The following is a 63,810-nucleotide window of genomic DNA, read 5'->3' on the forward strand; positions in this document are numbered from 1 at the left end:
AATCTGGATGATTGAGAATCTCCATAGATATTAGATAGTAGCTACCAGTGCTTTTTTTGTAAAAAAAAAAAAAAAAAAAGGTGCCGGAACTCACACACAGCTCCGGCTCCAGTCAAAAGCCCTTTACAGAGTGGGGGGGAACCGCTTTAGGAAGCTTCCGAGGTGCAGATCATGTGAGCGGCTTTTGAGAGGGCACTTGTTTGGAACCAGCATGTCTTCTACCACCTCGTCATCCTCTGCCTCTGATGACACAGAGACTTCTTTTGGAGCCAGAGCAACCAAGGCTTTGGGAGCGTGCCTGGTCCCTTGAAGAGATTCGCTCCAGGAGTCCGTCCTGGTCCCTGGTGGCCAACATGGGGGTGAGGACAGGCAGCGGTGGCGGAGGGAGCCCTGTGAACCAAAGCAGAGAAGAGGATCTGCTTTTAGGGCCATGGAAGTGTTTCCGGGTCGAAATTTGATGCCCCCAATTTCCCCGGACAGCTTCCTTTCACCAAGCTAGAGCTTTACTTGCGCTGGTGGCTTAGAAGGAGCTGATTCTTCCCTTCAAAAAAAAAAAAAAAAAGGTGCCGGAACACCATTTCATGCGTTCTACGACAAGAAAAGCACTGGTATCTACAGCAATCTGAAAATACAGGCAAGTGATGGGTTTTTGCTGCAAGACAGTATGGAAAAGATAGGCAGCACCCACTACAGAAGCCAAGTACTGAATCTAAGATTCCCTGCATTGCCCACTGTCCCAGACCCACTGCTATGCTCTACTTATTGATATGAATAAGCCTTTTCTTATTCCTCCTCCTCCATGGACACCTCCAGGCATATTCTCATATTACATTCCACATAGACATGCAATCATCTTTATGTTCAGAGATTTCTATTCTTAACACACATGCAATTGATTCACATGTGATGTAGAGCATATTTTTATCCAAAAGCTTTACCCCCAGTATCCTTTTGTAGGAAAACAAGTACGCCTGGGAGAAAATAGTTAGATAGTACTGTAACCCTTGTATTGTTGTAACATTCAAGCTTTGTTTAGCAGAAATAAGTCTCTTGGAATGTCAGTGTCTGGATTATGCTCTTTAACATATTATTAATTAAAGGCATTGTTTATAAAAGCATTTCCTCTCTCTCTGGGCAGAAATAAATGCTAATATGTTCAGCATAGCATGTTCTGATTTTTCAGGAAAGTGATTGGTTCTATCATCATCTCCGACCACTACCTTTCCCAGGTGCTGAAATAAAGATCCCGGAATTTCCAAATCATCCTGAATTCTTGTTGCCGCCAATGCAGTCTGAAGAAAACTCTAACCTAAAGCACTATAAATATCCAATTACACCCAGTTTTACTCTATTCATTCGAAATGTTGCAGAAGACTGAATAAAAATTACCGGTACTGATGAAAGTAAACAAGAAATGCAGATGAAAATGTACTTGATAGCAAGGGGGAAAGAAGTGATAGGAATAATTCAAATAACCACAGGTAAATTCAAGTAGCCAGGATTTAAAGTAAGTCTCTAATAAAATTAAAAAGCAGAAGTGGATAGAGTTTAGTGGGTTGCATAACCCTAGGCTGAATAGCAGCTGTAGACATCTTAGTAAGTCTCTGGCTGCAAAGCTGCTGTTGAAAAATGCTTTTTCAAGGCTATCTGGCTGCTGTCATATCTAGTTCTGTGTTCTCTAAAGACGCTTTTCATTGCTGCTTCCTACCCCCCAATTGCTTTTCTATTTCAGATCTCCTTGTTGCAGAATTCCGTCACTTTCTCTTCTCCCAGTCATACCAGTTTGTAGTGTGCGTGTTATTCAGTTTTAATCCAATTTGACTGTTCAACTAATTCTGCTATTTTTAAATCAGCAAGACATGGAGATCTTGAATCCTGTCAAATATTTTGCCCCTTCCCCCCAAAAGAAAGCTACCCTTAATAAATGCCAATGTTCAGACTAGTACACCATTTCTCCTAGGTTTTTGAAGGAAGATTTCAGAATTATTTTTAAAGCCTCTAAATGAAACCTGTTTAGGGCACATGGGGCCGTTTTTATCTGTTTCCTGCTTCAGGAATGGTGGGGAATTATGATGCCTGTTTTTGAAATTGCAATAAGAGGGCCTTTAAGGGGCCCAAAATGACTTAGTCAGTGCTTCAGGTTGCCCATTTGGTCTACAGACACATTCCCTGTAGCAAGTAAGGCTTGTTCTTTTTGCTCAGGATTACAGGAACATCACTTTCTATGCAAAAAATAAAACCCAATTTGGCTCAGCACTGATATTCAGCAAACACTATGAGTAAAACCATTTTCTTCAAATAGCCTTAATTTTAACTGCATTTTGAAGCTTTAGTGAGCATCATTCACAACCAAGAAGGAAGATGGATATGAAGAATATTGAATTTCTTAAAAACATATACAATTAATATATCATTATTTTCCATTATGTCTTGTCTGGAATCATTCAGTTAGGAGGATGTGGTAAAGGATGCTTCATCTATTGCTTACATGTTTCAGATTATGTTCTTATCTTCTCATGTTACTAGTGAAATCCTTGCATTGGGGCACCTCCTGCCTATTTTACTCTAACTGAAAAATCTGTTGAATGAATATTAACATTCAGAAATATATCTTCTGAGTTTAGAAATGACCATTTTGCAAGAATTTTTTCAGGCACAGATAACTATTCCAATCAGAAAGAAAATTTGTTATTTTTATTTATTTATTTGCTTTGATTCAGCCTTCCATCCATCCAAGGTCGGTAAAATGAGGATCCAGATTGTTGGGGACAATATGCTGACATTGTAAGCACCCAGAGAATGATAGTAAAGCACTATGCGGTGGTGTTGCTAAGTGCTGTTGCTATTGCTATTTTACCTCCTTTATTACTATTTTTATATAAATAATTCAAGGTGGTGACCATCCTAATATTCCTTCTTCCCCCTATTTGCCCCACAACAACAGTCCTGTGAAGTGCATTGAGCTAAGAGATAATCACTGGTTTTAATATTAAATAAAATAGAAATATTTGAAGGACACTGAAAAGCTAGGCAAAAATAATCAATCAAGGGAAGCTCACTATGTCCCCATGTATTTGTTTCCCTTATTGAACTGTTCTTATATTTAGAAGGTTTTTCCTAACATTCATTTAGATGCTTCAAGTCCATTAGTCAGTGACCTTCACTCTGTGACAATAAATAGTTGCTCATGGACGTATTCTATCTGACAGTCTTTTGAGAACTTCACCAGAATTAGCACACCCCTGAGCTGTTTTGGTGAATTCAGAAAAACTGGATTCAGCCAAGGTATCCCAACAAGGATCAGATTCACAGATAGAGATGAATGGAACTGGTTGTGTCTATTTCATCTGCATAGTCACCCGTCTCACTCAAGTAGATATCAGAGTTCATTCACCCTTGGACCTAAATACCTGGGGAAATAGCCAGATCTTCAATGCCTTGCAAAAGGCCAATGGGATTGAGGCCATCCAAATTTCCAATGGGATGCTATTCCTTAGGACAGTTTCTGCTCTGAGAATGCATGACATTGGTGGTCTAACACCATGGTCCAACCTTTTGACTTTCCTGGGCCATATTGAGTGAAGGGGAATTGTCTTGGGTCACATATAAAATATATAATATAGTTAATGTATATGAATTATACAATAATTTTGAACATTTACTATTTGTGGGATCGCATTACTAGCTGTCCAGGTCTGCATGCAGCCAACGAGCTGTGGGTTGGACACGCCTGGTCTAACAAAATGGCATTGTTTAATAGAAGAGAGCCAGAACATGCCCTCTCTGCTAGATCTGGTGGAGCTAGCAGAAACAATGGCAAAAAAAGTAGCTCCACAAGTGACCTGGTCATATGCTATGAGTGCCTTTATAGTAATGATCAGTATGTTGAATTGTACCTGGAAACCTACTGAGAGCCACTGTGGCAAACAGAGCAGTAGTATTATATGGGCATAACAAGGAATTCCCAAACTACCTGGGGCACTTCACTCTTTATTTGCTGCAGCTTCTGACTGCTCTTCAAGGGCAACCACATCCAGAGTGCATTACAGTAATCTAAATGGGAAAGACTAAGGCATGAATGCACAAGACCTCCCCATCCAGGAAGGGGCACAATTGGAGTGCAAGAGAAACCTTTGCAAAAGCCCCCTAACCTTAGCTGCTATCTGCTCTTTGAGCAGGAGTCAAGAGTCCAGGAGGACCTCAAAATTGTGCACCAACTCTGAGTTGAGAAGTGCACCCACAGAGTTAAAGATGGAAAATCCTCAGAACTCAAAAGAGTCTTAAAACTCACAGCAATTCCATTCTCCCCATCTAAAGCCTCACAGCTTCCAGGCACTAGGAAAGGACTTTGTTACCATTGCTCAGTTTTGTGTTGCTCCATCTTGAGCTCATCATGGGTCACTGATAAGGACAACCAATGTTGTCTCAGCATATATTTTTTTTATTGTTCTACTTTGGTTCTCAAAACTGGACAGAGCACTTAAGGTCTGACCACCACAGAATATAATGGAACTCATTTGGAAACCCTTCTATTAATGCAACCTAACATTGAATTTCTTTTTAAGCAGCCATATTCTACTGCTGATACTTACTCCTTCTCCAACCACTTACAATTTCAAGATCCTTTTCAGACATATCATTACCACACTCCACATTTTCAATTTTAGATCTGTACACAGTACTTGTGAATTTGATCTTTTCTCCTGCAGTGAAAAACTTTTCATTAAAGTTCATTCTGTTATTTTTTGCCTTCATCTATAACCTAGAAAGACATTTTCAATTTTGGCTCGATTTTCTAGTATATTAGCCATGCCACACAGTTCTGTGCCATCAGAAGGTTTCCTCCACCTTTTCATCCTAGCCACTAATGAAACTATTGAAAATATTGAACAGAGTCAGACCCAGTGCAGAAATGCTTTGGCGTTCCTCATGACACATTACTCCAGTTTGATGAGAAGCTCTTTAAGTATAATCTTCAAGCCACTTATGGACCCAACTTTCATGTTCAACCAACCCATCCTTAAATAGCTTGCTAATAGCATCTCCTAGAGTACTTTTGCAAACACTGTAACAAAAAAATCAGATATATTATGCTGCAGCACTTCCATCATTTACTATGGAAGTTAGCTGGTTTTCTAAAAACATGAAACAAGATCTGACAAGACACATCCTTTTTGTCTTTACCAAAACACTCATTTGCAGATGCCAAGGCTTCTGGTTCTTTTAAGTTTTTGAGTCTGCAGCTCTCGGGCACATAAGTCAGGCTCTTCTCTCAGTCTGTCAGTTGCCATGCCTCTGTGGTCTCCCCAGAGAAGTCAGCTCTTCTTTTTCTACACTCTTTCCCTCCCCCTTCATTTCTTTTCCTCCTGCCCCCATCTTGCTTCACCAATTTCCATTTCCATGCCCGACTTCTCAAATCTTCTTGTCTTTCATCCTAGAGGCTGTCAAACAAGCTTTATAACAGATTTTTCAAAATTTAGAAGCTTTGTTTTACAGCTCTGTTTGCAGTGACCTATTTCCTCCAACAACTAAAACATCTTTTCAGGGCAACTATTCTACACAAATGTTTAAATTCTGTCTGAAATGACACTGTGGCTTCTTTCCTAAGTGGCACCTCTCACCCCAAATGAGGCTAATTATATTGCATTTTGTTTGACTCTTTATGAAAATGTTTTGGGTGAGAATAAGAAGAACACACTGCAAAATAACCATTAAAGAATTACAGTGCCTGATAAGATAAAGGGATCTGGCAGGAATTTTCAAGTGGAATAGGGAAAGAATAAAACCCAAATTTCTTAGTAACATGAATTAGAAAGATGAGAGGTTGGAAAGAGAATGCAACATTTAGAATTTGTTTCATTCTATTAAACTCAAATTGTTGGATTTTATGTTATTGTAGGTAATGTGGGAAAAGATTCTAACCCAATTGTTACTTTTCCAACAGTTTTTAGAAAATAGGTAGACAATGTTGATCATCAATATTGAAATAAATTTATTTGTTCTGTGTGAGTGTGTGTGTAATGTTTTAAAGGTTTTTTTATAGAACATAAAAGATCAAAACTAATAAAACTAAATAGTCAGAAAGAGAGATATTTAGAAAGAGAATAAAGAGAAAGAGAAAGAATAAGGAGCAGAAAACAAAAAGTATAGGAAAAAACAAAAGTATAAGAAGAAATTATTCCCGACATATTTTACAAAAGATATAAATGAAGCTTAAATTCAACATTTAGTTTAAGGCTATACTATAGTATCCATTTTTTAAACAATCAAAATTTACCCATTTTCTCTATGCATGATACTACTATAATTTAATGATTTTCTTCCCTTGAAATTTCCATTTTTACAGATTGGTTCTGTAAATTCTGTCTCATTTGATCATACAATCTTAAATGGTTAGAATCTGAATGATAGTTCATCAGCAATTCACAAATAAAGTCCATTAAGTGCTTTAAGATTTGAGCTATAAGGTTTTCAAATCCAATGCGTTCCACCCAGTGCTTTTTTTCTAAAAAAAAAAAAAAAAGGTGCTGGAATTCACACACATCATACAATCCGCCTTGCCTACCCTACAAGGTTCCATCCAAAAAAGGTGCCAGAACTCCATTCTGGGTGTTCTATGAGAAACCCAAAATTCTTAAAACATTTCACTTTGGGTACACAGTCCAGAAAAGATTAAAGAAACAGATTAAATTAGAGAAACTGGCTGATTCCTTAATAAGTCCAATGTTTAAATTTAATCTTATAAAAATAAAAACAAAGAAAAATACAATGAATTGTAGAAAACAATTAGAAGAAAAATTCGACTGGCAAAAGAAAAGTGGTTTGCAAAGAGATGCAAGGAAATAGAAGAGACAGAATGTATGCATGATAATTTCAATTTACACAAAAAGTGAAAGAAGCAGCAGGCCTCTACAAAAAGAAAACCAACAACTTAGTTGACAAAGAGGGGGAAATTATCTTAGATGAGGACGAAAAACTAAAAAGATGGAAGGAATGTATTGAAGAACTTTTTTTTTATTGAAAATTTTTAAGTTTTACAAAACAATTCCCTTCCCCAAACCCCCCCAACCATCCCCAACCTCCCCAACCTCCCCAATCCTCCCATACCCTCCCCCAACCTTCCCAGAGCTGAGTACAGGCTTAGTTAAAATTTTTCAAAAAAACTTAAAACACATATAAATCCTAAGCAAATCTAAATACATAAATTAAACAAGTTATCTTCTCTTAAAAATAATAAAAAAAACAATTTTTTTATAATTACAATCATTAAACACATTATAATATACTCTAAACATTTTCTAATGTCATACTTATATGGTTATCCATCATTCTTTATAAACTCCCTCCAAAACACAAATTTAAACATTACTTAAAACATTAAAATTCCTTTATACATATTTAAAGCAAAATGTTCCTTTAAATACTCCTTAAATATCTATACATACAATATAGAATCTAATCTCTCCCTCTTTCTTTATCCTAAAACACAAAAATAAACATATAAACATTCATTATACCATTAAGACAAAATACTCTTTTGAATACTCCTTAAATTGCTAAACTTAAACTTCTTATCTAAAATTTTCATTCGATCTCCATAATCTTCTCTCCTCTTTACCAATAACCAATTCCATCCACAATGAACACATTCCTTATCAGTCTCTCTTATCCATAAACCTTGAAAGAAGTGCTTTGAAATCTGCCCTTAAAGGTTGCTCCAAAAAGTTTATAAATCCTGCTTCTCCCGCAGACTCAGAAACCAATACTTGTGAGACTTCCTTAACCTCCTTCTTCTGTTGCTCCTTTTCTTTACGTTTATATGTTGCACGGGTTGTCCTCTGCTCCTTCATCTCAACTTGTTGAGGCCCCTCGAACTGAGATTTCCCATTTTTCATAAATATAGGCTCTTCAGGCTGCAATTCTACCCTTAAAGGTTGCTCCAAAAAGTTTATAAATCTTGCTTCTCCCGCAGATTCAGAAACCAATACTTGTGAAGCTTCCTTAACCTCCTTCTTCTGTTGCTCCTTTTCTTTATATTTATATGTTGCGTGGGTTATCCTCTGCTCCTCCATCTCAACTTGTTGAGGCCCCTCGAACTGAGATTTCCCAATTTTCATAAATATAGGCTCTTCAGACTGCAATTCTACCTTCTTCTCTTCCAAAACTTTAAAAGTAATAGATGGCGATGAACATACCCCCAGGACCGAAGTGTAAAACTCTTTTGCTTTAAAAACAGTATTAAGTCTATAACGTGTCCCCAGGTAATTCACCACCATTCCAGTCGGAACATCCCATCTGAACAACATTCGCCTCTTTTTAAGTTCATCTGCTAAAAAAGCAAACTCCTTTCTTCTTCTTAAAATTTTAGATGGGATCTCCTTTAAAATTATAACATCTTGTGAAGCAATTTGAAACCTCTTCTTATAAAAAGCTTGTATAATTTTGTTGCGCAGGGATCTTTTCCCAAAATAAATTACCACATCTCTTGGCAAATTCCTTTGCTCTGCCACCACAGAATTAACTCTAAATGTTTTTTCAATTTCACTAAGTATTTCCTCTTTTTCTCTATTCAAAATCACAGCAAAGTCATTTGCAACCATCTCTCTCAGATCTCCTTGCACAGACTCTCTCAAGCCTCTAATTCTTAAAGCATATTCCATTTGTCTATATTGAAGCATAAGAATCTCATCTTGAAAATTTTCCATCTCTTTTTCCATGCTTTCAAATTTTCCCTCCATCAATTCCACTTTTCCATTTACCTCTTCTACACGAAAGTTCAACTTTTCAAGAACAGAGGCAACTCCTTTTAAAGCCAAAACTATCTCTTGCCTCAAAATCTTATTATTTTCCTCTAAAATCTCTTTCATTTCTCCCCTAATTTGAGATATAACATTTCCCATTATGTCTTGCAAATCCTTCACCATTATTAACTGTGCCAAAGAAGAGGGTGAAGCTATTGATTTAGGTTGTTGCGCTGATGATAACACAGAAGAAGAAACCACCTTAGGAGCTGTAGGAATTACTGAACGCTTTGGAGCCATCTTAAAAAATCTTTACTCCTTCTTAAAAATTACCCAAAAAAAGGAAAGAAAAAGTTAAGCAAAAGAAAAAGAGAGATTAACTCCAAAAAATCAAAAAATCCTTCAAAAGGAGATCATTATAATAAAAAGAAAAAAGTTAAAAAAGGAAAAGGGAAAGAGAAAAAAATGATTAAATAGAAAAAATCCATTCCATTTTTTTAAAAGTACAAAAAACAAAACAAAAAAGAAATCCTTCAAGAAATAAAAAAGTTAAACAAAAATAATAATCCTCCTAAAATCCAAACCCAACATCAAAAAATCATTATAAATAATCAAGTCCACATTCCGTTCCAATCATTAAAAAAAAACACCAAAAAGCCTGCAGATCGCCATTTTACTTTCCCTTTCAACAAAAGAAAAAAAACAAAAAGAGGGAATAAAAGTAAATCTTCAAACTTAAAATCCAAATAAAATCAGAAAAAGCAAAATCCTCTACTCAGCTCTGTCCGCTTTTAAAAAAAACCTCACCAGATCACTTTGATCGCGGAGGTGGTTGCAGCGGCTTGTTTTGTCCCTAGAGACAAAAACAGCTGGGAAGCGGAGACAGTCCGAACTCCGTGGGAGCACTCTTTTCACCCCCCAAAAGAAAACCTTGGGGGTGCATAAGAGGCTCTACCACTATTCAGACGATCCTCTCCTCCCCCCCTTTGCCCGGGAGGGAGGTTTTGAACCGCAGAACAGCTGATGTCTGCTGTTCATAGCGGTTCTAACACTTACCCAGGAGGACGGCTACAAAGTAGCCGCCATCGCGCGCGCAGATCCATCCATATCTATATCATCCTTAGGACACTAAGGATGATATAGATATGGGAAGTATAACAACTGGATCTAACATAAGGTGACCAACTTTTTTACAATGAAAAGGAGGACAGAAATAAATTGAAGAAAAAAATATCGTAAATAAAAGAAACATTTTTTTCATTGCAACAATAATATAGATAACTTGCATGTGCAAAGTTTACCAGCCGGGTGTTTTGGTGTGCTCAGCAGCAATTCCTATTGGCTTTCGAAAGCCAATAGTGGGAGTAGCACAGCTCATGCAAAAGTTGAAAAAAAAAACCCATCAAAAAAAGGTGCCGGAACGCCATTCTGAGCGTTCTATGAGGGGGGAAAAAAGCCCTGAAGATTAGTCTTCAAATATCGAAAAGGAGGACATGAAGGAGGACATTTTTTGAGGGAGGACAGAAATTACAAAAGAAGGACTGTCCTCCCTAAAGGAGGACGGTTGGTCACCTTACCAAACATCACTATAGAAGAGGTTGAACATGCAATAAAAATAGCAAAAACAAGAAAAGCCATAGGACCTGATGAGATCCCAGTAGAAATTTTAAAATTGCTGAAAGACAATGGAAAGATTTTTTTTACTGCAGCTCTTCAATCGAATATATGAAACAGGAAAGATACCAAATGATTGGCTAAAATCAACTTTTGTGACAATTCCCCCAAAAATAAATGCAAAGAAGTGTACCGAATACAGAACAATAAGCTTAATGAGTATGCCCTGAAAATATTCCTGAGAATAATTCACACAAGAATATACAACAAAATTGAGGAGCATCTAGGTAACACACAATTTGGTTTCAGAAACAATCTTGGTACACGAGATGCGCTATTCAGCATTGAAGTTCTTGTACAGCATTGTAGAGATGTCAATCACAGTGTTTACATGTGCTTCATTGATTTTGAAAAAGCATTTGATAAAATAAGACACAGCAAACTATTAGAAATCCCGAAACAAGGAGGACTAGACAACAAAGACATCCAAATCATAAAGAATCTATATTGGCATCAGATAGCAAATGTGAGACGAGGCCAAAAATACTCAGCTGATGCAGAAATATGAAGAGAGGTCAGACAGGGATGTATTCTGTCTCCACTGTTGTTCAATATCTATTCCGAGTCAATCTTCAATGAGGCACTGGGGAACATCAGTGCTGGCATCAAAGTAAATGGTGTTTGGATCAACAATTTAAGATATGCTGATGATACAGTTCTGCTTGCCAGTAAGCATGAAGACCTTCAGCTCTTCATCAACAGAGTCACAGAAATATCTGAAAAATACGGCTTGAAGCTTAACACCTCAAAAACCAAAACCATGGTCATCAGAAAACAACCCGTTAATTTACCACCAATAAATTCGGAAGGAATACCATTAGAAAAAGTTGAAAGGATCACACACCTCAGTTCTAATTTACATGAAAGCTGAGGCATGACTACTGAAGTAAAGACAAGAATAGAGAAAGCTCGAACGGCATTCTTCAAAATGAAAAAGCTCTTCTGCAGTCACAACATAAGCTTAAGATTGAAAATCAGGCTTGTCAGATATTATATTTTTTCTATCCTGCTCTATGGAGTAGAGAGTGGTCTCTACAGAAGGCCACCTGAAGAGACTAGAAGCATTTGAAATGTGGATTTACAGGTGGCTATTACGTATAAGTTGGGTTGACAAGATCAGAAATGAGAAGGTAATAAGCTACCTGGGAAAGCCAAGGGAAATCATCAAAACAATTAAAAAATGAAAGTTAGAATATTTCGGACATGTGATGTGGCATACTCCATTTAATCCTCCAGGGAAAGATTGAAGGCAAACGAGGACCAGGCAGAAGAAGAACATCATGGCTTCAAAATCTAAGGGACTGGTTTGGACAAAACTTAGCAGCACTTTTTCGTGCGGCTGCTGATAAAAACAGGATTGCCAACATGATTGCCAACGTCTGATAATGGATATGGCACAAGAAGAAGAAGTTGTTTAAATTTCGTAATATTATAAAACAAATCACACATTGAAGTAAATTCATCAGAAGAACTAGCTTTATTTAATGAAAACTACTGAATTTAATTTACCAAGATCCAAAGCTACTATATTTTAGATCTGGCCAATACCTAAGTTTTGTGCTTCCTGAGTGGGATTTTTTTTTCTTTGCTGTTAAATAGAAACTCCTATAGTCACACCACAAGCTGCTTTGGAAGATTCTATTTCTTTCAAAAAGAAAGTTGCCCTGTGGCAGGTTGGATTATTGTTCAAGAAATCTAAGTTTCCCATGGGCTATGGAAGTGGTTGTGAGTTTGTAAAAGTCAATATATCAAAACAGAAACAGCCTACAACACCAGGTAGAATTGTTAAAACACATCAAATGTTCATGTGTTCTCAGTTCACAATTTTCCTTATAAACTAAGAAAGAAAAAGGAAGGAAGGAAGGAAGGAAGGAAGGAAGGAAGGAAGGAAGGAAGGAAGGAAGGAAGGAAGGAAGGAAGGAAGGAAGGAAGGAAGGAAGGAATCTTTGCTAATGCAGGATTTTTCCAAGGGAGAAAATGAAAAGAAATGTGGTTCTGACTTGGATGTTATCCAAAATTAGTGATGATCAACTTTTTCATAGATAGGGGCCACACTTTTCTGGGAGTTAAGGATGTAAATAGCTGTGGCGGGGGGGATAGTTTTACTATTTGATTTATGTAAATCGATTCCAATTAAATGACCTCCCTTTTTTATTTACTGGTTCGAATAATCTCAAAGAGCAATCAGGCCTCTCTGATTTGACTGTTTGGGATACAGGAATTAGGCCAGTGGCTTTCTTATCTCTGCGAGAAACAACCCCCAAATGGGCTTTTCATAATTTGTTTAGTTGTTTCTGCTGGCAAGAGGAACTAAGTGTAAGCAATTGAGCAGCAATATGTTGGCATGCCGATTCAACTGTGCTAAGTCAAAATTGTAAAGAATTTTGATTTAGTTTGATGTCTAAATGTAACTACTGTCAGAACACACTGACTGTCATTTGATTTGATTTGATTTGATTTGATTCTTCCTTACTCCAATTTATCTATTTAGAATTGTCTCAGTTCTATTAATGAATAATGCAAATGTCTCCATCAGGTTCCTTCCAGATATGCTGGAGCTACAACTCCTGGAATTATGGCATAAGATTTCCTTAAAATTGTTCACAGACAGAGCTATCCCCCTAAGCTGACTAAGAAAAGAATGAGAATGAACATTGGCTCAAAACCATTTCTGAAGACTTCCAAATACTGAATACCAGTCTGGTGTAGGGTTAAAGCAGGGGTCCCCAACCCCAGTTCATGGACCGGCACCCAGTAGTGACATGCCAGAAACCGGTCCACGCAAACAAGCAAAGCCCCATCCGTGAGATGCAGACAGCACATAAAACCATGCCCCCTCTGGTCAACGGAAAAACCTCTCTCCGCGGAACCAGTCCCTGGTGCCCAAAAGTTGGGGACCTCTGGGTTAAGGCATCAAGGTAGAAAACAGGAGAATATGAGTTTTAGTCCCATATTGGGCATGAAGCCACTAGGTGACTATGGTCAGTCACTCTCTCTTAGCCCTAAGAAGGAAGCCATGACAAACCACTTCTAAAATCTCACCAAGATAACTGCAGGGACTTGTCCAAGAAGGCGCCAGGAGTCCTCAGTGACGACAAGCACCCCATCTCCCCAATCATACTTCTTTCATCTTTCTTTCATCATTCATTTCCAAGTGCCATGCATCAACAACTGCTAATTAGATCTGCAGCCCAATACTCCTTCATTCTTTAATATTTAAATGAATCTATACCTTGAATTCTGGGGTGAGCTGCTTTTCCAAAGTCATTTTCTCCATATCATGCCACCAGTAGTTCATTATTTTGTATAAATTACAAAATAAGGAATATATTTCATTAATGACAGAAGGAGACCAGATACTGCAATACTGAGAAGCCTTCTTTTTCATGATAGTAGTAGGACCTTGAATTTCATATTTATATTACTCCCTTTTTTAATGTAGTAATTTTGTTAAAGATTACATTTAAAAAGATAAAAATCTAAGAAAAATAAAAGAATAAAAAGAAAAAATAGAAAGTGCAGGAAAAAAATAGGAAAAACTATAAAAGAAAGAAAAAACAAGAGTAAAGAAAAGAAACCAAAAAATGGCTTCTCTTCATACTATAAACAATTTTAATAACTTATAATCTTCTCTTAAAATATGACAAATGATTTCTTCTTCCTATATCTCAACTCTTATTTATTAACAAATCCTTAAAGCCTTGTTGTTTATTCCTAGTTAGCAAAAGTTGATTAAGGGTTACCAGAAATAACAACATGTTTATATTAGTCTTGATCAAATAAACCTACTTCATATTTCTTCCTTTTATTTTTAACTATCTTGATCTTAATCTCTTCAAATAATTTCCTCGAACTTGATTATTTTTCAGTTTTTCTCACAAAATTCTTCATAACAAGTCTCTTTGTCTTAATAATTAAAAGGGACATAAAAATTACAATCCAAAAGAGCAACTTGGACAACATTGGATTTAAAGGGTTTTGTTAAAACTCTTATGTTAGTTCCAAAACAAACTTTGGCTGTTCTGACTTTTTACCACCGAAAAATACTTAGCTGTGAACAATTATTTGAACACTATATTTTTCTACCACCATTCCAGACCTCCGGAATATCATTCTCTATTGGTCTGTTTGACACTATCCCTTCTCTGCTTTGGAAAGACAGTGAACAGCTGGGTTTTGTTGTTGTTGTTGTTGTTGGGCCAAGGTGTTTTGTGATCCTGCAGGGTGATGGAGGATTAGTCAAGAGAGCTTTTAAATAATGCACTTTCCCAGAGGATTATTTAACAAGTTGCACATCCTGCATTACAATTGTTGTTTTCATTCAGGTTTTAAATGCAAGCCACTAGAGATATCTTCAGTGTGGTGGTCTTATTAATCCAATAAATAATTATCATCACACTGAACATGGTATAGAACTTTTGGTAATGTCCGTAAGAAACAAACTAATGACAATGGAATCTAGCAGGAAGGGAAGTTTACAACACAGTGTCAGCTATATTTCACTATGTAGTCTCTTATTATAGATAGAGAATAAATGTGAGGAATTGTATGTAGGATGGATAAAGTGCAAGATTAAGAGAAGTTTGACTTTTTTCCCCACTAGCATTTGAAATGTTTATTAAAGTACTTTTGCTTGCAGTAAGCTTCTTCCCTCCCCTCCCAGTTTAGGAACTCAAACCTTAAGGGATCCCAATGGAAAGGCTGAAGCCAATATGTAGCCATATCTTTGGTCTTTGTGCTGTCTAGCTTTCCTAAAGACCACTGAGACTTTTGAAGGCTAAACTCCTCCGTACTCAGCAAGAGTTTGCCAATAAACTGTTGCTTGACAACAAAGTTCCCGTAGTTTTGTTTAGTTTTGAACTAAAGTTGTCCAATCTTCTGTGACTTTGGGCTAGGTTTTTCCCTACTTGTTATCAAAATTTACTTTGATAATCCCTAGTGGGTTCCTATCTACATCCAGGATTTTTCCTGATATATTTCCTGGCATTCGTTTGCTGGAATTATCCATCTCCCCCATGGAGGGCGATACTCTGCTCTATCTTTCTCAAACAGCTTCAGTCCCACAGGCATGCTTGGTGTTGCGCTTTGCTCATCTGATGACTTTTACTAAATGGATTACAAAATTGAATTGTAGGGGAAATGCCCACTTTAAATAAGGGACCAAAATGTTTGGAGAGAGATGAACCAAATATCCTTTGTTGGCATGCACAACTACAATGATCACCGGGCCACTGACCCCACCTGCACCCAAAATGCAAAAGGAACTAGAAAAAGGCAAGGTTATGAGTTATATACCCAAGAAATCCTACATAGCAAATCCCAAAAGTGTTTTTTCAAAAGGCAACTGGACTTTGTTTTTCCTTGAAGACATTTCACTTTTCATCCAAGAAGCTTCTTCAGTTCTGAACTTCTTGGATGAGAAGCAAAATGTCTTCAAGGAAAAACAAAGTCCAGTTGCCTTTTGAAAAAGCACCTTTGAGACAATCATGACCTGGATGACTGAGAATCTCCATAGACAGCTACATAGGAAAGATAAAGAAAGCAGTGTCACCTAGACTATGACCTTTAAAATAGAAATGTAACATCTTAATACTACTATTATGGAGTGACCTTATTATGGCTCTCTCAGCACTTAACTTTCTTATCTTGTAATGAAAAGACCCACCCCATGCTAGATCTAAATAAACATTGGCATTTAGCAATAGCAATAATAGCACTTAGACTTATATACAGCTTCATAGCACTTTATTGCACTCTCTAAGTGTTTACGGAGTCAGCATATTGCCCCCAACAATCTGAGTCCTCATTTTACCAACCTTGGAAGGATGGAAGACTGAATCAACCTTAAGCCAGGCAGGATCGAACTACTGGCAGTCAGCAGAATTAGCCCGCAATATTGCTTTCTAACCACTGTGCTACCATAGCTCTGTCATGGTAATCATTTATTGTGTCTATGTACTGCCTCCCATCACTACCAAGGAAAGAGTCTGGTTTCTAGTATCTGTCTTGTTTCTTTCCAGGGCTCTGTCTTTTGATATTTCTTGGCCTTCCCTCACACTAATACTATGTACCATCCTACATGACCAACGTTCACAATTGGTTACATTTAATTTTGAGAAGATCCTGTCATTCAAATCATTCATATTGAGGTAATATTGCAGGAAGACTCACTTAATTAAACTCTGGAAAATAGAGTGATTTGAAATGGCAAAAATTAGAAATGGATGGGAGGAAAAACTACAATATGACGATATGTCTGAATATGCAGGAAGAGTACAGGATGAGAGTAGTCCAGCATTCTGTGTTTATTTCTGCAAGATTCTCAGACAGGTAACTTGCTATTACACATGCTCTTTCTGACTGTCTTCTTGAAATGTATCATGACTGTGCAAAGCAGAGTGTCTTCCACTGAAGCATGTTTCTTCCATCCACATTTTCCTTTTTGTATATATAAAATTGCTTGGCAGGATTTCTTTCATTATCCCTGAATTATTTTCATTCACGTCCCTTTTATCTTGACCATCAAGCCAGTAGGAATTGGCTCTACAAAGCCTGCAAACACAATTTGCTGAGTCTGCAAATCTACATGATCTTGGGGAGGATGCAAGCACCACCCAACTGTGTATGTTTTAGTAGGTAATTGTTATGTCATAGCCAAGCAGTTTGTCCATATTGCAAATACTGGATCTTGAACTTTCATAGAATATTTACCGTATAGAATACTTTACTGTATGGGATACTTATGGATAAGCAGCCACTATTCACACATATATTAGAGACCATCCTGATTTGAGAGTTCTCTCTCTCATATATAATACTTGGAAAGATTTTGATGACATCTTTTTGAAAAATGTCCAATGGAGACAGTAACCATAAAGGAACGTTCTTCTGTTCTTGCCCATGCTATAACTACTAGCCAGATAGGTTAGGTCTTAAAATTGCAGTATGCAATCATGGCCACTGTCAGATTCATGGCATAATTAAACATTTTTAAAATGTGAGTTGCCTTTTATTTTTCCAAAACCTTATGACCTTGAAAAAGCCTCCATGCTGACTAACAGTTTACAACTGATAAGCATCAAACAGCTTTTCTGCAAAAAAAAAAAAAAGTGGAAAGGGGGAACAAGAAGATGAAAAGAAGATTAAAAAATAGCGGGGTAAATCAATTTTAAAAAGCAGAGAGCACAGCAAATGTCCTGGAAATTGCCCATGATTCAAGGTAACAACAAAGTTTTAATTAACCAATTCAAACTAAATTTAAAAAAGGACTACTTTGGCCACCACACCCACCTGCCAATCTGTTGATTAACCAGATCTTGCTTCATAGGTCAGTAAAGGACAAGTGAATATGAGAGTAAGAATCCAACAGAAGAAGAGTAGAACTATCAAACGTAGAGAGGAAAGAAGATCTGTTAAGTCAGAGATGGTGGATGAGACTATAGAAGCATGCATATATACTAACAGAGGAATATCGTTGTTTGCAGCTATGACAAACTAGAGCATAACATTTGTGTGTGTTAACAATGCTCCCCATAAAGTAAGAGTGTGACTTGATTGCTTCAAAAGGTGACATGTCATCTGTCAGGAAAGGAAATGTCACCCTACCAGCTTCCTCAAAACTACTGGAATCTACTTTAGGATACAATGTGTCACCCATTCATTTTGTTGTGGCTGCCATGGAGCCTCAGGCACAGATTACACTCATTTCTTCAGCCATCATAAAACAAAAAATTCTTCAGTATTTTTTCTGCCCATTTTCATTCAATTTGACAAAAGAAAATGGGCTTTAGAAATTCTCTCAGAAAAAAAAAAGAAAATTGAACAGAGGTCTGACTGGGCAGGGTAGAGTGTGTTTGCACTCATTCAGTTGTGAGGCAGCTAAAGAGTGTGTGTGAATATGCTCTATTCCACTACACAATCATTTCATCTGGGCTTCCCATAATTTTAATTAAATTCCAAGGCAAGATATAAAGAGCTAAAGGTTCTATTAACGAATTCTATTTTTATCCTGTTATCCATCACTCCTGGATGGAGAAAAAGACTTTTCCCAATGTAGTAAATAAATCTGGATTCAAAAATTCACTGTGGCTGCCATTTATCTGCATGAGGATTTCCAGGAATGTCTGCAAGTTTTGTGACAGTCTGACTGAAGCTCTGCCTGGTTTTTATGTGCATTGTTCATGCATATGCAACAAACATGTAATGCAACACATATATAAAACCATGTGTAGCTTCTATTTTTATAACTGTGGTTTTTCTTGACCATTTCTCGTCAACAGTCATTGCCATTTTTCTAGCCTGCTATTCAAAATCTGATTCCTTTGCCATGTAAAAGCCGATTGTACCGAGTACTTCCTTTCTGCACACCTCTTTAAAAAAAAGAAGAAGAGATGAATAATTTCTGGAGCACAATATATCTTCAACATCTGACTGATTTATTCCATACAGTATTTGAGCATATTGCACACCACGTCAACTCTGCAACTTACATTTACCAACAGCTGTTTTTCTTTCTTGGAGCAGATGGTGCGTTGAATGTTCCGTGACATAATTCACATTTGCGTTATCAGTCACAAATGCTAATGTGTTGGAGGCAACTGCATTTTTGTGTTGAGCTAAGATATATTTAGTAGCCATAGCACTTTTTAGCATTTTCTCCAAAACTGTTTGTTAGTTTAGTCAGTGAAAGTCAACTTTTTCCTCAAGGTAGGCATTTCTCTTTCTATAATAAAAGAACATATTTATTCATCATCCATTTTTAATTGATCTTCTTCCATCACTCTTTACACTGATTAAGAGGTCGGTGTTCCTTGACTATTTCAGTAATTTAGATCTGATGCAGCACTAACTTCTAAAAACATTTCTCTTAGAAAAAGCTGTGGCATGCTGCTAATTTATTTCTTCAGTTTACATGCATAACTACATAATATCTGACCATATGGTACGATGCAACACTTATAAAAAAATGTCACATCTAGTCTGAACTCTGGGGTGATTTGACTACAGATTACTCCTCTTGATAGGGATCTTGCATTTTTCATGAACTGTCCGTTGATTTAGCCATTCTAAGAATTAGGAAGTCAGTATATGCTTTTTGGAAATTTAAATGTATCACATATTTATTTTCAAGAGAAATGTGTGATTTGCCCAAAATAGAATCTGTCAAGGCACAGCTAATTTTCATTAGTATCCACTTCAAAATGTTTCTTGGCTCGAAATGATGTCTGTGGGAAAATTGTACATGAAAAACATACATTGGAAAGGATATAAAATATGCATATTTGAAGAAGCTGTATACACAAAATGAATATTTGCCAAAGGAATATATAAATATATTAAAAGGACAGATTTGAGAAAGTGAAATAAATGTATTTTAGGAGATGTTGCAAAGAAACATACATATATTAGGGAAAGATGTATACAAAATACGTTTGGGGGAAAATGACACAAGACAGGAATTTCAGATTGCATATGTGTGTTTATTTTATAAAGTAATTTATAAAATGACTTGTTGCATTTACTAATACTTGAATGGATCTCCTGCTAATCTAGACTAGATTTTGACTGACACTGTCATCTCTATTCTTTGGTCAGTTTACTCAAACTGAACTTTTTCAGACACTGAGGCCTGGGCTGCCCAGCATTCAATCATGTCCTGCTTTCAATGAAATAAGCTAAAGGCAAAAAAGAAGCAAAAAATCCCAGAGCAATTGCAGCAAGGATTTCAGAAAGAAAAGATGGGGAAAATAATTTCCAAAGCTGGGAAAAAACTTTCTTGTCCTTCCTTTTCATTGCTTCATTAAAAAAAAAAAAACAGCCTTCCAGTTTTATAGACACAGTCCAACACATGCTCTTGGAAAAGTTATTTAAGGTTTATAAAGTAAAGATATGGAGTTTAGAACCAGTGTTCTAAATTTCCTGACAGAACAATTAATCACTTGCCTCCAGAAGTTGTGGGTGCTTCATGAATGGAGGTTTTTAAGAAGATATTGGACAACCAATTGTCTGAAATGTTAGAGGGTCTCCTGCTTGGGAGAGGGTTGGACTTGAAGACCTCTAAGGTCTCTTCCAACTCTATTATTCTGTTTCCTGAAGATTCATTCTCACAGTCCTTCATTGGTTATGCCACTATGACTCTTGGGAGTTATATGGACAGGAACCCTTTAAACATAAGGTTTATCAACTTTCTATCTGTCTGTCTGTCTGTCTGTCTGTCTGTCTGTCTCTATCTATCTATCTATCTATCTATCTATCTATCTATCTATCTATCTATCTATCTATCTCTATCTGAAGCACTTATCCATACAGTTATTTCATTAAGGATGCAGTTCTCTGAAAACTTACAATTTGCATTGTGCAATGCCATGTGTTGATTAGAAGAAGTATCTTTGGTTTCTGTTAACAACAATGCCATCACAGCATGTGTTCATTTCCATATTGACGAAATGGCTTGTTTTTGTCTTTAGAGCTTTGACAATTCTTCTTTGCAGAATCCTTCTTTGTTCCTGTGAGCTGAAGGAGTATTGGTTTATGAAAAAAAGAGAAAAAAAATCAAGAGTACCAAAAATATGAATTGTTCAAAAGTAAGATCAATTTTCACTTAAAAATAATGTAAAACATGAACGAATAACAGCTGGGCTTCATTCCTGCTTATATTATTCCAACATAGAGCAAACATGAGTAAAAAAGTGGATTCTGTTCCCGACAGTTTTCATAATGAAACGCAGGGAAGGCTAGGTTGTTCTAAGTGGATTGAGGACAACTATAATATTGTAAAGCACACAAGTGTGCTGCCATCATCTTGCAGACAAGCTAAGAGAGAATGCTTAGAAAATGGACAGATTTTCTGAGGATGTTTATAGATAAGAAGATGATTCCACTTTAGATAAGTAGAATTTGCCAAATGCTAAAAAAAAAATCATTGCTATTGTTTAATATTTAAAATCTATCCACAGCACAGAAAATGGAAGATAATAGTATTTAGAGTCTTGGAATGTTCAAAACCGTGTGTGTGTGTGTGTGTGTGTGTGTGTGTGTGTGTGTGTGTGTTTGTGTGTGTAATTATCTATGAACTAGCCTTTATGTAAATTCTTTTACAAACATTCAGGTATTATTACCATGTGGTTTATTTTTTTTCACCCTTTCTCTCTTTTAAAAATATAATTGTTCTGCTTCCCATACATGTCTTGGCTATTTCTTCCATTATTGAAATTATTGAATGTTAGTTCTTTCACCCTTTCTTTGTTACTTGCAACATATCTGATCTGCTACAACTTATGTACTGCAGCCTGTTTAGTCACTGTCTGACTTACTTTAAGGCTGTATCCAGGACTGAGTCAGTTTAAGTCAAGGATTGCTTTACTGGGTATCCATCTTGACACCCAAAGATACAATCCCTGGATGACAAGAAGGACTAAAATGGCCACTTCAATCATTGAGCCATCTCAATAAGTCGCCAGTATCCGGGAGCCCCAAGCCTGATAACAAAACCTGAGCACCTTTCAGACTATTAAAAGGGATGGAGTTAATCCCTCTACACATTGGTTATTTTTTAATATTTTGATAACAATATTTGAGCACAGTTTCCTTTGTAATATACAGTAGCTTATGTATCTTATTTTATGTGTCTAAATATATTTTTTCTGAGATAAAAATGTTAAGAAAACCTGGCTTAGATAAACTGTTCTGATTTGTTCCTGATTCTACAACATTGTTTGTTAGGGAAAAATTATATTTCTAGCAAAAAAAAATTAAAAACTCATCACTTTAGAAGGGTTTAGGACAACTTGCTGCAGCCAACTCGCCATGGGATAACTCGCTGCTAGACAATTCAGTGCTGCATTAATCATCTCATTCAGTGACATTCTTGGTGACCATGTTTCTGTCAAAATTATTGTAACGCTTGCAGTTCTGGATTGATTTCATTTTATTATTATTGGCCACATTTCCACTGAAATTAATTTTACTTTTGTATTTATTGAAGGTTATCCCATTCTGATTTTAGAATGTGTGTTTCTTTCCTCTGCCCTTAAAGAATAATAGTAGCAGAGAAATAGAAATATTTTTGCTGAGATTCATCCTGTCCTGTCCTTTCTCAGTTTCTCTATTATCTTATTGCTCATCACACGTGTTATGATTGGGATAGGTGATGAGGCTTGCATACAAGAGTGACTTTGAGTTGATCTTTTGAGGTAGATTGTGTTCCTTTTTTCTTTTTTCCTTTGCCCTTTCCTTTTTCCTCCCTCCTTCCCTCCCTCCCTCATTCCTTCCTTTCTTCCTTCCTTACCCTCTACTCTGATTTAAATTACTTGGACTGATCCCATATCCCAAAGATATAATAGATCGTGTGGGATCCTTGGTGCTCTCCAAGCTGGATGGTTTTCTTGAAGATGTTTCATTAACATCATCATTGCACTGATGATATTACCTAGTTTGGTAATGAAATGACTGCAAGAAAGCCACAGAGAGCACCAAAGATCTCACAGTTCAACCCTGAGCTACAAGTATTCTCTTCTATGGTATATTGTCTAAGACAGGGGTTCTCAACCTTGGCAACTTTAAGACTTGTGGACTTTGCTGGCTGAGGAATTCTGGGAGTTGAAGTCCACAAGTCTTAAAGTTGCCAAGGTTGAGAACCCCTGGTTAAGATATGTCACTTTAATATATGTGTTAATTTATGTAATAACTTATTTGAAGTTACAAATTCTTTGGATTTAGCTATCATGCAGTTGTCTACACTCTTGGAGATACTTAAGGATTCTGTGCATAATGTTGTTCAGACTTGCAAAGTTCAACCCCTACTATAAAGGGTTTTTTCTTGCAGATACAAAATGCTGAACAAGTAACCTTTGGCAAGGAAAAGTAGAAGTGCAGAAAGCAAGGAAGATAATGTTGTGAACTTTTCTAGTCAAAAGTAATGCTTTGTCTGCCACTGGACCAAAATTATCCTTGCAAGCCAGGGAATTGTCAAATGAAATTTAATCTGTTTTGAAGCTGTGATAGAGATAAAAGTGACATAGCAATAAGTTATCCAAATTTGGTATATGCTATAATTGAAGAAAGTTATGTAAATGGATTTATTCTCTTGCATATCAATAGATTCCATATAAAAGTTGTGAATGTAGTACATTGTAAACTATGTATTATTTGATTAAATTATGTGCCATCAAGTTGCTCTTGATTCTTAGCAACTTAATATCTTAGTCTTGAGGTCTTGCCACTGTAATTGAATCCATACACTTTGCCTTGGGTTGTCTTCTACTCTTGATTTTGTATCTTTCCCAGCAATATAAACTTTTCCAAGAGGTAATCACATAATTCCCCCATCTGCAAGCATTGTTTGAGTATACTTTTCCTAGCTAACAAAAAATGCAGATATCAAGTAGGTCCAGATGTTGGGTACATATGTTTTGGGTTAGGGTTTTGTTTTTGTTTTTTTGTAAAAGAAGATCCAGCTCAGATTGTACAACAGTCTCTTGTCTCCATCACACCTTGGCAAGGAGAAATGTCAAAAAGCAATTCTTCTACCACATGGAAGCCAGATTATTCACTCGTCTCCTGACTTAAAGATGAGTTTAATTCTAGTATCATTAGTTATTCTAAATCAGGATAAAATGTTTGTGTCTAGGCTATGGCATAACATAAATCATTATCATTATGTATTCATGGTTACAGGGGTAAGAAAATTGCTGCAAAGTCTCATGAGACTAAATTTAACTTTTTTGCTCTTATGGCATCTTACAATAAGCTAAGTGCCAGAATCAAAAAAAGTTACTCTAAAATGCAACTTTTCCAATAAAAAGAAAAACAACACAGTGCAGAAAGGTGAAATTCTATGGCTTTTCTGAGCTTACTAAAGAATATTTGTGTGTGTGTATGTTTGTGTCTAGATACATAAAATGTATAGGAATGGAACACATTATTTGGAAGTAATAATCACACCAGTATGAGTACTTAAGTTTGCAGACATCTTAAGGAAGAAAAGAACATAGTGACATTCAGAAACACTTAAAAACAGAAGACAGAAGGAGAGAAAGTATTGTATATCTCTCCAGGCAGTCAAGAAACACAGAAGAAATGATGGCGAAGGAAGACTTCAAAGCCAATCAAATGCAGTACCCAGGGTAGGCCTGCATCGAAGTTCGATCTCATGGAAGTTTCCAAACAAATTACATCAACACCCACCTATAATTAATCACAGCTGTTTTCAGTGTCTTTTTCTTATGTTGCCAAGATCAGTTTCTTTTCTCTTGTTCCTGAAAGTCTTTGCCTCCCTCTGCCAAGGATGAGGTCATACAGGTTTAGTAAGCATTTTTTTATTGTAGGTGGTCTGTATTGAAGATGAGAAAGATCATCCCACTAGACCCAAGTATTCCATATCAAGTACAAGACAAAGACACAGAATAACTCTTAAATAAATGTTTAATTCTGTATTACATATTCAACCAATACCTAGGTATTTAAAGGTGCATGCATCATGAACCTATGAAAAGAGGTACACACCATTGCCCAGTTCCTCCTAGCCAAACCTTTCATAAAACCAAGCTCACCACAGAAATGGAAGGAAAATGCCAAGATGGTAGCCATGACTATGAAATCAGAGCCCTATTTATCTGTCAATTTATATAATGCTATATATGATATACCTTCAAGAAACTTTACAGCTACTTGGGAATTCAATGTTCTGATTGTGGGGTTCTTGGTGCTCTCTCTGTTTGGTTTTTTTCTTGCAGACGGTTCATTACCCAACTAGGTAACTTCATCAGTACTGGAAGGGAATGGGGTTTGGTTCTCTGTTTATATGCAATGGCTTGCCCTGTCAGTGTTGATGGAAGCATTCTCAGTAGTTCCTTGATTAGGCTGTAGCTTACTGCTTGATTGTTCATCTGACTCTTACCCATTGTCTAACTTTAGTGTTTCTGGAAATGGAAGAGGCGGTAGTTGTCAGATTCAATAGAGGTAGCAGTTCTTGAACAGATTCCTCTTCTTCTGAAGCCTTAATCCAGCAGAAGCTGAGTCTAGAGCTTTGATTATCAGAAGACAAGGATCTAATCTTTGCAAATATTTATATTTATTAAGCTTACAGCTCTAGCCTACAATAATAATCCTTCACATTATGACCCATGCTGGTTCATTATTAGCTGAGGGGAAAAAATAGAAAGTTTTGGGGTTACCAGAAAAGTAACAGACTAGATCCAAAAATCTGAAAGTGGCTTTGTGCCATCGTAATGCAAATTTTCCCCCCATTTCACATGTGCATGACATTACGAGACTCTTACAAAAAAAGTCAGTACTGCATTGTGATGGTACAAAGCTTGGTTCATCATTGCCTCTTCATTTGGTTCCACCAAGAAAACGTCTTGCAACAGCCCAGATTATTTGGAGCAGTGAATCTATGCAATTACTAATGGCTGTTAATTCTGAACAACAATGGGTGTCTTCATCTATTGTGAAGTCGGGGTGAGTTAATAAAGGGAAAAAGCATAAGGCTGTTTCTCTGTGATTCCCAGGATAGATGTCAGTTTCTCTACAACATTCCCTTTTTCCTGAGGCAGCTACCCTGAGGCAGCCTGCAAGTGAGATATTCCAATTCTGAAAAAAAAAAAAAAAACAAGCTTCTCAGGAGTAAACAGCTTACAATAGTTTAGCTTAATTGCATTTGCATAAATTAATTATGGAAACATTTTCACAATCAAAAGTGGCATTTTGATACCTGACTCTAATTAATCTAATTCAACAGGACATAATTATGTTCCAGTGTCAAGTTCAAAGCTGAACACTGTAGTACACGGAGATAAAAGTTGACTTAAGACACGGCCATAATTCTTTACATCCTCAGTCTGAATAATTCAGATGAATCTTAACATAGCAATTGTATTTACCCAAACTATTACTGGTTCCTTTATTTATGTAATACATTGATTAAATCACCGCTCTCCTTCATTTCTTTTCAATTCAATTTCTTGACCATATTCATTGAAAAGTGTATCAGGCAAAGCTTGCTTTATATTTGCCCTATTTTAACTGGCATATTTCTCATTGATACAAGAGAGCTTCAGGAACATTTTATTTGTTAAAGTGGGGTTACATTTCACAAAAGTACACCAGGTTTTCCTTATCTCTTTTAATACATTAAAGTCTGATGCTGGCATAAAGAAATATGTACTGGAAGGCATTTCTGACAGTCGTGTTTATTAACACACATTTCTTTTTTAGGGCTGTTCTTTAAGAAAGAAAGAAAAGCTGTGTGTAAAAAATACCTTTCTAAGCCATATTCCAAATCGTCCTTTTGTTCGAGCTATTTGTTTTTGATGTTTTGCATATGTGAAATCTCTGAAAAAGTAGGGTTGCCATGGAATTGTTAAATATGAATATTGTTAGTACTGGGAATAAATCAGTGGGTAGAGGCCCATATGTTCTATAATATTCACCAGACAATAACTGCAACTAGATAATAAGAAAATGGACTTGGTAGCTCATCAGAGGCTCCCTGGTCCACCAGTTTAAATGATATTACAAGAATTGTTGGGTAACTTGATATTTTGGAGAATAAAATAAAGCCTTTGATCCAGGTTTGTTTTTTAAAAATGGATTTCCTTCAGCACCATCATTAAGATATGCAATAAGCATACTATGATTTTGAGGAGTATTTGCATTTTTATTTTTATTTCACAGGCAGTCCTTGTTTCACCCTCCACAATTGTGACTGGCAACTCAATCATTAAATGAAGTGGTCACTAAGAGAAACTGTAACTGTGCTTATGATCTTACTTCATTTTTGCTTTACAGACCTGTCACAAGTGGGAGGATTGGTCAGAAAATTACTTTTCATCATCATCATTGTAATTGCGAATGGCAATAAATGAAGTCTACTTGTATTATGTACACGATTATTTTAAGTCTGCATTCATAGATCAGCATTACAGGATCGACATAGCTACAAAATCAATTATAGCAATGCAAATAGTTTAAAAAAACTCTTTATAAACTGAACAGTTCCCAAATTGACCATATTACTCATATATCTTTGTCTCTCATTTGAAAAGTGATTAACTCAAACCTTGATACACAATGCATAGCAACAATCTAAAGCTGTAAATCAGGTATGCATCTCACCTTTCATCTGATGCTTAAACAATGTTGTTAGACAACACCCTGGCCTGAAAAATTCATAATCCTTAATATCTAATTATAGATTCCAATATTGGGAACACAGCTAAAATAAGATATATGCCCTCAACATACAGATGCAGAGGTATATTAACAATTGTTGAGATCAGCACAAAATGCAAATATAATAGGGTAAGGCTAAGCTATATATTGGTTAATGTTCCAAATCCTGAATTATATCAACTTCAGCAAGCAACCATCATTTGATTTATCAAAACAAGATATTCATGCTTGTTATATCAAGGGCCATTAATAAATAAAATACATTTATCCAGCTTTCTATAAAGAAAAAATATTGGTTTAAGGACTGCCAAAACTTAAAACTTTGTGAAACATTAGAAGGAACAATTTCATATAGGACAGATAAATTAAATATCAAATTCTTATGTTGATGTCAAAAAAGTATTCAGAGTTAATTCCATATTGTTTTTAATTCTGTAAAAAACAATTTAATCAACTTCTTCAGAGCTGAAATAATCAAAAATAATAGCTCCAAAAACAGATGTAGACACTATGTTTAAACTAAGCTTATCTAAATCCTAATATCGAGATCAAATATCAGCTCTTTGCCTTCTTTAATAAAACCACTTACTACTGTATGCTAATCCTTTAGGGCAGTGGTTCTCAACCTGTGGGTCGGGACCCCATTTGGGGTCGAATGACCATTTCATGGGGGTCACCAAACAACACAGTCCGCCATTTTTTTCCCATTTTCCTTAGCTGTGCTACTCCCTTTTATTCTATTGGCTTTTGAAAGCCAATAGAATAGACTCTCTTGAATAGAGTCTAATACTATTGGCTTTCAAAAGCCAATAGGAATTGTTCAGGCTGTCTCTGCCCTGCTGAGCCCGCCAAAAGTCCCATTCTGCAAACGGTGCTGCACCAGTTGAGTAGTCCTCGACTTACGACCAGTTGAGTAGTCCTCGACTTACAACCAGTTGGGGGTCGCAGCATTAAAAAGGTTGAGAACCACTGCTTTAGGGTCTGATCCAATAGAATATACAAACAAGAATCTTTGGCATCAGGTTAAACATAATCTTTACTTCTCAAAATTATAATCCTATAAAAGAAAAATAATAATAATACAAATATATTGTGATGACCCAAGGCACAGCACAGAGGCAATGCAGTCAGCTGGCAATTCAAACCACCCTTTAATTGCTCCAAATTTTCCCCAAATGCTCCCACATTTCTGGAAAACCTCCAAACAAAGGAAGACACACACACCTCTGGCTGCAAGTAGTTTCACATACAGTTTGATTAGGAGATGAATTTACTCAAGGCCACAGAGATAAGAAAGAATGACACATACATCATAAACCTAATGAGTCTGTGTGCATACACACTTGCCTGAGCAGTTTCGGAAGGGAAGCTAAAATGCAGTCTGAGTTCTTTAAACATCCAAGCAACATTGTCAGAGTTTCCAAGCAGAAGTCACAGAACAAGAGATCAGCAACAACACACATAAAACTCCAGGGAATAAGTGTTAGTTCCTGACAAATGCCTCTCCCCACAGCATCTCCTTAAATCTCATTCTCCAGGTGTTCCTTGTGGAGAGTGGTGGGATGCTCTCCTCCCGAGTAGTTGAGCCTGCCTGCGTTGTTCCCTCCTTCTCTCCACTCTCCGTGCTCTAGGATCAGGTGGGGGTGGTCCTTGCTCATCGCCTGAACTCTGTCTCTCCTGTTCCTCCTGTCCCACTCCTGAAGGGCCCTGGCCTGCCTCTGCCTGCTCTTCCCCACATTCCTCTGCAGCCACAGATACCTCCCCCTCAACCTCCATAGGGTCCCGTTCCAGCTCATTTTCCTCCGCAGATTCAAGCTCCAATGGAGGCATGACATATATAATATCAGTAGGGGGACAGAGAAATTGAAAAGTTGTACAGTTAGTACTCAGTATATATCATAGATGAAGGATTAACTATAAAAAGCAGAATATGTTAAGTTCTTTTTAACAAAAAGTGAAAGGATTTTCGCTGAATACCAATGTGTCCACCACTTTATTATTTAAAGATAAATCTCTTTTTTAAAAAAAGAGGAAGGAAAGAAAAAAAAGCTAGTAAAAGTACTATTGAGTGAATGTATTCTAACTTCTTCTTTGTTATACTCCTGATGTTCAATATTTAAAAATATTCAAAATTTTCATATATTTCTAATTTTACTTCTTTAGCCAATTATTTCCCCCTTTAAAACTATGCTCCATATGTTTCAGTTTGCCATGCTGGATAATATATAATGTACATGGACACCATTCCTGCTTAAATTTGGCCAAACCTCTATTATGAATATATGCTGTTAATTTTGCCATTGCTGCCTAATCTCCAAGTTTACATTCTCAATGGTGATGCATCCCTTTTCCAATGTTGTGCTAAGTTTACCCTCAAGGCTGTCAACATGTATCTCAGTAAACTGTGATTTTCTTATTGTTGTTGATCTGTCTTGGACTTATCCCTAATTTTAAAATCTGTTTTGCATTCAAATTTAGATTCTAAGACTTTTAGCATGATGATTCAGATCATAACTTATTATGATATTCTATTGGTGTATATCTGGGTTTTCCAGCCTTGGCAACTTTAGGACATGTGGACTTCAACTCCCAGAATTCCCCAGCCAGCCATAGGTTCTTCAGTTGGGTTATATGAAAGATTGAACAAAGGAACTACTCAAAATTTTGAGACAGTAATCACATCCCCACAAAATCAACACCCTCAATCCTTTTTTTTTTTTTTTTTTGCATCTAGATGCATGCAAAATGCTAGAACTTCAGTTGCATGGTTGCAGGCATGATCTTGAATTTTTGTCCACTATATTTTGTTTTTTATTCTGCCAAACTATGTTTCCACCTTGGGCATGAATGTCCATGAAGGACGAGTGGGGGGAAGAGTGAAAGCAATTGGCAACAGCCATGTTTGCAGAAGAGTCAAAGACGTCAAGAGGATAGCCAGGACCCTGTGGTTAACATGCCCCTTTGTCCACGCATGTGACATCAACATGTGCAAGAAAGTTAGTTTTGAATGGTTGCAGGGTTGATAATGTGGTTGTAGATGCCATCTTGATTGACTTTCCATGATGATGCCCCTGTGACAGATCCATAAGCAAGTCCTGGAAAAGAACAATACTGTGCTAGGAATAGCAGTCAATCAATTTGTTACATGTCTGAGTAATCAGCGTGATCAATCAGTTATAATTTAATATTGACCAGGTTTATCTCTGAATAAAATCACCTGTATTTATCGTATTTCACTATGACAAAAGGTCTCTCGTACTGTACTCAGCCTTTCTGAAATAAATAAGTTCAAGCATCCATTCTGTACTAAAAGAATTGCTTACAGAAACAGAGAGACAGAGATAGAAAGGGGGAGGATTTGGACCACTGCATTAATAGAAAAGTTAGTATATAACTTTCAAATTAGTAAAAGTTCCATTAACCAAACTAATCTCTTTACGAAATGGTAGCATTTATATTATGATAGCAAACCATGAGTTCTTTTTTTGTATATTGGTTTGCATAAAGATATTTGGAATAGTTAAAATTAGAGTATTTCTGGGTATTAATTATTTTTGCATAATGACCAATTTTTTTTCTTGTTCGATTAGTTATTAAAACTGAAAACAAGAAAACATTAAACATTAATAAGCTGAAAATGCAGTAGGATAGGGTTCTATTATTTGGGCCTTCCAGATATGCCTTAGAGGGCAGGAATTCTAAAAGCTGCATCTGGAGGTTAATCTGGAGGGTGCCAGGTTGAAAGTCACTCCACAGACATTCATTTTGAAATATGTTATCTGCATGATTTAGCAGTCTCATTATGACTTCCTGCCAATCCCTTCCTTTTGATTGTGTGGTTGTCACAAGAGCAGGAAATTAGAACAAAAGAAACATTTCAAAATATCAATTGCCAACTATTCTAAGGAAATCCACACCTACAACAAATATTCACAATGTATTTAAGATCTTTTTCCCTAACTAATAATAAAGATATGCTTTTCAGGTAAGTAAAACTTTGCTTTGAAACAGTGAAATGGTGTAACCTTATTAAAAATTTCTTTAGGCATTTCTTTCCCAGGGTTCAAGGTAATCCAAGCCCAGGTGTGAAAATATTTCTTCCTCATTTGCAGCACTCAGAAAAATTTTCTGGAAGAAGAAAAAAGCTCAGTTTAAATAAAAGAAGACTATTTCTGAAACAACTAGATCCATAATTAATGTACTTAGCATTTGTGTTGATCTTGGCAAAAATTTGAAAATCTGACTGTCACATTCCAAATGAAAAACATGTTCTTATTCTGCAAAATGTATGACTACTGAAAAGCAAATAAACAGGGTTTTTTTCCTCCTAAGATGTCATATTTTTAATTCAGCATCAGTTAGGTCTCTGCAGAACTCTTGTTTTATCTCAATCAATTGTTTCATAAATATTGTATTTATGTAACATATTTCCATTGACTTTTAAGTACACTTAATACAAAATGGCTGTTTTGCAAATGATTTCAGACTATAAATTCCATTTCTGTAGTTCTCATTATAGCTTCACTGGTCAATAAGGTACAAGAAGCATGAAGTGAACAATTTTAATTAACATTTTAATCAATAAATGATTGCAATTTTACCAAGCTCAAATTTTGTACTATATTAAAGCATAACTTGTTCTTTTAAATATATCCTTAATATTACAAATGTAGTTTTCCAGAATAGTTGCCCAAGAAGCAAATCCTGAATGCAAAATAGAATTTTCCACTATCTTTGCCATTTTTTTTAAATAATAAGTGAGAATCACTTAGCTTGGTAGACTGTGATCCTTAAACTGAGTGTAAAGATGAGATCTGAATAAGCTGAATACATTAATAATATTAATTAATTAGAAATAAGATTGCATTCATTTTTTTTCTTTTAACAACCCTGAAATCCCTTGCTTTGGGATGGAGTTAGGGCAACTGAATGGAGCTGAGCATTTAATGCCTGGATGCTCTTCCTGATGCCTATATGGAGATCACAGCAAATAATAACTCATTGCACCCAGAGAGAGAAATATCTGCCACTACCTAGGATTGAACTCACAGCCTCCTGATTGTGAGGTGAGAGCTCCACCTCTAGGCCACTGCACTGCTCGCATTCATAATGTTTATTACTAATTAAGAAATTAATTATAGAACAGTAAGCCTGCTTCCTTTTTTGTTTAACTTCCAAGGTTGCAACTTAGAGTTTCTGCCTTTAATTCAAAATGTGTGATCAGATTGTATAACTTATGGCTTCTTCTATTGCTCTGTTAGAAAGCTGCCAAAGAAGGAGGAAAAGATGGAACTGGACTAGGAAAATATGGACAGAGGCTTCACTTTTGTCTCTTCAGCTTTAGAAGGAAGAGATGTGCCTCTAAGTTGAAACCTGGAGATCCTAAATTTGAGATTTGGGGAAGTCTCTGTGTTTGTTTCTTGAGCAATGTATTTCCATGGCTGAGTCAGTCTTGTGCTACAATTTTGCCATCTTTACTGCAAAGGCAGACATTTAGTTCTATAACATCTCTAAAAAAGTCTACATAATTTAACCACACCTGAAATCCCACACTATAGCACCTACTATCCATGAATGTCTCAAGTCTTTCCCTATTAAAATGCAGCAAGTAATAGAAGGAGTCTCAAACTACAACATTCCAGCTGAGCTGTTTAGAATGATACCGTGGGTTACTCACCCTGCTAGAGAGCAAAGGAAACAAAGGAGAAGGAAACGCAGGCAGAAATGAGGCTGTAGAGCCGGACTGTGTGTAAGGTTAGGAAAAAATCCTCATAAGCCTGCATTGCCAAGTCTTTTTGTTTCAAAGGTTAGATCTCTCCCTAATAAGATTGAGGAGCTGGAACTTACTATCTCTCTGCAGAAAAACATTCGGGACTGCTGTGTCATGGTCTTTACAGAGACGTGGCTTGACCCTACCATTCCAGGAGAGGCTATTGAATTACCAGGACACTCAGTTTATCGAGCGGATAGAACCATGGTCTCTGGGAAGAGCAGAGGAGGGGGACTTTGTGTTTACATAAATAACAACTGGAGCACAAATGTTAAAATAATGGACACTCACTGTTCTCCTGATTTAGAATACTTGGCAGTGAAATGCTGCCCCTTTTATCTGCCTGGTGAGTTTAATATTGTGATAACTGTAGTATATATACCTCCTGATGCTAACATGAGCACAGCCATGAGTTACCTGTTAATTGCTATTAGCAAACAGCAACAGGCCTACCCGGATGGAGTGCTGGTGGTTGCAGGTGATTTCAATCAAGCCAAATTAAAGACTGTCCTCCCTACGTTCTATCAGTACGTAGACTGTCCCACTAGAGGGAAAAATACCTTGGATCAAGTATATAGTAACATCATGCATGGATACAGGACTATGCCTTTACCCCACCTGGGACAGTCAGATCAGATATCTGTGTTCTTGATCCCATCATATAGACCTCTTGTCAACAGAATTAGACCATCAATTAGAGAAATATAGATGTGGCCAGCGGATGCATCGGAGCAACTTCAAGATTGTTTTGGGATACTGATTGGGCACTGTTTGAAGAGAACAATGTTGACATTTACACTTCAACAGTACTGTTTTACATTAAAAGATGTTGTCACTAACACAGACAAGTACGGGTGTTCTCTAACAACAAGCCCTGGATAAATAGAAAAGTGTGTCTTTTATTAAGAGCAAGAAATGCTGCTTTCCATTCTAGTGATGCGCTACAGTATAGCGAGGCAAGAGCTAAATTGAAAAGGGGCATCAAGGACACTAAATCTACATACAGATGGAGGATTGAACATCTTTTTGAGAACTCAGACTCTGGTCGTGTATGGCAAGGTCTGCGACAAATCACAGGACAAAATAATAAAAATAGTTTGCCTGGGAGTAGTGACTCTTTGGCTGAGTAGCTAAATCAATTCAGCCATTTTGAGGTGGACACAGGAACGACCATCATTCCAGCATTTACTACTGATAGTGCACCATTAACATCTACCATTGATAGACAACCACTTCTACTGCAGATCTCTGATGTGAGATGCACTTTCCAGAATGTTAATATCTGGAAGGCAGCTGGGCCTGATGGAATTCTGGGATGAGTTGTCAGGGACTGCGCTGCAGAGCTAGCTGAAGTGTTCATGGATATTTTCAATCTATCCCTGTCGCAGTGCTCTATCCCTACCTGCCTGAAGACATCTATTATAGTGCCAGTTCCTAAGCAGACAGTAGTGGTATCGCTTAATGATTATAGACCAGTAGCTTTAACATCTGTTGTTATGAAATGTTTTGAGAGGCTGGTGTTGAACTATATTAAGGTTAGTCTTCCATCTACTTTGGACCCATACCAATTTGCATATAGGGGTAATAGATCAACTGATGATGCTATGTCTCTTGTTGTCCATACTGTATTGAATCACTTGGAACAACAGGGGACACATGCAAGGTTGTTATTTGTGGATTATAGCTCTGCTTTTAACACCATTTTACCCAACAGGTTGTTTTTTAAAATGTCCAATTTGGGTATAAATCAGAGGATTTGCTTGTAGATTAGGGATTTTCTGATAGGTAGGCCACAGTCAGTAAGGATGGGATCTCACCATTCCTCTACTCTGATATTAAGCACAGGAGCCCCCCAGGGTTGTGTGCTTATTCCTTGTACACGTATGACTGCACCCCACTGTATAACACCAACACAATTATTAAATTTGCGGATGACACAACAGTGGTGGAGCTCATTAATAAGAACAATGAGTCTGCTTACAGGAAGAAGGTACAAGGGCTGACATTGTGGTGTAATGAAAATAACCTCAAACTTAACACCACAAAAACTAAAGAACTTATAATTGACTTCAGGAGGAAGACAGATGTACATCTACCATTGTACATAAATGGTGAGGAGGTGGAGAGGGTGGGTAGTTTTAAATTTCTGGGCACTTATATCTCGGAGGACCTCTCATGGACTATGAATGCTAACATGCTTGTGAAGAAGGCACAGAAGAGGCTGTACTTCCTGAGAATGCTCAGGAAGATAAATTTATCTCAGCATTTACTTCTGTCCTACTATCACAGCACCATTGAGAGTGTCCTGGCATACGGCATTCTTGCATGGTATGGAAGTAGCTCTGTAGGGGACAAAAAAGCTCTACAGAGAATCATTAAAATTGCCCAGAATATTGTCGGATTTCAGCTACCAGCCCTGGACAACATCTTCGATAATCTTTTTTACATTAAGCTCCATGGACTGCAATGTCAACAGTAGGGAATCTGTGATTTGGATGCATTTTATTCAAGCTTCTGATTCATTCATTTCCAGACACTGGTTGAGTGTCGAAATATGGATGCATTCCCCATGATAGGGGAGAATATGTCCTCATGATAGATGTTCAGAGAAGCATAGATGTCCACATTTTCACCAAACAGAAGGATCACATAAGCAGTGGGTTCTGTCTGAACTAGGCTCTGGAGATGCAGAAATCAAATCAGCAAATGTTAATTACCATTCAAAATAGTGTGAATCCAGGAAGTAAGGAAGGCAGGCATCCATAAGTCAGAGGAAATGAGCCCCAGAAAATGGAATAATCATAAGCTGTGAAACAGTTGCAAAGAGTGAGGATAAAAGTCTAAAACAGACAAAGGAAAGTATGAAGGCCAACTGGCCCAATTAACCGAGCTCTTTGGAAGAATGGATATGCAATTACTGTAGCAACACTATAAAAAAAACAACATCCAGCTGATTTCCACATGTTGCATTAACATGCATTCCCACTGTCTATGAGTTGGCAGAAATGTAGAATTTATATTATGCTGCTCCCATGATTGAGCTGAATTCTGCTTCAGCAACGAGCACAGAGAATGGTTCTTTCTTAACAGATTTAATTCAGAACAGATTCAAGATGGCAAGCTTCAAGATCTGTAGGCTTCTTTTTTCTCTCCCACCCAGCAGGAAAAACCACCACCATTTTCCTTAAGTGTACCAAACCAAACACAACACACAGACACACAATACTACATCTTTTCTTCATGTTCTGCAGGCAAAGAAGTTGTCATCCCCACCACCCCTCTAAGCATCCCAGAAGGCTCCCTTCAGTTCCCAAATCTTGCACTGCTACATCTTGCTATGAAGGTAGTCTTAGACGTACAACCAATATTAGGACTAGATTTTCTGCTTTTAAGCAAAGCTGTTGCCCCATTTTTCGACCTTTGTTACAAGAATCACTGCAATTGTTAAGTGAATTAAGTGGTTATTAAGCAAATCCAGCTCCCTCCCATTGACTATGCTTATCGGAGGACCGCTGGGAAGTTCATAAATGGTGATTACCTATCCCTGAGATGCTGCAACCATTATAAATACTGTACATCCCAGTTGCCAAGCACCCGAATTTTGATCATGCGACCATGGGGTTGCTGGGACAGTTGTATGTGCAAAGACCAGTTGTAAGTTGAGGATTACCTGTACCTATTTTGTAAGAAGGCCTCCAAGACTCACAGTTGTTATTGACGTAAGTGACACTTTTGTATTATGACAGCCTTTTTTAATTTTCTTCTTCCCCCGAAGACAATCCTGCTTCTCTCTCTGACACAGAATAATTTTATATTCCGTTTTGAGTCTTGATAGACATTTTGGAAGTTATGGGTAGGTATGCACTGATGCATGGAGTAACCTAGGAGAGCTGGGAATTAATCAAGGAGCACAGATTCCATTCATGCACTTTCTATGTCTTTTGCCCACATAAATTAAGCTCATAGAAATGCATTTGAATAGATGGAGTGATCAAATCACACCCTGTTGCACAAATATCTCAATGCTCCTTTTATTGACATTCACTTTCCTGCAACTCCCAAAATAGCACTTTGAAAGGATTCCCCCCCCCACCTTGTTCTTGTATCCATTTCAATCCTCAGAGTCTCAAAATTTGGCAGTATATCTCCCAAAGCACTGAAGAATGAATAATACTGAGCAGAAACATTAAAAAGGGAGATTGTACTATGGGGACTGACAAGCCTGGGGTGAAGATCACTAGAGAATGAAATAAAGTAAATGATCAATTGGAGAGAAATCTGAAAGTCTCTTCTCTCAAGAATAATTTTCTTGATTCATTTCAATCAAGAGTTTGGACTGGTTTTGGCACTGAAATTGCCTTGGTGGTCCATGGCATTAACTTTGCTGGGAAGGGAAAGTGACATTGTATTTATTCTTCTGGACTGGGCTTCTTCACAACTTGCAGCCAAGATACTGTAATAAAGCCATGGTGGCACAGTGGTCAGAATGCAGTATTGCAGCCTAATTCTGCTGACAGCCAGCAGTTTGATTCTTGCTGGCCCAAGGTTGACTCAGCCTTCCCTCCTTCCGAAGATGCAACTTGTTGGAGGCAATAAACAGTATGCTGACTCTATAAACTGCTTAAGACAGCTGTAAAGCATTGTGAAGCAGTATATAAGTCCAAGTGCTATTGCTATTGTTAAAAGAAGCTCTGAATATCTTAGAACCTTGCAGTAGCTCCCCTCATCTGGCTCCTTCCAGATGATACTCAGCAGTTAGTTGTCAACTACATGGTATTTATATGCTGAGGTTCTGCAAGACTGTGCTTTAGTCTCCATGTTGTCTAACATAGCAATAGCACTTAGACTTATACACCACTTCACAGTGGTTTATAGCCCTCTCTAAGCAGTTTACAGAGTCAGCATATTGGCCCCAACAATATGGCTCCTTATTTTACTTTACAATGGCAGTGAAAAAAGTGACATATGACTGTTTTTCACACTTACGACCATTGCAGCGTCTCCATAGTCAGGTGAGCAAAACTCAGATACTTAACTGCTGATTCATATTTATGACAGTTGCAGTGAAGATGAACCAAGGTTGGCCTCCAGTTGAGTGGGAGGGACTGGGATGTGGAACAGAGTAAAAAACATTCCATTTGGAAATGCCCACAGTCTACATTGCTTTCTAAAGACTCAGATGGTAGAGATGCAGAGACCTGAAAGGGATTCTATGCCTGCAGTGACTTGAAGAGATATTCAAAGAAGCCTGAACTATGACCTGGTATTCTCAAGTATTGTGAGAATGTAAACATATGTTTTACTTTGCAGTTAAAATTTAAGCAAATCTTACAAGATGGTCTGAGAACTATCATTTAAAAACAGCAGTAATATTCTTTCGAAATGTGTAAGCGTTGTTCAAAATTGTTAGGACACCAGCTGTTGGTACAGTTGCGGCCACACAGGCTTCAAATGGGATTGAGGGACTTTATAGGGAAAAGAGTATATTGCAATATCCCTTCATTTCAGTGATCCAACACAAGTAGTATCAGCTATGCCGGCAGCCGAACTCTCTAGCCCAGCATTTCTCAGCAACTTTAAGAAGAGTGGACTTCATCTGGGCAATTCTGGGAGTCCACATAGTCCACAAATCTTAAAGCTGCTAAGATTGAGAAGCACTGCTCTAGACTACTCTATTTGCTATTACCTAAAGGGGATCAAATTCATTGTCCTCAGGCTTCCTTTTCAAATTTTGTGCAGGTTTTTGCGCAGTTCACATGTTTCATGAGAACGCAAGATAAAATTAACTTTATTATGAACCTATGCAACAGTAATAAATCAGGTTGAGACTCATCTCCAAGGAATTCTACCCAGAACAACTGAAAAGAGCTAATATATGTACTGATCACGCTTGGCACCCAAATCTTTTCTGAAGGACACACATTACAGCTTCTCCTAAAAATGATTTCAAATGGGAAAATAAACAGAGGAAAAGTACATGCAATAATAAAAGGGTCATTAAACGGCAGGGCAAATCCAATAGCATTGCAGTTATGGCTTTTATTAGAGATGAAATATGTAGATGGATAATTGGCTGACAAGAAAGGAGCTTCGCTGAACATATGGGAGGGGAGCAAAAGAATCAAGGGCAACTGCAGGTCATCAGAGCTAGCAGAAATGAAATAAAAGATAAAATCCAAAAGGGCAAATAGGATAACAGCATGATTTTTTGTGTGTTGTAGCAAAATGGGGATAAGGCAATTGTGCACTGGATTGCACAGTATATATTTGTGTTTTTCACTTCGATAAAACAGTCTGCATGGATAAACAATTGAATTTGCCTGAAGCATTACACTACACAGCAAATGTAAATTTTATATTTAACTAGCATTATTTCATACCAATATGCACGTAGCGTTCCTGCTCTGAAATCCAATCTATCCCAAATCCAGCAACAAATATAATGACAAATGTATTGGAAGGAAAGCCATCATTCTTTGAAATAAGATTATAGAAAACTCTGAATAAGGAATTTGAGAACATAAGCCATCAACTATGAGCCCTTAAGAAACATCATGAGACACTGTATTAAAATATGCCATGGGATTTATTCTAATAATTCTGATTATGACTACATTTTAAGCAAATATGAATCAAGATCATATATCCTAGTTCATTTTAGCATGGAATAAATTTTGCAACCAGAAATAAACTGTATAAATGTATAAAATGAAAGCTTTTTTGCAATATGTAATTTAAGAATAGGTATCCTAATTTATTAAGCTATTATTAAAAAGAACCACAACAGTAGATTGACAAATTTCTGGAAATCCTAAAATCCAGATTAATAAAAAAAAATATGGTAAATCCATCCAAATAATTTTCACTCCCTTCCAAAAGGTTTATATGCACACTATGTTTTAATTCTATTTTATCTGAGTCCACATTTCATTAAAGAACATTTTATGTCATGGCACAGGCTCTTTTCAACATCCTTTCCCAGAATTAGATGGTCCCTGGCCCTGTTAACCTTCCATAAGGCCAAATATGTGTTTTTATTCCAGGATCTAGGAATTTCAATGTGTCATTTAACCTGTGCAATAGTTGTGTTGATCCATCATTTTCACCTGGGTTGCAAATTATATGTGGCTTCTTTATTGTTTTATGTTTTTTTAAAAACAGGTTTAACTCATAAACCTATGGGGAACTTGATGGGGTCCCACACTAAATTGTAGATCACATTGTGACCAACTGTAAGCTGACAGCATATGGTCTCATTTTTTAAAATATAAATGATGCTGCATTTCAATAGTTAGAGGGCCTAGACATTGGTATTTGAACATAGTTCTTTTTAACATTTATATTTTATTGGGTTCTACTATCCTAGATGAAATGTTAGTACTGTATATTGCTAGTCCATGTATGATATGCTATATGCCAAATAAATAAATATGTGGAGATGGGGAATGCAGAAGTCAGTTTGAAAAATACTAACTGTAAATTAATTTGTCTGTCAGAGTTCTATATTCAGTTTGCATAATGGACTACAACTCATGTAGAAAATCTCTTAACCAATGCACAAGCAGATTTGCTCATTTGACTATAGAACTGTGCATACAAATGAAGGCCACCTATTGAGTCTTCTTTCCCAGTCAAAACCCAACTGAAGTAAGAAAACAAAGCAATTATCTTTTCTTTATTATTCTGGGAATAAAACAAAGACAATTGTACTTCTAGCATGTTTAGAAGAAAAATATTTGGTCCACGGTGGATCTCCATGTTGATCCCGATTTAAAAATATTTAATTGCAATTTTGAAAAGAGAAATATGCAAAAGAACCATATGCAAAAAGAAACTGAAATGGCAATATCCAACAAATTAATTAATTATGAAGTTCTAATGGATTCTCATGTTGTTGAGGACAAGATTCTTTGAAGTACTTGGTCTGAGGCTATATGGGGATGACCTTGAGGGCAACTGTCAGAAGCCATTACAAAAGTAGCAAGGGCAGAACCATTGCTTAAGCTTTGGGAAAGTAGACAGGAAAAGAACTAGGCTGGCTCTTTCCCGACTTACTGTGATATAAGGAAGGAAAGGCAGACATACAAGATCCTATTAATAGAGCCTATCACAATATAGTTTTAGTCTTCTTGTGGAGTCAATTTCAATTTCTAGACAATGCTTCAAAGGTTCATATTGACCAGAACTTCCTCTTATGGTACGATGAAGAGACACAGTGGAAGTTGAATCAGCTAGACTCTTCCTTCTTTAAAGTACAGCCATTATATCTACTGCCATATCTAATTGTTTATATAGAAACAATGGAAAAATCCATCATCACCAGATGGATTTGTAATTGGCTGACCAACTGTGCTCAACGTATAGTCCTTAATGGAACTGTATCTACATGGAGAGAAGTGAACAGTGGGGTATTCTAAGGCTCTGTTTTAGGTCCAGTACTCTTCAACATATTCATCAATGATTTGGATGAGGGGATAGAAGGGGAACTCATCAAATTTACAGACAACACCAAGCTGGCAGGAATAGCCAACACTCCAGATGATAGGTTCAAAATACAGAAGGATCTTGACAGACTTGAATATTGGGCCCTATCTAATAAAATGAAATTCAATGTACAGAAAAGTAAGGTTTTACATTTAGGCAAGAAAAACTAAATGCACAATTACAGAATAGATGGTAGATGGCTCAACAGTAGTAACTATGAGTGGGATCTTGGAATCCTAGTGGACAATCATCTAAATATAAGCAGTGTGCTTCAGCTGCCAAAAAAGCCAACTCAATCTAGGCTGCATTAATAGAGGGATAAAATCAAGATCACGTGAAGTGTTAATATCACTTTATAATGCCTTGATAAGACCACACTTAGAATATTGCATTCCGTTTTGGTTGCCACAATGTAAAAAAGATGTTGAGATTCTAGAAAGAGTGCAGAGAAGAGCAACAAAGATGATTAGGGGACTGGAGGCTAAAACATATAAGGAACGGTTGCTGGAATTGGGTATATCTAATTTAATGAAGAGAAGGACGAGGGGTGATATGATAGCAGTGTTCCAATATCTAAGAAGCTGACACAAAGAAGAGGGGATCATCCTATTCTCCAAGGCACTTGAAGGCAGGACAAGAATGGAAACTAATCAAAGAGAGAAGCAACCTAGAAAAGGAGAAATTTCCTGACAGAGCAATTAATCAATGAAACAACTTGCCTCCAGAACTTGTAGGTGCTCCAACACTGAAGAATTTTAAGACAAGATTGGACAACCATTTGTCTGAAATGTTATAGGGTTTCCTGCCTGAGCAGGGGATTGGACTAAAAGACCTCCAAGGTCCCTTTCAACTCTGTTATTCTTTTATTTTTATATATATGGTTTATATATATGGTTTATATTTTTATATATATGGTTATTCACAATACTTGTAGGCCACTTTAGGAAGATCATTATTCTCAAAGATATGATACAAACAATGAGGAGAGGAGAGGAGAAGAGAGGAGAAGGGAAGGGATATTTGGATTATAGAGGATGCTACCTATGCTAATCTTGACTGATTTTAACATCATCCACTATTTATAATTGTCCAGAGGAAGAATGCATATGATAAATAGGAAAAAAGAAAGAAACCAAGGGGAAAAAGAAGAAAAAGAAAACCAATAAAACACTCTTAGAAAAAAATCAAAGCATTACTGGAAAACTATTTGATTTCAAATTCCATTGCATTGTACTTCAACTAAAACTTCCAATAGATATATTTATAAGCACTGGAATTATTTCTTACTACAGTAAGTTATTTTGCCCTTAAAAATGGTGTCTAAATTTGTCTTGTGTGATATATGATAACTAGGGGAGCCATTTTTGCTTAAATTTGGCATGCTTCTCTTCTGAATGTAGGTTGTTACTTTTGCTATTGCTGCATATTCCTCAGGTTTTCTTTCTGGTCTGGTATCATTGGAAAATGTCTCTTTTTCCAGTACTAAGTCAATTTGACTTCATCAAATTTTATGGTCAAATATAGAATATACTCCTCCCTACATCCAGATCTGTAGCCTCTGGTTCAAATAGCAAATCTAATATTTGAACCAATGTCAGTTACAACTCATTTACTCATAAGAATAATAAATATTCATCTTGGGAATTAAACTCCTAAAAAAGTGTTGGGGGGGTTTAAACTAAAAAGAATGAAGGCAGGGCCTTTAATAAGAAGTCAAAGAAAATAGTTGAAGAGTATCAATTATGCTGACATGCTGAATTGTTGCCTTTGATTGCTCTGCCCAACACATTGTGTTGAACATGTGATTTCTTGATGTTTCATTTAAAGCAAACCAAAGCATTTAACTATGCTATGTTATATATTTTAACTTTAAGAGGATTTGCACATCAGTTGTGTAAAAACTGCCATTTGAATCCTTCTGTGGAAGGCTTTGATCTGAATTGCAGTGAATGGTCATTTCTTTTTATTGTAGATAAATACCGAGATGATTTTAACTCTTGATTTCTAAAACAGGCCAGGTGCAGAGAAACACAAATTCCCAGACTTGAAAGCCTAATTGCTGTTCTGCCCAGGGAAATAAAAGTAAGGGAAGCACTTAAGGGGAGGAAAATGTACATCTGTTTAAATGACTCAGTGTTTAATTGAAGTAATGACTATGTGAACAACACTGATCACATTGGAAATCAATATTATAAACTTGGAATCTTTATGTTTACTTTATGGTTAATCCAGTCATTACGGCAGACATCTAAAGCAAACACTGCAGCTGTACCATGTTTAATTCATCAATATGTTCGCTCAAGACTGACTGCTTCTGGGTTAGCACTACATAATTTTAGCAGAGCATCTGCCAAACTCCAGTCTATAGCATCCCAGTTTTGTAAAGAACTATTAAAGATCCTTTTTTAGGTTGGCAAGTAAAGCCACTTCTGTTTTTTTAAAAATAATAAAATGGAATATGAAAACAAACAAATCAACACAAACATTCTCAGTTGCTAGCAAATTATTTGGCAAATTAGAATGGTTTATTAGCAGTTTTGACCAGCTTTCTGCAACTTGTTGTCTTCCAGATGTGTTGAGCTTCCCCATGCATTATCTTCAGATAGCAAGCATTCATCTTGAACACATTTGGAGGCCAGTAGGTTGAGGAAGGCTGGTCATAGCCTACATACACGGGTCTAGGGCAACTCACCACGGCCAACTTGCCACGGCCAACTCACCATGGCCAACTCACAGTAGGACAACTTGCTGCACAAGAAGAGTTACACTAATACAGAAGAAATGGTGGAATAGAATAATTAAAGAAATGATGCAAAAGGAGAGACAAAATGAAATGTGAATGACAAAAATTAAAAATATTTATTTATTTATTTAAAATAATTAAATTGAATTATTGATTTGTCCTGCGGCAAGTTGTCCCATGATAAGTTGTCCATGGCGAGTTGTCCCATTCTGTACGTACATAGCCCCAAACCCCAGAGGGTTGTTTTGTATGACAGCAGACTTTCCAAATTATATTTGATTAATTGATCTTGTTCAATTTTTAGGGCTGCCCATCTCATATAAGCACCTCTGAGCAATGAAGACTGTTAAAAACATCAGTACAACAATAAGTAAAAAGTCCACAATAAGAATAAAACAAAAACAGGGATTACCATCATCAATATACTAACATTATCCCAGAGGTGCACCTAACCTCCCAAGACCTGGGAGAATAACAAGCTCTTAAGAGCCTCTTGAAAGACCAGCCAAGTTTCAGGGAAAGGATGTTCCAAATAGATAACACTCTTAATCAGGGATACCTTGGCAACTTTAAGACTTGTGGGCTTCAACGCCCAGAATTCCCCATCTCCCAAAATTTTGGGGGATGGGGAATTCTGGGAGTTGAAGTTCACAAGTTTTAAATTGCCAGCGTTGGACACCCCTGCTCTGGATGAAACCCAGAGCACGTATCTCCTGTCAGACCTGATGCGGATCAACTGTAGAAATGCACTCCTTCCAATATCCTAGCCTTATGCCATAAAAGTGACAAATAGCACTTTGAATTGCACCTGGAAGCCTATTGAGTGCCACTATAGCTTGCAAAGCAGAGTTGTAACATAGTCATACTAAAGCACACCTATCATTGTTTGTGTGTCCACATTTCAGTACTATTTGCAATATTCTTCAAGGATAGCCTCATATAGAGCACATTACAGTAATCCAATCAGGAGGAGACCAAAGCACGACTGACTATGTGCAATGCTCATGATCTAGGAAAGAGTACAATTGGCAAAGAACCTGAAGTTGTGTAAAGTTTCCTATCCATAGAGCCCATTTGCTCCTTGAGCAGTAGACATGAATCCACAAGAACCCCCAAATTGTGCATCAGGTCTGTCTATGACAGGGTAAGCCATTTAGACTTAAGGATAGAATATCATTGGGTCCAGGAAGCCCTCAAACCCAGAAGCATTCTATCTTGTTAAGGTTGAGTTGAAGCCAGTTCTTCCCCATGGAGACCCATAGCCTTCACACCCCAGGACAGTCTCCCCAGCATTGTTGACTGGCCTGGAGCAGAGATTTATAGCTTAGCATCATCAGCATATGGATGATAACTTACCCTCAGCTGGAAATTTTATATGGATTTTTTTTTGCTGAAAGATGAAAGAATTGAAATGATGATTTATGGATTTGCAGATTCAGAAAGACATGGATTACATGAGGAGCTGAAGGAACTTGTATAACATTGGAGAAGGAGGAGGGACAGTAAGATTGTACTAAAACTATCTATTGAAAAGAAGATCAGAAGTCATTCATGTATTTTTTTAATTTTAATTTTTTTCTCTCTCAATTGCACTTGCATGCTCTTATTTTTATCTCTTTTCTTTTTTCTCATTTGTCTTTTATTCTATGAAAATAAATCTTAATAAAATGTAACTTTTTAAAAAAAGATATCTCACCCTATGCTGTTGTTTGACCTTTCCCAGATGTTTATATAGATGTAAATAGGAGTGGGGAGAACAATGAGCCCTGAGACACTCCACAAGGAAGTGGGCATGAGATCAATGGTCACCCCACCCTACCCCACATATTTGTGGAAAGAAGAGAACCACTATAGGACTGTCTCCAACTCCAACACCTGTAACTCATCAAGAAGTATACCGAGATGATGGAAGGAAAACTGCTGAAAGGTTAAGACATTTGCCCACCAGTATTCCTCCAGAATCACAATCAATGTTACTTCAGCCTTGTGCCCAGGTACGAAATTCATGCTTCGTCTAAAGCTACTACACTGCCGTAACATTAATACTGAAACATGATGAAAATTTAGAAGCTGCCTCTCGTGATACACAAGGACCTGCAGAAAGCTGGTTATCCGCCAATTTATGCAATCATCTGAGGTCATCCCAAAGGTGCTTTTTCAAAAGGCAACTGGACATATTTTTTTTAAAGACATTTTGCTTCTCATCCAAGAAACTTCTCCAGTTCTGTTCAGTTCTCTTCAGAATTGAAGAAACTTCTTGGATGAGAAGCAAAACATCTTTAAGGAAAAACAAAGTCCAGTTGCCTTTTGAAAAAGCACCTTTGGGATGACCTCAGATGATTGCATAAATGACTGAGAATCTCCACAGACAATCACCTGAGATGTTTCTAAATAGTATCAGCACAGCACATAATAGCCTGCCTCATATATATACAGAGGCAGACCATTATGTGCTATGCTGATACCATTTAGATACAATATAATATACAGTAGTGGCCAGAATTGTGGAAACCTTTGGGGAAAAGGATACAGTAGAAATGCCACCTTTGGTTAAGTTTCCACCAATTTTTCTTCTAATTTCTTTATAACTATACCCTTGTTTACTTAATAATACTATTTCACATCACTTTCTGGGCGACCAGTCAACTTTTTGCACCATTACTTTAATTTTATTACATTTTACAAGTTCATTAAATGAAAGAATACAAGAAACCCCGACCAACTTGATAGCAATCACATAACACACTGACAAATATCATTCTCTCAGCTTCAATACATGACATCAATAACTGAATCCAACTGTGATCTGATTGGCTCATTACCAAAACAAGATGATACCTGATTGGCTCTCTAAACACTCATGCTCATTGGCTGCAATCAGATGAAGGAAAGCTACCTGATATCAACCTCAGCAAGTTGTGCTTCCTTTTTCTGGTTATTTGGCTATAACTTTTCATAGAATACAGTACAGATAATTGAACAAACTTGTTGCATTACAGTCTTGATTAAATTATCTTTCCATTGATATATAATTTTATGGTACTACTCCAAAAAAAGTGGTGTTATTTGCCATCAAACCTCAAAAATACACTTTTTCCAAAAGGTTTCCACAATTTTGGCCACTATTGTGTATATAATCTAGCAACCAATTTCTTCAGCACAATCCAAAGCCTAGAATTCAGCACACATATCGCTAGATTACTTTGCATAGCAACAACTGAAAATAGGGGGGAGGGGGGGAGGTTTGAATGCCAGACTGGTCTTTAAATGACATGCATAGGGACCGTGACAAGTATGTAAATTACTTCAGCAACTTGCATCTCTGACCTAGTGGAATGTGACAGCATCTTTGTTGCTAAGTAAGGCTCATACTGGCACCCTTCCCACATTGATCAGCTTCTGTAGCATCCATAGTTTCCCCTCTCGGGATACTTTTTACAATATGTCTTGCTGTGATACTTCAATATCTTTACCTTGGGAATTCCATCTCTTATATGCAGCTCCTAAGGCTTTGTGGCTCATCTGCCCTATTGTTAGTTCCAATAGCCAGTCATAAATAGAGATCATTGTATATTTAGTTAACAATTTTTAGCTACTAGATTTTTTTCCAAATCAAGACAAAGGATGAGGCCAGATGAGACCAGGATAAAAAAATGCACGAAGATACTGATTAAAATTCGTGACTCAACTATAATAAAGGGAATAAAAATAAAAAAGAATGAATATAGGTTGAGAGCTTTTGTGGATGACTTGGTTGTGACACTATCTCAACCGATTCAATCGGTTATAGATTTGATGGAAATTATAACTCAGTATGGGAAAGTTTCTGGTTTTAAGGTAAATAATAATAAGACTAAAATATTATCTAAAAATATGACTATGAAGGAAAAGGAAATGTTAGTTAAATTGACAGGTTTTGAAATAGTGAAAAAGGTTAAATATCTGGGAGTATATATTACAGCTTCTAATGTAAAATTGTATAAAAATAATTATGAGATATTATGATTAAAAGTACAAAAGGATTTAAACAATTGGAAAAAATTACAATTATCTTTGTTGGGGAAAATTGCAGCTGTTAAAATGAATGTTCTACCAAAGTTTCTTTTCTTGTTTCAAATGATACCTATTTTGAAAAAAGATGCCAATTTGGATGAATGACAGAAGGGTATTAATAAATTTATCTGGGCGGGGAAAAAACCAAAAATTAAATTTAAGATCTTACAAGATGCACGGGAAAGAGGAGGACTTAATGCACCTAATTTGAAATTATACTATGATGCGGTGGTTTTAACATTGGTTAGTGATTGGCTTAATTTAACAAATAAAAGTATACTTCATCTTGAGTGATGGGATTTATTATATGGGTGGTATGCATACTTAATTTATAACAAAAAAGTTGATCAGGCTTTTAAATCTCATATTTTAAGAAGTGCTTTATTGCGTGTCTGGAAGAAGTATTATTATAAGTTAAATTATAAAATACCAATCTGGGGAATTCCTGGACACTTGATAGAGGGGGTATCTATGGGTGGGAATTTGGATAGGATTTCTTATAAGGAATTACTTAGATAGGTAGGGAATGATTGGCAATTAAAACCGTTAGTTGAGTTAAAGCAAGAAAATATTGTACAGTCTTGGTTACAGTATAATCAATTGTTGGCTAGGTGGAAGTTAGATCAAAAGGTTGGTATTACTTTAATGGATGAGAATTTAGTAAAATAGATTAAAGATCAAAATCGAGCACATATAAAGAGAATTTATAATGTTTTAATAGAATTGGATTCGGAAATGGAGTTAATTAAAGATTGTATGGTAAATTGGGCTCAAAATATTCAAGAACCGATTCCATTGGATATATGGGAGGTAATTTGGATTAGAAATGTAAAATTTACCCAGGCCCAAAATTTAAGAGAAAATTTTTACAAAATGTTTTATAGATGGCATCTGGATCCTAAAAAGTTGTCTTGTATGTATCCTAATTTACAGCCCAAATGTTGGAGATGTGGTAGCATTGATGCTATTTATTTTCATATCTGGTGGACTTGTAGAAATATTAAAGCTTTCTGGATTAAGATTTGGTGGAACATTCAAAAGATTTTCAGGAGAAAGATAAAGTTTACCCCACAGTTATTTTTATTGGGTGTTATTGTAGATTGTGAAAGAATCTAACTTGATGTTGAGTTTGATAACAGCTGCAAGGTTATTGGTAGGGCAATATTGGAAGAAGGATTGTTTGCCTACTATAGAAGAATGGACGCTTAAGGTGTCAAATTTAGCAGAAATGGCTAAGATTTCTGCTTATCTGAAGGATCACTCACAGGAAAGATACATTTCGGTCTGGAGAAGATGGATAGATTATATTCAGAATAAATATGGGACTAAAAAATTCCATCTAGTTTATGAGTAAATTTTAGAGTATTATTATTATTAATAGTTTATTATAGTAAAATTTTTATTAGTTTTATTATTATTTTTAGTATTAGTATTGTTTAACAATTTGGATATTGTATTGTTTAATAATTAGGATATTAACTTGTTTATATTATTATGTTTACTTTTAATTTGTTTATATTTATGTTAAAGGGGAATTAAAGCACATTATGGACTTGGTTATTTATATAGTTGGTTAATGTTAGTTAGAGTATGATTATTATATTTGTAACCCTGTACTCAGCTCTGGGAAGTGGGGGAGGGAGAGGGGGGGTTAGGGTGGGTGGGCTTTGGGGTGTATATTGTAACTTTTATAAAACTTTTCAATAAAAAAAAAATGCACGAAGCCAGGACAAAAACTAAATTTGATTTAAACATATATATTCTTAAAGGAATTAAAGCCACCAGGATTCAAGTTGGACATGCAAAGTTTTCTTTGCTAATATAATTCTACCCTAGATTATTATTTTTTGCATTAATATTGTAATCTATTGTCAATTTTTAAAAAGGGATCTTAACACTCACATGTGATCATAGTTTTGCAGCACTGTTCTAGAGGGCACCAGTCCTAGCATACAGGATTTAAGCCTTTATCAGCTTAAATCCAAATAATTGTCTCTTATGGCTTCTTGCTTGTCATGAATGCATGTCTCAGTGAATGCACATGAATCCATAGTTATGCAGGTTTTACTTTAAAAAAAAATGCTGCAATATAGCTTAAGTGATGAGATCTGGAATTATTTCCCATGAATTAATGATCTTTGATTTATTTAGCAGACAAATGCCCAGCAAACATATAAGCCTTTCCTATATATAAAAAGAACACCTAAATATTCAATAAGATTACTTCTTTAGCTTCAGGAACTTTGCTCTCATTTCTCAAATAAATGAGGAAAAGTAGAGGTGATATGAAAGCATGCACATAATAATTAAAAAGAAACTAGCTTCACATTTGCCAGAAATCTTTTGATTAAAGGTGGATTCTGAAGCAATTTATTTTCCATTGATGGGTCTTAAGAACAGCACCAGGATCTAAGACTGAATTGGGTCTGGTTTTAAATATAAATACTGTACTGCCATACAGTAATTTCTGCCATAATGATGCTCTGTCCTCAGTGCTGTGCTGCGGCATATTATTATAAATATTTAGGACTGGCATATGAGAGGTTGCTTGCAGATGACAGGGCACAAGCACATACACTCACATCCTTACCCCAATGAAGAGTCAGTTTTAAGGTGGCCAAGGCAATCCTAAATTTTATTAATAGAGGGAAAGAATCAAGATCACATGAAGTACTAGTACCACATTTTAAAGCCTTAGTAAGACTACACTTAGAATACTGCATCCAGTTTTGGTCACCATACTATTAAAAAGATGTTGAGACTCTGGAAAGAGTGCTTAGAAGAACAACGAATATGATTAGGGGCTGGAGGCTAAAACATATGAAGAACGGTTGCAGGAACTGGATACTTCTAATCTAGTAAAAAGAAGGACTAGATGTGTCATGATAGTACGATTCCATAATTTGAGGGGCTGCCACAAAGGGGAGGGGGTTAATTTATTTTCCAAAGCCAGAAGGCAAGACAAGATGTAATGGATGGAAACCATAGAGAGAAGCAACTTGGAATTAAGGAGAAACTTCCTAACAGTGAGAACAATTAACCAGTGGAACAGCTGGCCTTTAGAAGCTGTGGGTGCTCCATAAGAAGAGACTGGACACTCACTTGTCTGAAATGGTATAGGGTCTCCTGCTTAAAGCAGGGGGTTGGACTAGAAGACCTCCAAGGTCCCTTCCAATTCTATTATTCTATTATCTGTTATTGAAAATATTCGGCTTGAGTGCAGTACCTATAACTATTATCTCAAATCTAACATCAAGTTAGTAGGGCGTATTTAAGTGAAATGGATGCAGTTTTTTTCTACTTTGGATTAGAGAGAACTAAAGACAAAATCTACCAATCTTTGGTATTGTATGGCAAATGGATGTGGGTGCTATAGCCAACTTTCAGTGGTGAATTCTAACTCAGAAACCTTTTAGTACTTGCACACTGTTTCTTGTTTGCCCAACACACTGAAAAGCCTTTTCTTTGATTTGTGTCTTACCCTCAGCAGTAACAGATGAGGAGGACCTCATTCTCTTGAGACCTTTTTACATGTATTTTTTCACTGCCCTTTCTACACAGCAGGTCTATCCTTACTGCTTCCTAACAGTAACCAAATCTGTTATCTTTTCTTTGCACAGATTGGAACTACAATCAACAAAAGTGTTGCTAAGCTGTTATTGGTAGTGATTTGCATTAAAAGGCATCATGAAAGCAACGATGGTGACACTGTGAAATGCCTTTTTTTTCTTCTACCGCATTGCATTTTTAATTTATTCAATTTCTATTTCATCTTATTTGATATTGTTTTATTCCGTCTTATTTTATTCTTATTCTATTTTTTCCCTCTCTCTGATTTTTATAATCTAATTTAGGGAGTTTATATGACCATTACACTATTTTGTTATATTTGGTCATTACTTTTCTTAGTATTATTATTATTATTTGGTTATCTGGTCAATGACCGTAGTTGAATAAATTTGATTTAATCTGCCTTGATTGATAATTGCTGGAGGTTGTGCTAATTGTGCAAATAAGTCATTTGAAGATTATCTTATCCTGTATTCATGGAAATATAGCATTCTGTTCATAAGATATAATAACTGTATTTTATTCTGCACTAGTCTGGTCATATCAGGAGAGTTGTGTTCAATTCTTTCAAGAAAGGAGATAAACTGGAGCATGTACACAGCAGGACGTTCAGAATGGTGAAAGAACTGAAATAATCCTATCAGAAAATGATTAAAATTATTGGACAAATTATGTTGGGATCCCAGTTGAATCCAGCTAATAAAAAATGAAGCCTTCATTTTTTTAAGGAGAGTAAATTTAACTCTTATCATGTAACATTTTGGGAATTGGTAAGAAGACAAAAGAGAATTAGAGAATATTTAAAATGCCATTGTTATTCATTTTACATTGCTTTATTTATTGGAGGTTCTTATTTAATTTTGCTTACTATACTGCTAAGTACCATGTTTCCTTTAACCTTATTTACAAGATAAAATCTAAAATGAAGGAATGAATTCATGTGTATACATTAATAACCAATCTTTGGGAAGGTGTTTCAATTCTGAGAAAAGAGATTATAATTATTGTTAAGTGTAGCTCTATAAGGATAGCATAACAGCAATGTAATCTCTGCACAAAACAGTTACATTCTTCCATCTCTATAGATTTTAGGGATTTTTAATTATTTTTTTTAATCAATTATCACCGTCATGCCCAATGTAATGAAATATGCAGATGACCTTGGGGAAAGAAGGAAAGAGATGCTGTACAGGAAACAATCAGTCAACAGCAACAATAACAACAATAATAGTAATAATAATAATAAAAATAAAAAGTTGGAAGGGACTTGGAGGTCATCTGGTCCAACCCCCTGCTCAGGCAGGAAACCCTATACCATTTCAGACAAATGGCTGTCCAGTCTCTTCTTAAAAACTTCCAGTTCTGGAGCATTCACAACTTCTGGAGGCAGGTTGTTCCATTGATTAATTGTTCTAACTGTCAGGAAGTTTCTCCTTAGTTCTAGATTGCTTCTCTCTTTGGTTAGTTTCCATCCATTGCTTCTTGTCCTGCCTTCAAGTGCAAGAGAAATGTGCTGGTAGGAAGTTTGTTCCTTCAGACTTACAAGATTCTGTTAATTCATCTAGTCATGTTTCCGGTCCAGTTTACTTGTGAATTCAGAATAATCCTTGCCTTAATTGTCTCTCATTTATTTAAAAATACAATTGGAATTTTTTAGCTAATTACCAACCCATCAGCACTGTTAGCAAGATATATGCCAAGCACCTTGCTGTTAAGAACTTGGATTGGATGGTTCACAGGCCATTGACTAAAGAACAAATCATATTTCAAACAATCTTTATATATGTTCTGAAGGCTACTTAATTGTTCTCACTGTTAGGAAATTTCTCCTTAGTTCTAGGTTGCTTCTCTCCTTCTGCAGTGAGCAACCTCCTTGCATGCTTCCTAAAAGCTTGTATAAATTAGTATTGCCCTAGGTATGATTTTTGGGTAGCAAACATCACTGATCACAGTAAAATATATTTTTGAGCCAGGGGTTTTCAAACATTTTGGGCTGTGAATCATCTCCTGAACCCCATGAAATGGCAGCTGTGACATTTTTCATGGAAAATAGTTCCTACCCTTTTCACTATACCTTAGAAAAAAATGCCATGGATGCCCCAAGATGAATTTCTCTTCTCTTCTCTTCTCTTCTCTTCTCTTCTCTTCTCTTCTCTTCTCTTCTCTTCTCTTCTCTTCTCTTCTCTCCTCTCCTCTCCTCTCCTCTCCTCTCCTCTTCCTTTTTTGCCCTTAATCTCTCATGGAACTCCATCAAGTTATTCTAGAACATGCAATTTCTGCAGTACAGAAATGTGTTTGTTTTCAGCAATGAGGCCAGGATCATACAATTATACTTAGGTGTTCCTCAGCTACTCAGGTGGCCTCTATTCAGATCAGCTTAGCTTTAGAAGAAAAAGCTCCCATGAGCTTTTAAAACAGCGGTTCTCAATCTGTGGGTTGTGACCCCTTTGGGGGGTCGAATGACCCTTTCACAGGGGTCGCCTAAGACCATCAGAAAACACATATTTCTGATGGTCTTAGGAAGCGAGACACCATTTATAAAGCTTTCAGCAAGCTGTTTCCAAAGCTAGGGACAAAGCTAGAATTCAGAAATAATCACCCATTCAAAGCCACACAAGACATGGGGGGGGGGGAGAAAAAGAAGAAAGAACGAGTGGAATTAAAAGTACTTCTCCTCCTCTCCTCCAGTGAGGGGGCTTTTTCCTGCGTCCCACGCGCATTTTTCAAGGGAGTGGGGCATCAGCACCGGACATGTTCCACTCTGCACAGTCCCTTTGTAAAACCCCCAAAACAGCAAGGGTGGCACTTATTTTTCCCAGGCAAATGTGGCAAGTGATGGGCAGCGTGAAAGACAATGTAACACTCTGAACGTTCTGAGCCATTGTGACATTTCAAATCCCACGTGAAAGTACCAACCCACAAAGCTGCAAGCGCTGCGGCAGGGATGGAAAGGGGAACCCCTCTTCCAACTCTCATGCTGCTTAAGGCTTCACGTACAGTGAGCCACTGAGGCCATTTTCCTCCATGAGAAGAGAACACTTTCCCTCTGCTCCCTCCCACCCAAACTCTCAGCAGGGCTGAGAGACAGGAGCTCCTTGTGCGCCACTGCAGGTGGTTCTTAGGAAAATTACCTTCCTCTCTGACCATTTTGAAATAAAATAATAAAATATACTAAGGGCAATTTGGGATTCATTTCACTCCAAATGCAAAGCTGGGAGATGTAGAGAATGATTGGAAAGTTGTCATTTCTATAACTGAATATTTTTCAAATAGCCAGGAAGAAGACGATCCTAAAGAATAGAATAGAATAGAATAGAATAGAATAGAATAGAATAGAATAGAATAGAATAGAATAGAATAGAATAGAATATAGACCAGACCAGACCAAAGTAGAGTAGAGTAGAGTAGAGTAGAGTAGAGTAGAGTAGGGTAGGGTAGGGTAGAGTAGAGTAGAGTAGAGTAGAGTAGAGTAGAGTAGAGTAGAGTAGAGTAGAGTAGAGTAGAGTAGAGTAGAGTAGAGTAGAGTAGAGTAGAGTAGACCAGTAGAGTGAACCTTTTAGAGACTGAGTGCCCAAATTGCAACCCAAAACCCACTTATGCATTGTCGGGTGCCGGGTGGCCATTGGCTGGGTATGTCCCATTGGGTGGGTGTGGCTGCAGTGGTAATGGCAGACTGGGTGGGACTAAAAAGTTCAATCAATCAATTCTAACTTTGCAAGATCTTTTTTTTCCTGTGAGAAGTTGAAATTGACTGATTGAACCTTTTTTTTATTTTGCACATGGCGGTGGAGGCCTAAAGCGAAAAGGTTTTATAAAACCTAGCTGAAGGCTTAGGACTGGAGCAGCGGCACACATGCCCGCAGAGAGGGCTCTGAGTGCCACCTCTGACACCCGTGCCATAGGTTCGCCACCACTGGAATAGACAATATGGAAAAGAGAATAGAATAGACAATATGGAAGAGAGATTAGAATAGACAATATGGAATAGAGTAGAGTAGAGTAGAGTAGAGTAGAATAGAATAGAATAATAGAATATAATAGAATTTAATTATGTTCAATTTGTAACAATGAAAATACATCCTGCATATCAGATATTTAGATTACGATTCATAACAGTAGCAAAATTACAGTTATGAAGTAGCAATGAAAATAATTTTATGGTTGGGGGTCACTACAACATGAGGAACTGTATTAAAGGGTGGCGGCATTAGGAAGGTTGAGAACCACTGTTTTAAAACATGGGACTATTATCAGAGGAATACATTTCTTTCCTTTGGATGAAGTACGCGTAAAATTATTTTTCTTTCGGCTAGGCTTTGTTTTCAAGGCTAACTGAATCTTATTTAGTTTATTCCTTTGAGAGATTAAGAAACAAGGAAGATGAGAAAATAAGTCTTTTGTTTTACTCTCTGAGATCCTAGCTTCTATTCAAAACATTAATCTGAGCACTTGAGAGACAAGTTTTCCTTTCTCTCAGTCATTTAGTTAAATCAAATTAAAAGCATTCTATAGGTTTATGAAGTAAATTTTAACAATGATTTTAAGCATTTTATATTCTGGAGAATATAATTGGAATTTAAAATTAAATTGCTACTTTGACTTTAACTGGAAATTCTCTTTCATTAATGTTCTTTCTGAAATGTTTCGCTAAGTGATGTTTTATTTCATGTGTGTAATTTTCTCTGTAATACAAAATTGTTTGAATTACTATGTGAGTTTATTTAATTACTTAATACTCACTACAGTCAAGGTTAAGTCTCATGGCACTTGTAACAATAGAAAGCAAGTGACAGTGGCATAATTATAAGAGAATAAAACAAAGAAAAAGAGGCTAGAGGCTGGAAAAAGGAAGGGATTAGGCTCAAATGCAAATCCATTAGCTGTTTGTATATAAATATGCAAGAAACCTGAATTTAAACAGAACTCTGTAATCAGTGGTGGGATTCAAATATGTGAACAACCTGTTCTTTGTGTGGATTCCCCTTCCAGAAGTCCGTTCTGGGCCTGGGCAACAAAAATTAGCTACTGGTTCTACCGAACTGGTGCAAACTGGCTGAATCTCACCACTGTCTGTAATGTTACCTGGAAGCAGGTATAGTTAATAATTCGTGTTTCTCACTGGAGGCATCACTTCCAAACAGGAAATCATATAAATATTGCATTAGTAGGCAGGAATCTTCTAGTAATCTTTACAAAGGAAGAAATACAGCTTCACAGCTACATTTTAAATTTTATTTAATTTATTTTCTCTTTCTGTACAAACCTATTCATGTGAAATATTTCAAGGTAATTGCAATTTGACCTTCGATTTATTTGACAATCAGAGGTCTAATTTTTGCTTAACAGATTGGGGGATGAAAAAGGCACTGAACAGGGGGATGATTGATGAATTCAGTAATGACAGTAGAAAGGAAAAGACATTACCTTCGTTTTATCATATAAGGCATGATTATCCAACATCATTTTCCGCTCATGAGTGGCATATCTCCGCAGATCACGTTCAAATTGCTGCATACATATAAAATACTCAATGTTATTATAGCAAAGCCAAATTATCTATCACTATCTATCTAGTTATCTATTTAGCTAGCTAGCTAGCTATCCATCCATCCATCCATCCATCTATCTGCTTTGTTTTAATCTGTTGTAGCACTCTTTATTATAAACTTTTATTAATATACTATAGATATAAATTTAAGATAAATTGATATTGTCCTGCAACGACTTTTAAAATCCTAGAGTGAAGATGTTTCTAAGAGCTAATATTAAAGAGCAATCATGAGGAAGCCTGCTAGGTCCTCATTACTGCACACATAACCATAAGTAATGTGATATTTCGATATTACATTACACTTTTTTCTATAATGAATGTAGTCTGCAATTCTTACAAATTTTGTAATGGATGTTCACCCAGAGCTACTCTGTTGGATGTGCGATACTATATCACATTAGCTAGTATTGTCTTCCTGATAATTATAACTTTATAAGAAGAGATGGTTGAAGTTTAATTTAAACACATAGTGGATTCTATTTGCTTCTGCTCACAGAAGATGTCTGAGTGAAACAAAAACTGTTAGGTGCTTGCACTTTTCAGGAAGCATTACAGTTTATAATATATTTGTTGGTAGCTGCCTAGAGATTAGAAGCAACTGTCAAGGAAACACAAAATATAGAATAGAATAGAATAGAATAGAATAGAATAGAATATCTTTATTGTCATTGTGTATCTCATAACAAAATTAAGTACTGTCCACAGTGCACACTACACACAAGTAAAAACCACAAGTAATATTAAGGAGTCAGTGCAACCTTCAGCAATATTCAGAAGTAAATATCATTGAGTTAAATAAGCTTACTCTAAAGGTAATATATAAATTACAGTTATAGTTTACCCTTTCTAAATCTCATTCAACAAACCTGGCTGATTCTTTACTGAAAACACACTTCCCATTCTTCTCACCATCTCAGTTTTATCATTTTAGGGAGATAGGAAGATATGAACTAAAGATTATTTAAAAATATATATTCTGCTTTCCATATTTATTCTATAAAATCAAATTTCTATCAAATCAGAATGCAATAAATGTTTAATTCAAATGTTGTAATGAAGTCTTCTACAAAATAAGTGAATTAATATTTGGATTTTGCTTTGTTTATTTAAATTTTTAAACCCTGAAGTCTTCTGCTTATTAAAATTATATTTTATTTTCATGTTTACTGTAGAGTTTTTACACTTCTATGGCCTGTTTTTAGAAACTAGTTTTAAAAAACAGAAGAAAGAAAACAAAAAGACAAATGGATTTTCAAGCACGTTTTCTCTTAAACATAACTGTTATTTTAAAGTTCCCATAGCTGAAGAGAAAGGTTTTGAAATATTCAAGTAAAGTTTCCTAAAGGAGGGGAACAGATTGATGCATGACCTAATGATTCTTCATATGCTTAAGACATTCAAATTCTGAAAAAAAAAAGTAAAGTGTCAACATAGGTAACTGATGTCAGACCTGGATTTTCCTGTGTGCAAAAAAAAAAAAAGTTGCTATTTTTCCTCCAGTGAATTTTGTATTTATAGCTTCTCTAAAATACTGAAACTGGATTGGGAAGACCAGAAAAGATTTATGGGGGGGGAAATAATATTTTACCATTTCTTGATGGGTTTGAAAGAACTCTATTAGACAGAGCAGAAGAACTGAAACAGTTGATGATCCTTACAGAGAACAAGATGGATTACAGAAACCACAACCTGTAAAGGATACTGTTTATGTTGGAATGTTCTAGTAAGAGTAGAAAGGGGTGAGCTTGGAGCCCTTATTGGTATGTAGAATTTAGAAGGATTGGGCCAGAACATCTTAAAGTTACCCCATGTTGTTAACAGATGCTGCATTTCAGCTGTAAAGATCAGAGTATGATTATTATGGCTTTCTGAATCATTTCTATGTTACAGTTCTGGGAGAATATAATCCATAACCTTGATTATAGTATTTCAGGGCTCTTTTGTAATCTTGTGGCCAGGACTACAATGATCACTATAGTTGTGCCTGCCAATAAAAGATACTTCATTATATCTATCAAAAAATGCTTTGTTTCCTTGTTTGAAGTAGGTATTTTTTCCACAATAGTTTATAAAACTCAGTTGGTGCCCTATACTATTTTTCCACCTATCCAGGACATAAAGTAGCACTGTACCTTTCAGAAAAGAAACAAGGAGAAAATTAATATACAAGTGATAAGCCAAAGAAATGAACATTTTTTTCAGATGTAAGGTTCTGCATGGTATATTGCTTTATACAAGTTAGGATAGAAATATAAACAGGAAGAAAGGAAGTTATTTACCCTAGATCCAGTCCATCCTAAGAGAGCAAATGCATAGTGTTCAAAAGGGGTAACAACCAGATCCACACGAATTGCTTTCCAGTCTTTTGTTTCTTCTTCAGCGAAAACCTTTGATCTGACAGCACTTCCTTTGTTCACTCCTTCCTTATGGACTTTTAAAATTGCAAAGCACTTCTGAAAATGGTCTAAAGCATCGACTTTTCTGCTTGGCAGCTTTGTATTTTCAAATGTTGATTCAATAAGATCATAATATAAGAGCAATTCCTAGAAGAAAACATATTTCATATATTATTATTTTGCTGAGAGCCAATGTGAGGTGATTGTTTGCATTAAGTCATCCTCAGCATGAAGGTATCTTGCGTGACTTTGGATCAGGCACTCTATCTTAGCCCTTGGCTCCTAGGACTGTAGTTGTGCAAAAAATTGGAGGAGGAGATGATATTCCACCTTGCCATAAGCAGCTGAAGGCAAGGTAGAATACCAACAAATTAATAAAATAAAGAATTAATTATGTTATAACTACATTGTTACTTTAATTATCTAACCCATATGTTTCAGAGCATATGTATATCCCATAGCAGTTTATTGCCATGTGGGATGAAAAACAATCATTTGCAGACAGCCATAAGTCTAGTGCATATACCTTTGGGAGGTCTTGGATTCAACAGAATTTCCAAAATACGTATTGCAAAGAATCTTACTGGTTGGGCAAAAGAAAACATTCCTATAACATTGTCAGCATTCCCTAAATAAATATGAAGCTGGCAACAAAAGAATCACATTGTTATCCATGGAGGCTTTTGATAATCATGTGATTTATGAACAGTGGTTCTAAGCTATTATTCTAAGAATTGGAGCTTTAATAACTTGAGAGAAACAATTATTATAACTGTGCTAAAATGTTTTTTTTTTTCAGAAATTATTCACGTATAACCTTTCATGTTTTGATGGGTAGAAGCTTTCTACTTGAACAAATATGAAACTCTTCACAGTGCGGAATGTGATCCTAAGTGATTACACTCCAAATCAAACATTAGAATCTCAAAAGACAACACCTTTTGATGTAGCAGTCAAGAAAATACAGTATTTTTCTGCATCAGTAGAAAATAATGTAGAGCTTACAAGATGAAAAAATAAGTCCATAGTTTATCATCAAAGTTACTCAGCACATTATAGGATTATATGTAGGACAGCCTGGAGTCTTAAGCCTTTAATAGCAAAGATTATATATGCAAAAATGTTGAAAATAAAGTTACTAAATATTAATAGCTAAGATTCATATTACTCCCACATATCATAATTCAAAAAACAATGGTATATTTTTCTAATAACTGAACCAAAGCTTCTCTCCATGTTTTTCATATGTGAAATTTAGAAGAAAGAATACAGATTGCCAAATACTGTATCAGTAGGCTGGCAATCTCCACTATTCCATTACAGTATGCCTACGAAGCTTGCATGCTATAAATACTTATAGCTTTCAGCATAGAAGGTGTCAAACTTAGACTAGGGATATTAATTAAAAATTAGTGCTTATTTTCTGTTCCAGTGGAACTTCCTGAGTATGTGACAATACGCTGTACATACTGCTTAGTTGCTAAATTTCAGGCAATAGCGCGTTGGCTTGAAAGGAGAGTCTAAGTTAGAGATTCTAGCATGCATAGCGCAGCAACACCATATTTGGGGGAAAATTGAGTTTCTTTTTTTCCTAAGCCTAATTCTTTTATGGCAAATGACTACTGTCTTTACCAAAAACAGAGAATGCTGAATGTGGGATGAGCATATTTATGACTAGTAACCTTGTCTACTTCTTCATTCTGTTGAAAGTGTTATGCGTCAGACTTGATTAACCAAATCCATGATAGGTGATAAGCCAGTATTATGGATCTGCTGATGATAACCAACTTGGAATATAAAAGAAGATACAAATTAAGAAGGGAAAGGAGGAAAAGGTTATGTGATCAATTGTTTGTTTGTTTGTTTGTTTGTAAGAGAAAAGGAAACCATGTGAAAATCTGAATGAAAGCAGCCTTATTTGTGGGCTCCATTTGAAGACAAAAATATAGATAAGACTATGAAGTTTTGATTATGAATGAAAGAACCAAAGCACATGTCACAAAGAATCAATTGGTGTCATCTAGATTGCAACATGTATGGGTAGTCCTCAACTTACGATGACAATTGAGCCCAAAATTTCTGTTGTTAAGTGAGACATTTGTTAAGTGAGTTTTGCCCCATTTTACTACCTTTCTTGCCATAGTTGTTAAGTGAACCATTGCAATTGTTGTTAGTAATACAGTTATTAAGGGAATCTGGCTTCCCAATTGACTTTACTTTTCAGAAGATTGCAAAAGGGGATCGCATGACCCCGGGGCACTGCAACCGTCATTAAATGTGAGTCAGTTGCTAAGCATCCGAGCTCCCGATTGACACTTGCAGTGCACCCCCGGGCCCCAGGGGGCACCACGTGCAACAATCTGGAGCTCAATTCTTGGCTGCAGAGGCCTTTTCTGAAGGCCTATGATGGCGAAACAGAGGCCGAGGTAATGCACACAGCCACAGAAGAAGTGGCCAGTGATGCGAGGCAGGTGTCAGGGCATGGGAGACCTGGCTGCAACAGTAAGCAGGTACAGGGTGCATGGGGCAGCTCCCCCCCCATCCCCATCCTAGCTTTATTTTTAGGCATGCGCTTTGCCCCAAAACTAGGGGTTTTTTTCAGGGTAGGTCTTATTTTAGGACAAGCACGGTACCTATATTAAGAAAGACAGAATTCATAGGATGATATCAGTTGCATGTTTTGTTCAAATGAATCATTATAATGAAAGAATCAGGGGAAAGTTTTAGAGAAAATGGTGCACCATTCTGAATGCATGTGATCCGGGAAAAAGATTGTTTTGCTGGGTAACAGAAATGCATGGGTCGAAGCTGGATGAAAAAGAACAGAAAATTGATAGGGCATTTAGAGATCCCAAGAATGAATGAGAATGGTGATGTTTGCTGGCTATCTATTTAAAAAATGACTGCTTGTTTGAAGACATTGTTTAAGCATAAATCTATTCTTGCATTTACAAAAAAATACCTGAATTGAAGATGAAGCATGATTAAGAATTTAGGATACAGGACTGAGAGAATTACTGAAGGATTACAAAGGTGATGAGATATTCTGAATCTAGGACAGATCATTTTTTGATAGTGTCAAGAATGAGACTTGGGGAAAATGTACATGGAAGAACAGGAAAGAAATGAACAAAAACAGAGTGAATGCTGAACAATTGGAAAAAGTGAAAATGCAGATATTATATGGAAAAGTGGTAGATGGTAGGTCACTGTTCCAATAGAATGAAGAGAAGAGGTGTCCTCTCTTATGCACAGAATAGGGTGGAAAATATGCTACAGAAGTGTATGGAATTACATCAGTGTGAAATATGAAAGAGAATGCTTGGCAGACTGATAGTGGGGGAAAATGATAGATGGGTGTAAATGAGGAGGGGGGAAAGCACATAAAAGAAGAACTTCTGAAAAAAATGAAGATCAAAGAACAATATTGTGCAATGTGTATATAAAGAAGAAGATAATTGCAAAGAATGTAGTCAAGAGAGCAAGGAACTGTTAAAATTAAAAGAGGCAGAGAAAATGCAGAGCAATGTCAATGAAAAGTAAGAAGGAAAAAAGAAGAGAAATATTTTGGAAGTGGATGAGGAGAGACAAGCATGGAGCCCCTAGCAGAATAAGTAAAATAAAAAAATAAAAAGGACGAAATGATTTGAGATGAA

At 36.4% G+C, this 63,810-nt stretch overlaps 1 protein-coding gene across 1 annotated transcript; it reads right to left on the reverse strand.

The window, feature by feature from the left end:
- Positions 1 to 29,289: 29,289 nt before the first annotated feature.
- Positions 29,290 to 60,301, reverse strand: LOC120312093 (DNA nucleotidylexotransferase-like; the record flags this gene model as incomplete). The annotated part of the gene is made up of 4 exons (XM_039352356.1): positions 29,290 to 30,682; positions 31,613 to 31,715; positions 57,632 to 57,715; positions 60,038 to 60,301. Coding segments are annotated over 3 exons (435 nt in total), but the record flags the coding sequence as incomplete, so codon positions are not given.
- Between the last annotated feature and the right edge of the window lie 3,509 nt (positions 60,302 to 63,810).

The sequence above is a fragment of the Crotalus tigris genome, unplaced genomic scaffold (assembly GCF_016545835.1).
Source record: "Crotalus tigris isolate CLP2741 ecotype Arizona unplaced genomic scaffold, ASM1654583v1 scf7180000018427.649456, whole genome shotgun sequence".
In the NCBI taxonomy this organism is placed as follows: domain Eukaryota; kingdom Metazoa; phylum Chordata; class Lepidosauria; order Squamata; family Viperidae; genus Crotalus; species Crotalus tigris.